At 42.0% G+C, this 63,358-nt stretch overlaps 3 protein-coding genes across 4 annotated transcripts; 2 read left to right on the top strand and 1 right to left on the bottom strand.

The window, feature by feature from the left end:
• The first annotated feature begins 6,964 nt into the window (after positions 1-6,964).
• On the top strand, positions 6,965-16,004 carry LOC308383844 (elongation factor 2b). The gene is made up of 14 exons (XM_080862002.1): positions 6,965-7,101; positions 8,303-8,517; positions 9,774-9,955; positions 10,039-10,250; positions 10,337-10,515; positions 10,744-10,849; positions 11,073-11,325; positions 11,455-11,650; positions 11,776-11,899; positions 12,075-12,317; positions 13,453-13,806; positions 13,924-14,106; positions 14,248-14,380; positions 15,238-16,004. The coding sequence occupies exons 1-14, from the start codon at positions 7,099-7,101 to the stop codon at positions 15,429-15,431; spliced, it is 2,577 nt and encodes an 858-aa protein (XP_080718128.1). The 5' UTR covers positions 6,965-7,098; the 3' UTR covers positions 15,432-16,004.
• Positions 16,005-16,368: 364 nt separating this feature from the next.
• Positions 16,369-23,108, bottom strand: btbd2b (BTB (POZ) domain containing 2b). 2 transcript variants are annotated; one of them, XM_080907936.1, is made up of 10 exons: positions 22,867-23,108; positions 21,908-22,428; positions 21,702-21,821; positions 20,328-20,484; positions 20,005-20,110; positions 19,712-19,909; positions 19,406-19,598; positions 18,844-18,931; positions 18,085-18,231; positions 16,369-17,442 (listed from the first exon to the last, which is right to left on the bottom strand). In XM_080907936.1, the coding sequence occupies exons 2-10, from the start codon at positions 22,426-22,428 to the stop codon at positions 17,281-17,283; spliced, it is 1,692 nt and encodes a 563-aa protein (XP_080764062.1). In that variant the 5' UTR covers positions 22,867-23,108; the 3' UTR covers positions 16,369-17,280. The 2 variants fall into 2 exon arrangements, with proteins under 2 accessions (XP_080764062.1, XP_080764061.1); XM_080907935.1 differs by lacking the exon at positions 22,867-23,108 and having other exon boundaries at positions 21,908-22,838.
• A 2,790-nt stretch (positions 23,109-25,898) lies between these two features.
• LOC308383745 (protein unc-13 homolog A) lies at positions 25,899-59,125 on the top strand. Its single transcript, XM_080861841.1, has 41 exons — positions 25,899-26,211; positions 30,357-30,386; positions 30,589-30,688; positions 32,933-33,050; positions 33,141-33,264; positions 33,930-34,000; positions 34,171-34,225; positions 34,621-34,650; positions 35,930-36,143; positions 37,478-38,566; positions 38,722-38,824; positions 40,089-40,132; positions 41,117-41,195; positions 41,741-41,815; positions 41,925-42,144; positions 42,810-43,037; positions 43,227-43,368; positions 43,579-43,748; positions 43,918-44,033; positions 44,558-44,721; positions 44,925-45,078; positions 46,243-46,311; positions 46,544-46,633; positions 46,982-47,116; positions 47,201-47,328; positions 47,962-48,047; positions 48,147-48,273; positions 48,370-48,466; positions 49,500-49,643; positions 49,724-49,801; positions 50,225-50,302; positions 50,386-50,474; positions 50,838-50,981; positions 51,453-51,576; positions 52,177-52,233; positions 52,332-52,412; positions 52,781-52,928; positions 53,388-53,444; positions 54,138-54,224; positions 55,547-55,703; positions 55,792-59,125. Exons 1-41 carry the CDS (start codon positions 26,190-26,192, stop codon positions 56,078-56,080), a joined length of 5,613 nt encoding a protein of 1,870 aa, XP_080717967.1. The 5' UTR covers positions 25,899-26,189; the 3' UTR covers positions 56,081-59,125.
• Positions 59,126-63,358: the final 4,233 nt, after the last annotated feature.

Here is a 63,358-nt window from a genome sequence, read left to right on the forward strand (position 1 = left end):
TCGTTTAGCTGGAGACAGTTCTGGCACATCTAAAATGATTTTAAGACAGTCCAAGAGTTACTAATGATAGTCTTGGTAATATTTCACATAATGAAGCCCAGTGAAGGGCTCAATGTGCAAATAGAAGAGAACAATGAGTGAGCAGCAGGGAACCCCCAAATTCTTGTTGGTCCACTTAGATCCAAAATTACAGAAACAAGTTTCCAGAAGATACAGTATCATGAAAAATAAACGTTTCACATGATCCAATGATTCAGTAGCTTGTAGATCTACTTGTAGAAGCAATAACTTTTTTTTATGACTTTATCAGTCTCTCACATCACTGTGGCGGACTTTATGGGCACCTGTTTATGCACAACTATCTTAAGTGTAGTGTTTCAGTCAGGTTAGGGTCTGGACTTTGACTGGGCCATAGTAATACTTCATTGTTTTCATTGTAGATTGTTGTAAATTTGCTGCTGTGCTTGCCAAGATTTATCTGAGACAGATGGCTTCACATTTGAGTCTAGAATATTTTGGTACACAGAGGAGTTTGCAGTTGATTCATTGACCGCAAGGTGCCCAGATGCCGTGGCTTTAAAACAAGCCCAAATCATCACCCCTCCACCACCGTGCTTGGTTTTCTCCATTATGACCGGCCCCCCACCCCAAACCGAACTTTAAGTGGGACGGTTAAAAAACCAAAAACCAAACTGAGATTAAATATAATTGCTATCTACAAAGGTTATTTTAATCTATAACAGCAGATGTGTCCAAGCTACTCTTTTTTAAAAAGTGGCTCAACAATTACAGTTTTTCAGTGGTTTGAGAAAAATAACATTTCAGCAAACAGCTGCAAAGACCTTTCAGTGAAGCTTGTTGTCAAAGCATCAAGAAAGAGAATGCGATTGTTCTGGACAGTTTCTTTCAGTCGCTGGCAGCAAACAAACTGATAATTACCTTAATGTTTTGGGGGGTTTTGTCAGCAAACTGTTTACAACAACAAAGAGTTCAGCTGAAGCTACTGTGAAGGGATGGATCAATCAAGGTGGATCGACATGAGAAAAAAACATGCATCCTTCTAAATGAAGTATTTATTTTCTTTGTGTCTTTCAAATAGACACTTGCTCCTCAAGTTACAGCTCTTTAGAAAGCTGATCAATGACTTTTTTTTTTGCTTTCCTAATGCAAAACAACGTTATCCGTTCCTTATCTTTGCTGTCATAATTAACAGCATCTGTTTCATGCTAGCACGCCCCATGAAGCAAAAGATATTACATAATGTGTTCTTCCAGCAATTACACAAGGGGAACATGCACATTGGCAGAGATTATCTCATTGTTATCACAGGGGAAGGGATTGTTTCAGTGGCAGAGCTACTTAGTATTACACCCGTCTAAAAGCAGAATAAGCACAATCAATAGTCAGCATTCTTTTAAGAATGAACACCATCAGCTCAATCCTCCTATTGCCATATCAACTTCAAAGCATCGCTACACCTTTGAGGGAACACAGCCTGGTAGCTCAAATAATTCAAAGCCATTTTCCTTTCTCTTCACATAATTTTATTTGACATTTTTGCCTTCATCAGATGGCTCGAAGCAGACAGAGATGCCAGATATTTTCTTTGGGTTCTGAATTTATGTTTTTTTTTTGTTACCTTTACTAAGCTGTTCAAAAGTCAGAGTGAAGAGGGACTTTATGGGAAGAACGAAAGTGAAACTGTGGCACGGCAGAAAGGACGCAAATCTTTCTTATCTTTTGTTTGTCAGGCATGCATAATGTGAATAAATCAAATTCCCTGAGGTGTCTGATTCCCAGGCTTGGTGGAGACGCTTGTTTTACAGGCTAGGTTGGATTTCCAGACCTAAAATACAATTCAAATGTCAAAAAGCCCCTGTTGTATAAGGCCAAAAAAGGTTATTTAAATACACTCTGGTGAGACTAATGGAAATGGATGGTGTATTAGCATATCCTGCTGTGTTAGACTCTTTCTTACTTAAGAAAATAACGCTCACAGTGAAGCCACCGTACAAATCCATTATGACCGCTATACTTTAGTTTTTCAAAGACTTGCTTCTTAAGTATATTAGTTGCTTTAAAATCAACATATTCATGAATACGCCTAATTAAATGGCAGCAGAGCGCTGCTATCTTTATTGTTGTTCTAACTGGAGATTAGAGAGTATCAAAGTACTTTGAGTGCAGTGATTATCTAACCGGGGCATTTTGAGCACATCTCTAGATACCAGGAATAAGTTGCTGCTCAGTACACATAACTGTTATTGCATATTAGATCACAATGTGAATGCATATTCAGATATCTCCATGTGAGAGCAGGTTGGTTAGGGTGAAGGAAAAGAACATCTATTGGACACCTTAGGGTGTTTTAAAATGAAATATACCATGAAATCACTTTTATGCGGTCAGTTCTCTTCCAGTGAAATGACCTGCACAGGTACCAATGACTGCAGCTCCACAGAAATGGTCTCACAGCTCACCCTATTCCCTGGCAAGAAAGTGTTCAATAAGATGTGTGGAGAGCAAAAGAATCATATAAAAAATACACAGCTACTGCAGTGATCAAAGAAATGCCTTCTTCAGGTCCATGGGTGTGAAGTCACGGGCTGAAAACATGTTTGAAGCTTACATCAAGGTCATTTAACCAGCCACAAAGTGCATTTTCATTAGCTCTTATCTGAAGCTCAGTAATTGCTCTAATGTGAGCAAAATCGTTCTATATCTACAGCTGGGAAATTGTTAGTGTGTGCAAACAGGAGAAACACGCTTGTCCGCTGTCTCTAGTGGAGCTGACTGTACATTATTGGTAAAATCATAAACTCTGCAATTAGGAGACAAAGATTAAACACAGCCTTCAGCTACAGCTACAACGGAGTACCAGCTCAGCGTCTGCTTTTTGAAATTTCCCATCATGTGTGCCACTAGTATGAGATAATCCACAGCTTTCTCCTCACTCTCACAGCTACAAGTGTCATGTAATTGGCTTCTTCAGCGCTACGCTTGCAGCGAATGCCCACATGCAACTGGGAATTGTTTTCAATCATGTAAGATTTTTTTTCGTTGGCTTTCTGATTTCCCTAAAGATCTTCAGGTAACAACCCCAAATGTTCATTTTAAATCTAAATTCAGTATCCGCAGGCACATCATGTGGATTCTATCAGTTTATAAGTTTATTACAGTTTTTTCTGATTGCTTAAGCACATTTTTTGTAACTATTGGCTAATTTTGCAAAACTCTTCACACAAATAAGAAAACCTGTCACCCAATCATCAAAACATTGTAGTTCTCTTGCAAAAGCAAACACAGCTAGATTAACTCTTCACACCTTCGTAAAAATGGTGTTTCCGTATCAAACAGTACACACAAGCCATCATCTACTAAGCACACAATGCGCCAACTGCACATTGATGGTATGAATACAAAACACATCTGGCTTTTGCTTTCTCTGTGCACAAGGTAGGCTATGTCAGTTTGAGCTCATACTTCTGTCATAGATCCATAAGCATAGAGGGATCCAAACTTCAAGTACTGGTGTTTATTCAAACACATCAAAACAAACACAAGTGTTCATTTCCAAGTATAGGATTATTTGCAATCGCCATAATGACTATATGGGTTACTTGGTCTGCAGTGAACATGCTTCCTCTGCCCCCAGCATCTGGTCATCTAGCAATTCTGTAAAGTAACAATTTCAGTATTTTTACATCAATGGTATTGGTGTGTTTCTCATTGGCATATGGCAGTGCTACAAGTCTTTGTGCGAAGTGACTGTACTCACCGATTCTCATTTCAAGATGTCCCTATGGTACTTGCTACAGTGTAGCGGCTCGAGTTAGGCTGGACCCGTTGGCCAGCTACCCTCAGTGTCATTCCACGGTTGATTACATGGTCCACTATTGTAGCTCTGATGTCATCAGCAATTCTATTTCTTACTCTTCCTACCCTTCCTCTCCCCCCTCCTCATCTTCCTCTCCCCCTTCCTCGTCTTCCTCTTGCTCCTCCTTGTCCTTGTCGTCCTCTTCATCCTACTTCTTCACCTCCACGTCCTCTTCCTCGGCTTCCTCTACTTCTCACTCTTTCTGCTCCCTCCATTGTACTCCGCACACACAGCTTACCTGTATTATAGTGCTTAGGCTGATTGCAAAGTGAACTAATTATCTAAGAAAGTTTTGACATGTGAAAGTGTGCCAGACAGTTGGCAAATTAGTGTTAATGATAGCCATACATGTGTATACTTTTGCTAGGAGTGTGTTGGAAATTTGGTAATTGAGTGTTGTGCAGTGAATTGTGCCTACAGTTTTGCAAAGTGTGTGTTACAAAATTGCAAACTGAGTGCAAAGCAGTTTTTGTGCTTTTAGTTTTGCAAACTCAGTGAGTGGTTTTGCTATAAGTCTGAATAGTTTTAGAGATTGTGCTACAGGAATCACAGTTAGGGTTTAAGCATTCAGAAAAAACTGTATTACATTTAAAAATATGATATCATAACATCGATAGTTTTTGTTATTTCTTAAATTTAATGTTATCTATTCATTTTTCTACTGCCAAGTTTGGAAATCAGTTCCCTTAATGTGTAAAATCCTCCTGTGACTAGTAAAGGGAATATATTTCCCACCGTTTGGAGTTTGACAAAAAAAAGAAAGAAAAAAAAAAGCCAGACATGCTCCACTTTAAGCTGCACTGTGGCAGTCAGCGTCCTACACCGAAAGCTTCAGAGAGACTCCTGCTAAAAGGCCAATCAAGATATCGTCCTCCACTGTTTTGCAATTTTAAGACTACTTCACTGAGTTTATGAAAACTACCTCTGTAGCTTTTGCATAAATCTGATGATTAGATGAAAGACACCGTTTTTCAGATGAAGTAATCTGCACACCACTGCCTGTGCGACTGCAGACAGCACGCTCTTTCTGCTGTGAACGTTGCTGTTTTAGTAGGTCAGCCCTGCTGGAGGAAACGTGACACACTGCGCAGTGATATTGCAGTAATATCAGCTTTATCAGCTGCACTGACCATGGAAACCACTGGTTCTTGTTTAGTCACCACAAACTTTAATATCTGGACTCCCTTGTGTTAAAAAGGGCATTATACAATGAATAATCTTTGGAGCTGTGTAGAGCTTTTATTGTTGCTCACTAAATTTAAATTTGTTTTGCTTCTTATAGTGCTCTGAAGACAAAAAGTAGAACTTTCTAATGATATGTATTTTAGGGAGTTTTAACAAAAGATTTTCTACATTTAGAGACTATGAGCAGAAATTATAAATGCAAGCTCAAAACTAAAAATAAACATTGAAAAAAGAAATCGTCTTGCAGCATCGTTTGCTTTGTGGTTTTATCTTCATCTGAAATTCATGAGTAAAGCTTTCTTTAGAGATAATAATCATCTGCTCTCATGAGAGCCCATTATGTGCTTATTATGGGAAACCCACGAATAATGTATTTTTCAGTTATTTCCTTTCTGGACATGTAGAGCACAGTCCACTGGTTTAATAAGAAAGATACCCCCTCCCCAACAATTGTTATCACAGGGGGAGGGATTGTTTCAGTGGCAGAGCTACTTATTATTGCACCAGACTGATTAAATGTGTTCTTTACATTACTCAGTTTTCATTTCAGTGTCCCATTCCACATATCTTGGCACCTCCCAAACATGTTTTGTCCTGCTCTGCCCTCAGCTGGTGGAGGACTGCTACGGCGCCCTGTCTAGCAGTGGCCTGCTTTATTCCACGGGGATCGATATTTCAGAGGCGGAGGTGTACATCAAAATGTTTGGGGGGGAAGAGGCGGAGCATGGGAAAAAAAGGAAGGAAACATTCAGTTTTTGCTGCGGATAAGGCTTTCCTGTGAAATTGGCTCTAGCATGCATCGCACTCTCCAAGTGCTGCTAAACGTCATTCACTGACACGCCCAGAAGCAGCTGCACGCTAAGATACAGAGAAATACAAGCAAACAACCAACAGTAATACATGAGAAGTGAACCAGACGGTGTGGTTAAACAGATGCACTGACAGTGAAATCCTGCGGAATTTTCATATGTTTACGATTACAATTAGGCCAGTACACACTGTAACAAATTGAATTGAATTGAATTTTGTTTTTTGTGTGTGTACAAAGAAATAAATGTATTTTTTGTTAATAAATACATACATAAATTAACAAATAAATAAAAGTTTTTAAGTCCAAAAACAATATATAGGTGTGGTAGTGTGGTAAGTCTCAAATGCAATCAATGTGTCAACGATATTCCAAAACCATACACAAAATATTTAGTATTTACTCAAAACACAGCAAATAGCAATACAAATTCTATAAAATCTGGACTTATGTTATCAAATGCTATACCACAGAAATGCGTGATTCGAATGAAGCTCTTTTTTAATGTTGAGTTAAAGCTTTAACGCAAAGAAATCTAATGTGCAGTATATATTTATACTGATATCCATATTTATGTTTAATTAATTCTGTATCCTTTATATGGACCTTACCGCACCGTTTGCACAGGAAACGTGTCTTCGCGTCTATACACTGTTTGTGTATAGACTGGATTACAATAAAGGTTTGTCTGTCTGTATAGCTGAAGCCATAGAAACTAATCACTGAATAAAGCTTCAGTTGGTATTACCTCCTTTAGAAAGTGGTCATCTCTGTTGCCAAACCACTTTATCTTTTCACTTTAGTGCATTTTGGTTCGATTATGTTACTTTCTAACAATGTAAATATCAACTGTACAAAAGTACCTGTTCTTAAGTTTTGGATCTTTCGTGGCAGCTGGAGGCACAAACATACATGGTTAAGTCAACAGAAGTGCGCCCTTCTTACTCTCACGCACTCACAAACACAACCGGGCACTCACACGCGCACACGCACTCAGCATGGACGTATTAGGATAACATGGCAAAGCGCCACGGACATGTGATATGTGACGGGCTGCTGAGCTGCAGCGCCCCCTGCAGCTGCAGTCACTGACCGGACACCGCTACACGGCAGCCGCAGCAGCAGCAGCAGCAGCGCCTCTCCTGTCACCACCGGGACTGCCTGTCCTCAGAGGCAGCGACTACGGCAATAACCCGTCGCACATAAAGACCCACGACCTGCAGACAACATGGTGAGTGAAACTAGAGCCTTAAATGTATAGATGATGCCTTTAATGTATTTGTAGCAGCGAGGGAAAACACGCTGTCAAATGCTGCACCCAACAACCGTTATGAGTTGTAGGCTCCGACTGCAGCCGCACCGGATCCCGTCAGGTCCGTGAAATGGATGCCGATGCCCGGTGGTGTTATGTGATCGGATAAGGGCTCTGTTTGTGCGCCGTTATAACATGCGCAACAGCCGGCCGATAACGCAGGGCTGTGGCCTCCAGTGCACGGGCCGCTCAGCTCTCACTGTGACGTCCACTGCAAAGCCTTTAATATCACGCTGCTCTGGCATGACCGCAGAAATATCACGTTAATACAGCTGCCCACAGAGGGAACGCACATGGCCATGGCATGTCTAATGTAAATGTCATCAGCTCTGTTTGTGTGTGTGGGGGAAATGTAGATTTTCATTTGATTAGAAGAGATTGCGTCATTGCTTTTTATTTAAGAAGCGATGGAAACGTGTTATTACATATAGGCAGGCTGCACTACGTCACACTCAGAGAGCTGCACCGCATTTCATCTGAGTGTTTTGCAGCAGTGGGTGATGTAAAAATGAATTATTTCACCAAAAGAGTCTTTGGTTGTGTTCATTTATATATCCAGTGTGATATTTCTGAATTGATGAATACATTTGTTCTGCTAGGAAAGCTTTGAGGGACACTGGACCTTGTTTTCTTCATATTTTTTATTTACAGAGGATTATGGGGATGGTTTTATATAGTCTTAACAACCCACTGCTAGACAAACTGTCATCTTGTCATCTTAGAGGACTGCCCTCTTCATATATTACACATTAAATAGCAAACTTAGTGGTTAACACTCTTTCTGTAGATTTAGTTTAAGGTCTAAAATCAAGAGACCGTGTTTTCTTGCAATTGTGGTACATTGCGTTCACCCCCACTCAGTTGCCACATGGTGAATGGTGACTCAGTAATTCTGGAAATCAGGAGGTAAAGTCTTTAAGCGGTGTCCACTCTCCTTCTTCCTGGGTTCAGTTTCAAACATGTCTTTCTTTTTATAACTCTTCTCGGAGCGGCTGGGGAGAGCTGGTAGTGGACAGAAATAGATGCATATGATGAATAAAATGAGCCTGTGCTAGTTGGAAATGGATGACTGTAGCCACCCTGCTCCCCTCCCCTTCTAAATCTCCAACCCTCCCTCCAGGTGAACTTCACGGTGGATCAGATCCGTGCCATCATGGACAAAAAGTCCAACATCAGAAACATGTCCGTGATCGCACACGTGGATCATGGGAAGTCCACGCTGACCGACTCGCTGGTATCCAAAGCGGGGATCATTGCATCGTCCCGTGCCGGAGAAACCCGCTTCACAGACACACGCAAAGACGAGCAGGAGCGCTGCATCACCATCAAATCTACGTATGTGCTTTGTGTTTGTAGCAGGAACTATTCATAATTTATCCTAACAGTACTGGTTAATTTAAATATTTTTATTACGCGTTCAACCTCCCAAATTCTCGTCATCTGCCTGATCAGATCTGTGTGGGTTTGATTTTGATATTTCTATACGCTGACATCACACTCAAACTTTAATCAATGAGTAAAAATGCAGAGGAGAGACATGGGTGTTGCTTAGGGTTCTCAAATGTGAAGCTAAAATTCAGCATTCTTTCTAATGGCCAGCAGGGGGCGACTTCTTTGGTTCCAAAAGATGTTTGATTGTGAAGAAGTGTAAAAGAAAATGACAATGCTGCTTCAGGAAACATTTACCTGATGACTTTGTGGCCTCGTTCTCTAAACACAAGTCTTATTTTATACAGTTTGATCTTCCTTTTTTAAAATTATTATCTGACTTTGAGGATAATAAATAATAAAGCACGTAAAGAGTATTTCAGGTTGCGACTGGCAAGTGTGGCCATCCCTTATATATAGTCTGTGTCATAGACAAATATACTGATTGGAAGCGATCAATACTGTTCTATCTTTGGCAGGAAATATTGGGTACACATAATAACTCATCAATCATACTAAGACCTTGACTCAAAAAGAAGATGTACTTGGCCTTCAGCTGTCAGATCTCCCTGTTTGGTTGTGTTTGTAGGGCATATATGTCCGATAAAAAGAAGGGCTATAGTAAGTACATTACCAAAATAAGAAATATTTGTGCCATACTGAGTTCATTATTGTTATGAAATTGTGTTATGTATTTTAACCTCAAGGTACACATCGTTTCTAAAGGCGGCGGGCTGTGCTGTGTATTTAATTGGAACATGCATCTCATACTTGATTGGTTCATAATCACAGCACTTGTTTTATTTGTAAGTTGCTCGTGGTGTTATACTTTATCGACACACGTTAAGTACCATATTTGACTTGCAGAATTGTTTCTCTGTTCCAAATTTAGAGAGGTGTTAAAAAACACTGTTTTAGAGATTTACACATGGATGTTTGTATATAATAAATGCACCAGCAGAGATCACCAAATATTAATTCAAATCTATGCAGTCAGGACACTTAGTAGCAGCAGAAAGTCTTTGCTGTCTCTTTTATTAGAGGATGGTCTGACTCATCCGTGTGAGTGCAGTTTTTGAGATTTATTTACATAAATCGTTAAATTTATCAGTGCAGAGTTAACACATCTCAAGGTTTTTCTATGTTCTCTCACTCTCTTTCAGGGCCATCTCCATGTATTATGAGCTTGGAGAGAACGACTTGGCGTTTATCAAGCAGAGCAAAGACGGAAACGGCTTCCTCATCAACCTGATCGATTCCCCGGGTCACGTTGATTTCTCTTCTGAGGTCACCGCTGCCCTTAGAGTAACTGATGGAGCCCTGGTTGTGGTGGACTGTGTCTCAGGTAATTAGACATAAAACACTCGTCCTGTCACTCACATACACACTCGTACGCACTGAGGCTTACCTGTTTGTTTCCACTGACAGGTGTGTGCGTGCAAACCGAGACCGTACTGCGTCAGGCCATCGCTGAGCGCATAAAGCCGGTTCTCATGATGAACAAGATGGACCGGGCCCTGCTTGAGCTGCAGCTGGAGCCAGATGAGCTCTATCAGACCTTCCAGCGTATTGTGGAGAACGTTAACGTCATTATCTCCACCTATGGAGAGGATGAGGGTGGACCCATGGGGAACATTATGGTGAATACATACTTACGCTGGTAAAATACCTTCTAAAACTTTCAATATATGGGTAGTTACAATGAATGCTATCATTTATTCCTCAGATTGACCCTGTTATTGGAACAGTTGGCTTTGGCTCGGGCCTCCACGGATGGGCTTTCACCTTGAAGCAGTTCGCTGAGATGTATGTGGCTAAGTTTGCTGCTAAAGGAGTTGCACAGCTGGGACCAGCAGAGAGGTGCAAGAAAGTGGAGGACATGATGAAGAAACTGTGGGGAGAAAGGTGAACACGAGTGCACGTACAGTGCCCTCTCTGGTTACAGTGTGGTACATCAGAGGTGCTGCATGTGTTAAGAAGGATGCTTGTACATGGACCACACCCCTTTTTCTGTGTCAATGTTCAGGTGGTGTTTAGTGGTTCTTTAAAATTTAAGCATTAATACAAGACAGTGGGCAGCAAGTGATATTCAGGCAACATATTTTTATATAATAATTTCATTGCATTTTCCAGATATTTCGATCCAAGTGCTGGAAAATTCAGTAAGACCGCCACCGGCCCCGATGGTCAGAAATTACCTCGAACTTTCTGCCAGCTTGTTTTGGATCCCATCTTTAAGGTGAATGTACTAAAGATGCTTTATTTCAGCAAATTGTGTATTTTTTATGTTTCTAACATTGTTAAAAGGGGATTTAAAGCTCTTAAATTTCAGACATTTCAGATCCAGACTGTGACTGGATCCAAACTAAGATGATTAGACTTTAAGTAGAGTCTGAAAAGTCACTGCCTTTGATTAATGCCCTAATTTTTTTTTTTTGTCCTTTTTCTCATTGACCTCTTAGGTGTTTGATGCCATCATGAATTTCAAAAAAGAAGAGACAGCCAAGCTAATTGAAAAGCTGGATGTCAAACTTGACTCAGAGGACAAAGAGAAGGAGGGGAAGCCCCTGCTGAAGGCTGTAATGCGACGCTGGCTCCCTGCCGGAGAGGCCCTGCTCCAGATGATTACCATCCACCTGCCCTCCCCCGTCACTGCGCAGAAATACCGCTGTGAGCTGCTCTACGAAGGGCCCGGAGATGACGAGGCTGCCATGGGTCAGTAGAACACCTTCACGTGACTCAATTCAATTAAAAGTATTTGTATTATTATTAAGTAGCTTTAGAAGAATTATCACTGTTTATTTTGACTGTGGTAAATTCACAACTTCGAAACTCTCTTCTCAGGTATTAAGAACTGTGATCCTAAGGCCCCACTGATGATGTATATTTCCAAGATGGTCCCAACCAGTGACAAGGGTCGTTTCTATGCCTTCGGCCGTGTGTTTTCTGGCTGCGTGTCCACAGGGCTGAAGGTGCGCATCATGGGGCCAAACTTCACCCCTGGCAAGAAGGAAGACCTCTACATCAAACCCATCCAGAGGTGGGCATGTTTATCTACAAACTGTACACAGTACAGGTCCAAGATAGTAGGAAAAGCTCAGAATGTGTGACTCCCCTTTCTTCTTTTTTTTATATCCTTCTTATTTTATCACCACGTCAATCTAGGACTATTTTGATGATGGGTCGCTATGTGGAGCCTATTGAAGATGTTCCCTGTGGCAACATCGTGGGTCTTGTTGGAGTAGACCAGTTCCTGGTTAAGACTGGAACTATTACCACCTTTGAACAGGTAGCGTGTCACTTTCCCTTTGTTCTGTATCTACACAGAGTGTGCTCTAGTTTAAAAACCGAGGCATGACAAATGAATCAATAGCTATTAACACGGAGTCATTATTTGGTGTGGCTTCCTGATAAAACAAACCTTAAAAGAATCTAGTCTTATCACTCATCGATTCCATCTTCAGGCCCACAACATGAGAGTGATGAAGTTCAGCGTGAGCCCTGTTGTCCGAGTGGCCGTGGAGGCCAAGAATCCTGCTGACTTGCCCAAGCTAGTGGAGGGCTTGAAGCGTCTGGCTAAGTCAGACCCCATGGTGCAGTGCATCATCGAAGAGTCCGGGGAGCACATCATCGCTGGAGCAGGAGAGCTTCACCTGGAGATCTGCCTGAAGGACTTGGAGGAGGACCACGCCTGCATTCCACTGAAGGTGAGCAAAGGAGTAGAGGTTTACTGGCAAGGTGCAAGACAGGTCACTGATGCAAGGTTAATATTAATAGCTATTACAAGTACTGATTTGTTTACGTCACATATATGAAAAGCAGCCTCACGACAGACAATCCGAACTATAAACCTGAATACAATTTAAACTGTTGTGTTTAAATAGATGGGTGGTCTGTACCACACAGCAAGCAATAATATTAATCAGGTAACCCATTAAAAAGAAGAGGTCCACTTTAATGACTTGAAGTAGTGGATGAGGCCTAGTGGACTCTGACTGGCTCCAGCTGCCTATCAAATCAATTATTAGGGTAGATGAGTTATTAAAGAAAAATAATCACCCCACTCAGAGTTGTTATAAGTGGGGTAACTCTTCATAAAGGCCAGAACCGTTTTTTGAACCAGGCTATAAATGTGCTTTTTAATGCAGTAAAGTTGACCATTTTAACATGTTAGTCTAAGGCAGGGGTAGGCAACTCCAGGCCTTGAGTGCCGGTGTCCTGCAGGTTTTAGATCGCACCCTCAGTTAACACACCTGAATCAAATGATTAGTTCATTACCAGGCCTCTGGAGAACTTCAAGAAATGCTGAGGAGTCATTTAGCCCTTTAAATCAGCTGTGATGGATCATGGACACATCTAAAACCTCCTCGGCACCGGCACTCAAGGCCTGGAGTTGCCTACCCCTGGTCTAAGGGGATTGGCTAGATGTTGGAGCCAGCCTCAAGTGGTGACTAGAGGAACTGCAGTTTTTGCTACTTCTGCACGAGCTTTGTTTTCCAACCCCTTAGGACTGATTTAATTTTGCCTTTTCTTTCTCTCTCATTCTTGAGACTACATATAATCCAGGTTCACTTTTAATCACAATAAAACTTGTGATTGCAGACATCAATCATATTTATTTGCTAATTTCATTTAATATTTTTCCTCTGCTTGTGCACAGTTTGACAACCACTCAATTAGGACAAGTAGCTTTCAAATGCTAAACATAAGAGCTTTACATAGCCTTACTGATTATGTGGGGCTAGAATTAGATAAAATAAAAAATATATATACATTTTATTCCCATATTTTTGAAGTATTGCTCATACCATCAATCCTGACCAATTCTTTACCTCTTTGTAGAAATCCGACCCAGTGGTGTCTTACAGAGAGACGGTGACGGAAGAATCCGACCAGCTGTGTCTGTCCAAGTCCCCCAACAAGCACAATCGTCTCTTCATGAAGTCCCGTCCGTTCCCCGACGGCCTGGCTGAAGATATCGAGAAAGGGGATGTCACTGCTCGGCAGGAGCTCAAAGCCCGTGCACGTTACCTTGCTGACAAGTATGAGTGGGAGGTGACAGAAGCCAGGAAGATCTGGTGCTTCGGTCCAGATGGAACTGGGCCCAACCTGCTGATAGACATGACAAAAGGGGTTCAATACCTCAATGAGATCAAGGACAGCGTAGTGGCTGGTTTCCAGTGGGCAACTAAGGAGGTGGGCAGCTAATTAATTCATACTCGTGTTGCATTTTAAATTCTTATTAGACTGTAAAACAGCTAGCTATTTATAACCTTGCGTTCACACACTCCTGTCTCTGTCCTCGCCCTGCAGGGTGCACTGTGTGAGGAGAACATGCGCGCAATTCGCTTTGACATTCATGATGTGACACTGCACGCAGACGCCATTCATCGCGGGGGAGGACAAATTATTCCCACAGCTCGCAGGGTCCTGTACGCCTGCCAGCTCACTGCTCAGCCTCGGCTCATGGAGCCGGTTTATCTTGTGGAGATTCAGGTTGGTGTTTGGACTAGAGTGGGCGCCTGGACATTGCTTGAACACAGGCTTGTAATTTTTTGGAGCTCTTCTATATTCTGAAAGGAAAAACATTTTAGTAACTTTAGTAACTATCTGTGGCCGTGCCTCTTGTCCATGCAGTGCCCAGAGCAGGTTGTCGGTGGGATCTATGGCGTGTTGAACAGGAAACGAGGTCATGTCTTTGAGGAATCCCAAGTGATGGGCACGCCCATGTTTGTGGTGAAAGCCTACCTGCCAGTCAACGAATCCTTTGGTGAGTTTCAGTCGATACTGCTTGCAGTCTTTTGTGGTGGGTTTTAACTCTCAGCTGGAAAGGAGGGCTTAGGTAAAAGAGGGACTGGAGAGGTCTAAAAGCTAAAGTGGATCTCTGAAATGTTTGTGAAGATATACACTCACGTGCCTTTTTATCGGGCTCACCGTTTAACAGCTTATCAACACAACTGTCGAATCAACTGATCAGTTGCATGGCAGCGTCTTATCCTCAGGCTTGTAGACATGGTCAAGAAACCTGCTGAAGTTCGAACTGAGCATCAGAATAAGGAAGAAAGGTGATTTAGGTGATTTTGACTGTGGCATGGTTGTTCGGTCCAGATGGAACCACAAGCTGCTGATCTACTGGGATTTTCCTGCATAAGCGTTTGTAGAGTTTACAGAGAATGGTGTGAAAAAGATAAAACATCCAGTTAGGCAACTTAAATAACCACTCATTACAGCCAAGATATGCAGAAAAGCATCTCTGAATGCACAACACATCAGCTGGGCTACAGTAGCAGAAGAGGTGGTGATGATAGTGTAATGGTGTGAGGAATATTTTCTTGGCACACCTTGGATGCCTTAGTACCAACTTAGTATTATTTAAACACCGCAGCCTTCCTGAGTATTGTTGCTGACCATGTCCATCCCTTTACGGCCACCTCACCCATCTTCAAATCATCTCAGTCTGGTATCTTAAACATGCTTGGTAAACTTGGTAAATGTCTCAACAAACATGTTTAAGACAAATGTAAAGGGCATATCCAGCAACTTAGTTTCAGCTGACAGAGTTGCTGTCTTTGTATATGAAGCTATTCTATTTGAAATAATGCTTTTATCTGTTTTTCTGACCTCCAGGGTTCACAGCTGACCTGCGCAGTAACACTGGAGGCCAGGCCTTCCCCCAGTGCGTATTTGATCACTGGCAGATTCTCCAGGGAGACCCCAGCGACCCTGCCAGCAGGCCCTGCCAAGTTGTCGCTGAAATTAGGAAACGCAAAGGTCTGAAAGAGGGCATACCTGCCCTCGACAACTACTTGGACAAATTGTAACCACTCACCCCGGATTAGAAAATACCAAATCATTCTCTAAACCCTACCCCGTGGGCACTTTCAAATCTTTGCACAGGCTTAAAGGTACATCGCACCAATTGTTTCATCTTTGAGCGCGGAGCAGAAACAAAGCTTAAGCTTCCATTGTAGGCTAGTGGAAGCAGCGATGCTTTTTTTCATTTCACAGCTACAGTACACCAAGTGCCTAGGGCAAGGGTTTGGGGGAGCAATTGGATCAAAGCAGCTGTATTATCAATTCCTTGTTTCTTCTATTCCTTCACATCGTCCCCCTTCTCCTTCTACGTATCTGCCGGGTTGGGCCTGTACAGTGCACTGTGATACTGCTGCAATAATGCATATTTATATGGATCATGGCCAGATTAAAGCGTGGCAATCACAATAAAAGTGTTATAGAAGTGAAACGCACTGGAATGGACGTTTGTTCAGTGGATGTAATGAATAAAAACAACTCATGATGAAAATGTGACTCCTAAAATGTTGTTTTTGCTCTAGAGGGTTTTTTCTGCTGCTTCTCAGATTTTCTCTCTATTTCCTGCTTTTATTTATATATATATATATATATATATATATATATATATATATAAACATTTCTTTAGGATTAAACCAGAAAACAAAATGTATTTGGTCTTAAATGTAAATTTGACAAAAACAATGATCTAATAAAACTCAGATGATTATCAGATAGTGAGCAAAACTTTTTTCTTTTTACCCCTAACTTTTTTTTTCTCCTTTCTCTGCTTACTTTGAATTTGACTTCAGTAAGTGAGGTCTGGTAGTTAAGAGGATGATATATGTTCTGTCTGTGGTTGCAGGTGAACATTATTTCCTTCAGACTAGGGGAGTCAAATATTTTACACTGTGGGTGAAGATTTTCTCCAGTTCTCTCCATTTTGCAGACAAAATACAAGGACGATAATTGTTTTTTCTTCACTCTTTAATCAATGCGCAATTCAAGTTACATATATAATGTTAATAAATGCCACTTTAATATACAACCCTCTCACTTCCATACAGAGACGGGAAAGCTGTTCCACCCACACTTTTTAAAACAAAGCATAAAAGAAACATATCTGAAGAGTTAGTGTGCATCCATACAACAACCAAATTAACATATGCAAGGCCAAGAAGTGCAAGGTTATCTTGGATATAGGCAACTACCAAGCAAGGACACAAGAAATCACAGATTGTACTGTATGTAGAAACCCAAAAAGTAATCATTCTTACCCCTAACCATATTGTTAAGATTAACATGAAGTTTGGTTCAAATTTACCAAGATTTCATAAAGCCTATGAGGTCTGTCAGTATGTGGAAGTTACAGCTAATGTGGGATTCTAGTCTGTACTAAACAGTGATGAGGATCTTTTCTTGGCAAATCTGATAAACTGTACATTCATACAGTTGAGACTCTCCTCTGTGTTAATGCTGTGGAGCACAGAAAGAGGAATCATACAGTTTAAGCCTTTATCAATCCACAGCAGTGACACTGATACTGTGAATAATCTGAGAGGCTTCTCCTTCCCTCTTGTTTCTAAGTGGAGTCGGTTCCAGTCAATTTCAGAGGCTGGTGTCAATATAACACAATGGGATAAAGGAAAGCCACTGAGAAGGAGAAAGACATCTCAAATGACAAGCTTTGACCCATGTAGTGACCTACAACGCTTCCAGGTTGTTTGCCTTCCCATGTTGCCAACAGTTGTGCGCGATATGGAGGGAGCAGTATGAAGTCTGACAGATTAGTCCCCAGTACAGCTGCTGAGGTGCGGCCCTGCGCTCGCTGGTGTCACGGTTGTCACATTTGATGGAAGATTGTTGCAATGTCTGAGGTGACTATGTGTAGAAGATGACCTCGGGAATCTGTCCGTCCTCTACGGAGGTTCCATTGTTGTTGCCTGCTGCGTAGCAGAAGGTGAAACATGTCTTTGTGCCAGTGGATGACGACTCGTGAGTTACCTTTCGCATTCCCTTAGTGCCATAATGAGAGTCTGGACCCTGTAAGACAGAAAATTAAACTCAGTTTTATTCACATATAGTGCCAAATCACAACAACAGGGAATAAAGAAAAGCCCAACAATCAAACAACTCCCTATGAGCAAGCACCTGGCAACAACGGGAAGGAAAAAACTCCCCTTTAACAGGAAGAAACCAGGCTCAGGGAGGGGCAGCCATCTGCCATGACTGGTTGGGGGTGATGGGAGGGAAAGAGAGGAAAAAACACCAAAGGAGAGAGAGAGCCAGACATTGATAATAACTAATGATTAAATGATTCAGGGTCAGCCCTAATTATATGGTGTGAAGAGCCAATGAATAGAAGATTGTATGGGAAAAATACGCTTTCTCTTTCTAGTCCGTGTCAGCAGTCTGGTTGCAGCATTTTGGATCAAACACTGAAGACTTTTCAAGGAGTTTCTAGGACAGCCTGATAGTAATGAATTGCAGTTGTCCAGCCTAAAAGTATTAAATGACATACTGAGCAAATGCAGGAAAGCAGTCCTACATATTTGTTATATACGTACAGTGAAGGACATGTCCTGGTCAAAATGTAAAAAATTAAACAAATTAGAAAAATATGCTGAACAGTGCAGTACTTATGCTTTCCTGCTTCAAGTATTAAATGTTTTTGACATTACATACCTTGAGTGTGGCACAGGCAGTGTAGTTGACATTGGGTAGGATCTCCACTGGCTCTTTGAACATGACTCTGAAGGTGTTTGCTGAGCCATCACAGCTGAAGCCTGTGTCGTTCTGCCCCAGCACTGTGTTACTGTCTGTGTGAATGATCTGGAAAATGCATATACCACCTCCATTACAACCAGACAGAAAAGCTTTTCACAATAACTGCTTGTTTACTGTGCTATGAATCAGTTGATGAGGACTTTGCAGTTTTTACCAAATGGTGTGATTTCTTTTCCCGAAGAGAAAACTCCAAGCGGACCAAAATGCATCATTACAAACCACGTGAGACTGTTCGGTCTACTTATTGCCTGAGATGCAATTAACAAAAATAAACACGGGAAGAAGATGATGTGCTCTGAACCAATGGATAAAAGTCTCCAACTCCAAGTGAGGCCTCAGTTCATTCTCTGGCTAGCTGCTACAGTTTGTGCACTGTGCTGCATCCCAGAATATAAAGCATCCCAGGCTACAAGAAGGCATCTAGCTGAACTTGCAGGGTACACCAGGTAGTTGGGTTGGATTGAGGTTTGATCACATTATCACCACCAAAAACTACCCTGGGGTTCCTTTTGAACCAGTTCAAGGGTTCCTCTTTTTCCAAAGGGTCTCTAAAGGGTGCAGATTTTTTGGGCCATACGCAACTGCGATTATCATATTCACACCAAGGAGGAAAACCAACAAGAATATGTTTAGAGAGAAAGGTTTTAAAGACCATACCTGTATGTTGACTTGATAATCTGTGGGTCCGTGTATTGAGCCATATAGCCCAAAACCAACCACGAATATCCTTCTGTTTACAGAGAACCTGTGAATAACAAAAAAACAAAACAAAACAAATATATAGAATATAAACATGTTCCTTCTTTAGTTTTCTAGCCAGTACTGCATGTGATTATAGAAAAAGCTCATCAAACTGAGGCCGTACGACCACTGTTAGTATTATTAGTTACATCCAGGCCTCATTTCAATAAACTTCTTATCATTTTTTTCAAAGAACATGGTGAATTTGATTATACTGTCAATGAGGATGTTGAGTTAATGGCATTGGATGGAAAAAGTAATTTTTTAAAAAGTCTTTTTTTTTTAATTATGTAGTCTTGACTGATTTTGTATTTTGAAAAATACTTTAATAGTATTTTTAATACTTTCACTCATTCACCTTATTAACCTTTTATTGAATTACTTGTCATATTTATACACGACGCCATATTTTCATATTTTACTTTTTTCGTAAAAAGACAGAATCTATAGTTATGGTTTTAAAACGCTCCTGACTCACCGTATGCGGTCACTTGTGCCGCTGTAGCCCCAGCGGCTCTCCACCTGACCAAAACGTGTGATGCTGCACTCCTTTCCGCGGAGGCAGCAGCGAGGGCGGTCAATGAAATCTACGTGTGGCTTCGGGTTGACTGTGAAGTGCAGGAAGAGACTCACCACCTCCCGGTCAGTCAGGATACTGGACTGTGCTGGACCTGGAGGGAAAGGGATGCAACCCGAGGACACACATCAAAGATTAAATCACAGTGTGTGTTTATAGGAGAGGGAAATGCTTCTTAAAAAACTGATTAAAAATGTTCCCATCCACCTGCAGCAAACTCTTCGATGGTCATGAGAGGGAACCGGATGAGTGTGAGAGCTTTTCCCAGGACTTTACGCTTGTTTTCGGGCGTTGGCTGCAACTGCTGCCTGTGCGCCTCGGCCTCGGCCCAACGAACTGCAGCACTAAACAAACGCACCTCCCTCACTCCCAGAGTATCTCTCTCCAAAACTGCCACCAGTGTGTCTAGAGAAGAAAAGGATGACAAAAAAATATTACACTGTTACTCTGAAATACAAAACTTGGACACAATGGCGCTCACAATAACAAAGACAAATTACCCAGATCTATGTCTGTGAAGCCTTCAGCGGCAAGCGCGTCTCCAGTGTTCTTGTCAATATTTTCCAAGCAGAGGCTTGCAAGCTGTGGCTCATCAAACAACCGTGCCTGAAATTACAAATTATTTTGAATACACAGATAAGTTAAAGGTTTAAGATGACAGCTGCAATCTGCAAAGGGTTGTAGCGTAGTTTATGCTTAGACATGTGTAACTTGAAGTTCAATAAGATGGACTAAATCGTTAACACATGCTCTGCACAGGAATGCTGAAAATACAGTATCGCACTCAAAAGCCAAAAGGTGGAGCCATTTTTCAAAGGCATACCTGTGTCAGCAGCATGAAAGCATTGTCTGCTCTGAGGTTCTTCTTCAGGAACTCCACACAGTGAGCCTCCAGGGCTGGAACTGCATACTTCTTTGCCGTATAGAGTGTGGTCATCACCGTCTCAGGCCCGATCTGGACTTCATCAGAGTAGAGAAACCTGCAGGAAGATGGCAGATTACACATGTTATTGCATTACAGTTACTGTGCATGTGTATATGCCCTAATATTCAATTACGATTATGAATAGCAGCAGATCAGACACAACATTAACAGCACCTGGCCAATATCTTGCCACCAAACAGCTCTGGCTCACTGCACCTGCCAGCTTACCTTCTTCTAACCTCAACACGTTTATTGACTGAGGTCACATTCCTCCACTGATGCAGTTCTGATGCCTGCTTTAAGCTATTGTCAGTGGGCAGGAGTCTGCACGGCCACTATGACCAGTATTCAATGAGCTGCAATGAACCAATCTATCATAACCAGCAACTACAGCAATTTTTAGATTTATGTGTTTTTGCTCCCCCTTGAGCCTTTGGTTATTCATGACCCTGTCACTAACTCACTGCTTAATCTTATGGGTTCCCAGTTCTGCCAAGGCCTGCTGGAGATGCTCCGACCCACTTTTCTAAACTTAGCAAAAAAAGTAAGGAAATTTGTGTTTAGTTGATAACTTAATTGTTGTAACAATGCTTCTTGGCAAAATCCTTATACCATTGTTACAACAATTAAGTTATCAACTAAACACAAAGTTATCAACTAAACACAAAAAAGCCTGTTTATTTCCACATTTGTAAGGAAGATGCTTTTGTGGGTTGAGCAGCAGAGGTGAGAGTGTGAATATCAGCCAGTGCAGTTGTGCTGGTCACTCTGGCATGAACAGCATGTCCAGGCTGATCCCACAAGGGTTCAGTGGGGTTGAGATCAGGGCTGCAGGCCGGCCATTCAATCCTCTTTACTTCCAAATTCTGGAGGCAGTCTCTGATAAACCCCACTCTGTGGGAGCAAGTGCGGTCATCTTGGAGGATAGAGTTCAGCCCCAGACCAGATTTGGCAAGTTTTCCATCACTGCAATCCACAAATGCATTTTCACAACTTACAATCGTGGCACCACTTAAAGGGAAATAAGAAGGCTCCCCAACGGTATAAGACAAAGAAAGAAATCAAACAAACACAAATGTCCTTACTTTCTGTTCTTTCCGAGAAGCCACAATCAGGTGCTGACCGTCCCCCATAGCCTAACATATCCCAATACCTCACAGGTACCATTGTCAGGTGCACATCCCTGTCATGGGTTTTAATGTTGTGACTGATCGGTATAAAACCACGCCCACTTTAAGGTGAGCGTCGTGTTAAAGACGCTCGGCTCCTTACTTTAGCAAGGCCAGAAAGGCAGCTGGTTCCACATCTGGGAGCTCGATCTCCGTTGACGTGGTCGCCATTCCCCCGTTGAACATGGCATCAAACACTGCGCTGCCCACAGCCAGAACGAACCTGACAGCAGCAGAGACAGAGGCAGGGATAAAGTCGCTTGCAGAGCTGCTTGCAGAGCCTCTTCCCCCCCCACTTAATCCTCTTACCTGTGTGCCGGTATCCTTTGAACTCCCATCCCCTTGCCCACTAAAAAATGAACGTCACTGAGCACCTCGTTGTTGAAGAGGAAAGCGAACCTCTCTTTCACGGTGCTCTTCGTTGCCTGCCAGTTGTACACTGGCTCTCGGTACACCAGCACGGAGGCGGCCGCCGGAGTGGCCGTCGGTGCCGCCGCCGGAGAGGCGTTTGACGCCGCGGTGCTTGCCATGTTGGACGCCGGAGAGGCCATTGCTCCGGCTGCCGCAGCACCTGCCGCAACGGGCTGCTGCAGGGAGTTCTGCGCAGTCGGTTGAGTTCCGGTCGAAACACCGTTGCCGTCTCCCCCTCCAGGCCCAAGCTGCGGGTTGGGCCGCCTCGCGGCTCCCTGCGGCCCCCCAGCTGCACCGACCCCTCCGCCGTTGGATGCGGGCATGGAGAAAACACTGTTGCTGGGTTGGCTGTTTCCCAAAGGACCCGGACCAGAGAAACTGAGGCAAGGAGGCCTGCCGCTGTTGTCTCCAGTAGCCATCTTGAACCCAGAGTAGGCGTAAACAACACACTTCCTCTGTTTATTTATTTCTAGCAGGCTCAACAGTCACATCTGCTTTTTGCTTCCCCCTAGCGTTTATCACAAGTATTGCACCAGTGGGTATTTTTATTGTTTGCGTAATACCTCTTTAAACCCCCACCCCACACTTGATTAAAAGCTATTTATTCAGTAATCAGCAGTGGAGAACAATGGGAAAAGGCGTTAAAGGCTTTTTACACTCAAGCGTGATACAAGAAACAAAACAGTGCACAACCATGCAACTAAAAGTAGTACAGAAAATGATCTGAGAGAAAACAATATTATACTATACTTGTGAGAAGAATGTGGAATATTTTGTAAGTTAATATCGTAGCTGCCCAAGCAATTTATTTCTAAACAAGCCAACAGACAGTAGTGTGCAAAATCCTTGAGCCACACCTTATTTCTTTATATTTTGCTTCCAAGCGGCCAGACTTTCTTATACCTGGCCATTTTCAAAAGAATGCTGAATGTTGAATGAATCTGCAAACAAGGCAAAAGATAACACAGTTTGACAGGCATAAAATAGAATTTTTGCAGTGATTAGGTAATTCCAAAAGAGCTATTAGCTGAAACCTTGGCATATCTGAGCACGGTGTACAGTGTGTCCTTAAAAAAACTGAAGATATAGGGCAAGTGGAGGAGAAAAGACAAAAGAAGACGTGGCAGGCTTAAAAACAATTTATATATATATATATATATATATATATATATATATATATATATATATATATATATATATATATATATATATATATATATATATATATATATATATAGATATATATATATATAAAACTTAACACCCAGCACGCCCCTGCGGGCGGTTTATCCTTCAAGCTCGTATGAAAGTGATCTCAAACACACCGACAACACAGTGAACGCATACCTGGATAAAGAAAAACACACAATAGAACACTATCAGTCATTGACTGGCCTCCCCAGAGTCAGACGTCAACACTATTGAAGCAGTGTGGGATCATGATGAAAGAGAAAGGAACAAAAGGCAGCCAGAGTTTATATTTTGTAATATGGATCCACTTATATGTCTTTTTAACCTGACAGATTTTATATCACGTGCATGTGCACCAATAATAATTAATTTTCACAAGACTCAAAATAATGATGATAATCGCTTTTTTGGATATTTGCTTCATGAGCAGCTGTTCAGACCACAACATTTTTTATCACCTTTAACTATTTCATGTATATACTCTTGCACACATTAGCTGTCACTTGGCACTGTCTATATTTCATCTTACTGTTTCTTAGTGTGACTCAACTGAGTCTATGTTTTGCAGTCTTTGCATTTCACCACTTTTACCATCTGCCTTGCTTGTCATCCTTTGACAAACCCCTGAGATGCATGTTTGATAGCGCCTATTCCACAGCAAAGCCCTTTTTTCTGTCTCCATCTCCATTGTGACACTTTCTTTGTCGGTCTGGCAAAAAACAAAACAAAAAAAGAGATTATAGCCAATGTTGTAGTGCTTTATCCACCTATAACACACATTTACAAATTTGAATGTGCTTGAATGTGTGCTGGGCTTGTTCTCATGGATGCACAGGGGTGGACTAATGAAACTCTAGTCAAAGAGTACGACACTGTACCTGAATAGTCCTGAAACTGTAGAAAGACTTCGTGGGAATGTTAGACCAGATGCTTTGGATGTTGACCTATGCTTGCAGTAATAACAAAACGCTTTTGAAAGAGTTGCATCTGAACAAACCACAGGACCACAGGAACCATGTACTGGTTTGGTGTTGGGCTCTTTGACAGTGGCGGAGGGTTGATGATTTAGTCTTGTCTTGCATCAACAGGACCTGGGCACCTTGTAGTCATTGAGTTGACCGTGAACTCCTCTGTACACCAAAGTATTCTAGAGTCAAATGTTAGGCCATCTGTCTGACAGCGAAAGCTTGGCTTAAACTGGACCAGGAATGTGATCCCAGGGAGGCACAGCAGCAAATCTACAATAGAATGGCTGAAAATAAAAAACATTTTGTAATGGCTCAGTCAAAATCCAGACCTCAACCTGACTGAAAACCTGCAGTGGGATGTTAAGAGCACTATCAAATTCCTGCAAACGTCAACGAACCGCAACAATGCCGTAAAGAAGAGTGGGCCAAGTTTCCTCCACAAGGATGGGAGAGACTGATAGAGTCATACAGACAATGATTACTCCAAGTTATTGCTTCTAAAAGGCTTCTATGAGGCTTCTATGTTGTTGGAATTAAATAATTTGCTGTGCCTCAATAATGGTATGCTTTTTATTAATAATAAGTGTTATAAAGTTATATAGTGTAGTATTAAGTGGACGCAGCCCTGAAAAATAAAGGCATGAGACCATGTGTCCTTGGGGAGTAGAAAGCTGCAGACTCTCACTCACGCTTGCCTTGGAAAATGTAGATAAGAGGGGACCATCTCTAGTGGAAAGTTACTGAGACACTGTTGTTTAGACTAGAATGGTAGTATAATAGTAGTAGCTTCTGTAATAAAACTGTTAGGGGCACACCAGCATTTTGAGATCCACGGCAGCGTGTCATGCAGGACGCATCTCCCTTCTAGAAGTAATGTGAAAGAGTAATAAAGTGTTAAATGGTCTACTGAGCAGTGTTTTGTCTTCCATCGGATGCCTCTGAGGAATCAAAAGAACTCGGTGTAGTGTTGATATTTACAGTGTGCATAGATTCTCACAACCTGCTTCTTCTTTCTTTAAATATTGATGTTATTGTTGATCATCTCAGGTAGTATTTAGCTAACTTACAGACTAGATAATTTTTTAGTACTTCCTGATGTGTAAAAGCTTAGGTTGGATAGGGTGCACTTTCTTTTTTTACCATGAGGGTACGAAGTTCTGTGGACAAGTGGATGACCTCCTGAATATTTTCAGCGGATACTGGAGTGATGCTTTTTGGGGGCTGCACTAACTGACAGTTATACAGTAAAACTCTATTTTCAGACTGATTTCTGAACATGATAGTGGATCTGCTGTGAAACCCCTATCAACACACCGAAAAGAGGGCTAAGTTAAAGGGTTAAGTGCTATTGGATGGGATTAGATTATTTACTTCATCACTGGGTGTATTTTCCATATGCATGACTTAAAAAGAAGAAGAAGAAAAAAAGACCACGGATGCTAACTTGCTAAATGAAAGCGCCACCTGATGTTGATGTTACCACCTGATCCAGCCTTGGATGTGAACTGAGAAAAATACTGGACAACTTTCTCTCTGAAGCAGTGAATGGAAATTCCTGGTCGCCATATTGTTCATTGAGTACATTACATCAGCCAAAACGATATTATTAATTACCCCACCTTCCCGCCTCCCCTTCTGGCTGCTACTCATCACCCGTGACGTCAGGGCGGCACGGCGCGGGGGAGCTGTACTCGCGCGGAGGGTGCTGCTGCTGAAACAAGATGGCTGTGCGCGCAGGAGGAGCAGCGGCGGCGGAGGAGAGCTGAGGCAATGCAGAGGAGGGGGGGGGGCGAGGAATTTACTTCTGTGTGTCTTTCTTGTCCTGCCAAAAGAGCAACAGCCCCGCAGAGGAGGAGACGACACGCTTCCGAGATGGTGCTGATTTGTTTCCGTTACCTTTTACGGTGACGGTTTTTAACGGGGCTTTTTTTTTATTATTTTTTTTAAACGGACGGACTGACCAAACAAATCACGGAGTCTGAGTAGAGGACAGCCGGGGACGCTCAACACCGCTACCAGAGATGTCCCTGCTGTGTGTGGGAGGTAAGAGGGGAAATGAAAGAGGCCGTGAAAGCCTGCCTGTTTCATGTTATTGAAGTATCACTAACTGCACCAGCTGTCTGACAGAGCCTGCGGGCTATCAGCTCCCAGCAAAAGTGTGTATGCGTGTGTGTGTCCCGAGCTATTGTGCTGAATAGTCATTAAATCTCAGAGCAGAAACAGCCCGTTTATTGCGTGGGGAACACCACTGGGATACTTTCAGCAGCACCGTGTGTGTTTGTTCAGCGCTGTCTGTGCTCACGTGTGTCTGACATGAAAAAAGAGCAGTTGTGACTGTTTGTAGTAGAAAGCATGAACGGGCTCTTTGACTTTCTGTAAGCCCGGGGAGAACCGCTGCATCTTCTCCCGGCTCGCACTGTTGCGGTTGCCCGGTGTAAGCCTCCGTGTGTGTCATCCACTTCATTCATTCATGCGTGGGCAGTCCAAAGAGGAGGAGGAGGAGGAGGACGAGGAAAAGCCCCTGCCGCTGCCGCACCCCTCGCCTCCTCCTCCTCCGTTCACCGTGAGGGAATACTGGCTGTAGTCTGGAGGTGCGCGTCACTTCTGCGCGTTTTCCCTCAAGCGATGCGTCACCTCCTCCCACCAGACTCCCCGAAAGCACCTGATGCTGATACTGTTGCCTCTCCGCGCGATGAATAAGCATCTGCTGTGATTGCTCATAAGCTGGAACCTCCAGCTTCACATCCAGGGCGCGGTGAACGCACACGAGGAGAGGATGAGAGAGGCGGGGGGAGATTTTACAGCGAGACACGCGGTTGTTCTCAAGTGCGTTTTTGGCATAATTTGATGATAGATTGGGGCTGAATCAGCAAAAACTTGCCACCTCAAAAAACCCAAAACTGTTTAAAAACTGTAGTCAATAGATGGAATTTAAGCAAAATTGGTGTTGAATAGCAAGTTGTCCTCTAAGAAAGTTCCAGCCAGGGCGCTCAGTGTCTTGTAATTATTCATCTACATTGCTCTGGTCTTTAAGATGCCATGAAACATGAAATGAAACTGAAGCTTTCAGTTTAAAGTCATTCCATAATAATTTAATGGGTACCTGCTTTCTCCTTTTTACATAACTTAAAGGTGACGTTTAAAGAAAACCTAGATGAGCCTACATGCACAAGTGCACTACTGAATATTTGTAATTTTTACTTGACTATTGACTTTTATATCAATTCTCTAAAGCTGTGACTAATACAGCCTCTAAAACAGATCAAGGGTTGGGCTGTAGTGTAGACATACAGTGTAGGTGAGCTCTAGGCAGCTGTCAAATGTGTGTTAGTGGCAGCATAAAGACAAAAGAGAAGTTAAGTGGTTCGTGAAGTCACCTTTGATATGGCAGGCCCATTATGGATGCCAGCCCACCACATCTTGTCCCACCGGGTCCACCCACTGAGTGTTCCTGCTCTGAGTCAGTCCCAAGTGTCATTAAGACGCTGAGCGTTATTCATTCATAAACACTGGCTGCGGCTGTCAGTGTTGTAGTCTACGAGACTTGGCAGCGGGCCCTTTTTCTGTTCTGCTTACATCATTCATGCTTACCTGACTGGAGCTATTTCTGGCCTCCACAGTACTTCATGCCTCTCAAATAGGCAGCATTTCTTTGGCGCATCTGCCGACCAAGCAGAATTCAGACACTGATACAGATTAACTCTGAAAAACTTGGCTTCTTTTCCAGCAGATAGCCCACATACTGTACTCTGAAGTCCACTTATTCTCCCTGTCCTCTCGATTTGGACACTAAATCAGGGACTGACACTATCAGCAACTGCAGGGGCTGCTGCAGATCTCATGTGATGCTTCAGTATAAAGCACTGTCTGTCTGAGTCATGTCATCCCTCGTTTCTGTCACTGGATGGCTGAACTCAGCTCACATGATGAAAACTGCTGGCATATCAGAGATACATACCAATAAATAAATAAATAAATAAATAAAAAATGTATTTATTGTGGTGACAGCTGAGTTGGCGTGCAGCTGTGATGAAATGTTGTTTGCAGAGTATTTCTCATCATAACGCTCACTGTCAGAGAGATTTATGATTGCATGCTATCATTAAGCTTTAGCTTTCTGCCACTGAAAATCCAATTCACTTTTTATTGATCCTTCTTTTACATACTGCTGCTTTTCCAGGGCCGTGTTAGTGTTGACATTAAAACACAGCAGGAGGCAGGCTCTGATGGGGTCTTCCCAAACAATGTGAAGATGTAACATTGAATCAAAAATTTCATTTTCGGTTGTCTTTTACAGACATCAAAAGGAAGCAGAGTGTCAGGGCAAAACAAAACAAAAAAATCAATGTTATTGCAAATATGATAACCCATTGTTTGGATATTTATTTGTGTTTAGCAATAAGAATGGTGGTGGATCTTAACATTACTCTCATTGCTGCAGGTGTGTGCGAGCAAGCGTACACACCTGCTGATGTAACAGCGTGCCACTTGAGTTTTTGTGTGCGGCACGAAAGAAGCGAGAAATAGAAACATACAAAAAAAAAAAAATAAATGAAAGTGCTCTGCTGACTCAGAGCAGTTTTTATTTTATGGTGGTTGGTTTCTGTGTGGACAAGCCTGTGGAGAGTATTGTGAAGTAATTTGTGAATTGGTGTTAAAATAGTTTTTGTTTTAAAGATCTGGTTGCATAATCTAGCGAGGCGTTTTATTAACATGTGCACACACATGTAGTGTGGGGATCTGCATGGAGGAGAGCGAGTGGGTAGTGGAGCATTAAAAATGTATGGGCGTTACGTCAGGGCTGGTAAAAAGGTGCTGCAGAGAGAGAGAGAGAGAGAGAGAGGAGAGCCTGGGCTTTAACTGTATACTGAAAAATCACACGTGGTGAAGGTGGAAATGTTCCCTTTGAAAGCTCGTACAATAAACCACAATCAAGACATATAACTGAGCTCCTGCATTATGTTAAGGACTTCATAATTAAATCACTTGCTTTATATGTGCACTGTGTCTGCTACTGGGGAATTAATAAAATTGAATAAACACAATTAATAAAATTCTAGTTTGGGTTTCAGTTTAACCCTTTCCACCCTGCAAGTCCCTGTATCAGGACCATATACAAGCCCATTTTACCTAACACTCACACTCCGATTGATGCACCAGGGGTAGCTTGTGGTTCAGTATTTTGCCCAAGGGTATTTGGACGTGCAGACTAGAGAAGCTGGGCATAGAACCACCATCCTTCTGATTAGTAGACGACCCGCTCTGTCTCCTGAGCCACAGCTATCATTGGGCAACACAGTGTTTTTAGTGAATACACCTTACTGATTTAACTTGGTGCGTGATGACTCAGAAGCAACACCGTCGTGCTTGATTTCTGTCGCATCAGATTCTGTAGAGTTGCAGCTCAGCAACAAAAGCACTGCCTTTTAGGCTGAAGTAAAATTCTTAGAGCAGAAAAGTAGTGAAAATAAAAACAACAAAGTAAAACTAAATGGGAAAGGAATTAAAAATGACTTACTAAATGTATTTAAAAAAATTGATAGAATATCATTTGTCTGAGGCTGCTCATTGTTGTGTAATTGGAAAGCTCATTAAGTGTTTTCTGCATGTGTTCTTTCTCAGACTAAAAGGAACTGAAATTAATAGGATGCATTTTATGGGTTAATATGCTGTAGTGTTACTGCTCTAACCCATGAACTAAAATGAGACTGACATCTGAGCTCTATCCCGTCCGTGTATTAGCATGTAGATGCGTTGTATTTGCCGTTTCTGTATCCCACACTGATGAAACTCAGCAGGACACCCGTGTTTTTCATTGCCAACTCGGCTGGAACTTATAAGCACCGAGTTCAAGTCTGGATCATTAAAATTTAGCTTCCCTGAGTCAAGACTTGAGCTATTTGTGTAAAATGTGGATGTTTGCTGTGCAGTCGTCACCAATTCCATCTGATTGGAAAGTATGCGAGGCTATTTTTTTCTTAATCTAATAATGCGATTAATTTATGCAGTAATTTGTTGTGATTTCATGTTATGTGTGTTTTACTAAAACTCACACTGTCATTTCTTGTGCATCGCAAGCATCCCCGTGTTGTCCGATTTCAGTGCAAAAGCTAAAAACAGAAGACACATTAGCATGGCAACAGATGGTGTTCCTGTGTGTCACTGTGTCCCTCTCTGTGTTTTCACAGTGAAGAAAGCCAAGCTGGATGGACCCCAAGGTAAGACCTGGGATCCTGGAAGTAACATGAGGTGCAGGGGCAGAGATATAAGTCTTTAAAAAGACTGAGCACACATTGTAAAGTCAAAGAATAGAGGGACAGGAAATCTGTTATTGTGTAGGAATACAGTTGAAGAGAGGGAGACTACCTTATTGTTTTCCATTTTAAAACACCTATTTCTTCTTCCCTTTCTCCTCAACAGAGAAGTTCAACACTTACGTGACTCTAAAAGTACAAAATGTGAAGAGCACAACCATCGCTGTCAGGGGCAACCTGCCCAGCTGGGAGCAAGACTTCATGTTGTGAGTCCTTTGTCATCTTCTGACAAAGCTTCCTCTCTTTCTCCTTCTGTACTCTCCTCTCTCTAACTGCATTCTCTTTCCATCCTCCCATCACACTCTCAACTCCAGCTACTTGAGTGCTTTCATGATGTTTTTCTTTTTTAATCTCAGCTTTTCTCCGGCCCTCTCCAGTTTTTCAGTCCATCCCAAGTGCCCTTTATCCCTGTATTGTTTCAAATATCTCTTCCTCTCTGCCTACAACTGCCTCATGCTCTTTTTCATCTGCTCTCCCTCGATACTTCTGCCCATCTCATCCTTATTCTCAACCTTGGCTCCTTCCCAGCCCCTCTCTCCTCTCCTCTTCTCTGTCATTTCCTCTAAACACAAATCCTTGTTATTCATTTTTTCAGCCTCTCCTCCTCATCCTCTCTGTATTTTATAGTCACCCCAGCACCCCTCATATTCACAGCTTGCTTTAACAATCTTTATTCACTTTAAAATTAGTTTGTTTTGTCTTATTTTACTTAGGATGTAATTGGTGGTTTCAGCCAATAAAATATTACACAACACTGAGTATTTTTCATATAGAGTGATCCAGTGTGGTACTGACAGAGTGGCAGCATATGGGTGATAAATGGTGAGAATCACTTAGCATGTGGGATGCAGCAGGCAGGATTACTGCGGCGTCCTGTGCATCTGTATGATGGTCGGAGGCGTTGAGTGGTGTGCTGGGGTTGCATCAGTGAAGCTGCGTTATGTAATGTTTGGGCTGCAGAGAGCGCCTCATGCCCCCACTCAAACCGTCTTTAAATGACTGTGCCCCCTCAGTCACCACCATGAATCAAACAGGCACTTTTCTTAAAAGGAGTCACCACCGAGATGGGAAATCCACTCCCTCCATTTCTTAATTAAAGTTCCCGATTTCTCCCTCCAGGCATGCGATACAATCACCTCCTCCACTGCCTTCATCACATTCTTACCCTCCCTCCCCCTTTTTATGCCTCACTCTCACTCTTTTTTTCTGTCCTGCTGTCTTGTAAATGTTTTATGGTTCATGCTCACATCCCAAAGGAACATGTTTTAAATTTGTCATAGCGGAGCCCAAAAGTAATTACTTGTGTTTGTTTAATGTGGGGAAAGTATTCAGATTCATTACTTAAGTAAAACTACATGTAAAACAAAGCAAAAGTCATCCAGTACACTAGAATTTAAAAATTCTTAAGTGTTCATGGCAAAATAGACTTATAGTAAGTATAAATTGTAGACCTACACTCACTGGCTGCTTTATTCAGTACACCTGCTGAACTGCTTATTGACACAAATATTGAATCAGCCCATCACATGGCAGTAACTCAATACACTGAGGCATGTAGACATGATCAATATGACCTGCTGATGTTCAAACTGAGCACGAGAATGGGTGAGAAAGGTGACTTAAGAGACTTTGAAAGTGTGAAAGTGGCATGAAAGTGGTCTGTTGGTGTCAGAAGGGCTGGTGTGACTATTTCACAAACTGCTGATCTACTGGGATTTTCCCACACAAGCATCTATAGGGTTTGCAGAGAATGATCCTAAAAAGAAAAAAGCTGATTCACACAAGCTCGTCAAAACCCGACAACAGAAAATTGGAAAAATGTTGCCTTGTGCTGTAATAGTCTCAATTTCAGTTTAGGCTCATGATAGTAGCGCAATGGTGTGGGGCATATTTTATTAGCACAGTTTTGGGTCCGTTAGTACCAACTGAGCATTGTATACCCATCCTCTGATGGCTGCTTCCAGCAGGATAACACACAATGTTGTAAAACTCAAATCATCTCAAACTGGTTTCTTGAACATGACAGTGAGTTCACTGTCCTTCAGTGACCTGCACAGTCACTAGGTCTCTCTTCACCTTTGGGATATGGTGGAACAGGAGATTTACATCATCTGTGTGCAGCTGGCAAATCAGCAGCATCTGTGTGATGCTCAAGTATATCAGGCATACCTTTAAAAAAGTGGTTACGCAGGAAAAATATTTTATTTGACACTGATATGTGAAACAATGTGAAAGTGTCCTAATTTATAGTTACACAACTGTGCCATTTAATCTACTAACACAGGTTTTTTTTTAATCTGTTACAATGTTTTGCATTTTATAAGCTAATCATATGTTCCTAATGAAATAGTACAGCATTAGTCTCTTTAATACTCTTAAAGTCTATAGACGCATGCAATAGTCAAACTCTTTGTCTGGATTTTGGACTTGAATTTTCTTTGTCTTCACAGTGAAATTAACCGCCTAGACCTGGGTCTGACAGTAGAGGTGTGGAACAAAGGATTAATCTGGGACACCATGGTTGGCACTGTGTGGATTCCACTTCACAGCATCCAGCAGTCCAATGAGGTTTGACACTAACCACGATCACAACTTTAGAAATAGCTGTCAAGTGGTGGTTGAGGACTCTTCACTCAGTTTTATGTTTGTGTAATGCAGGAAGGTCCAGGGGAGTGGCTCACGCTGGACTCTCAGGTCATCATGGCTGATAATGAGATCTGTGGCACCAAAGATCCCACCCTCCACCTGGTTTTACTCGATACGCGCTTCGAACTGCCTCTAGGTGAGAAATCAATATTCACATCAAAACCAGAAACTGTCAGTTGGTGGGAAAAAAATGAGAATTTGAAATTACAGGAAGTCATCAATCCTGTTGGCAACCGGGGGGATATGGAGCAAATAAATTATGTCTGTTGGTACATTTTCACAGCAAACAGTGATAAATGAGGACCAATAATTTCTGACTGATTAATTAAGCTGACCTACTTTTCAATTCTATGTTTGAGAGGACGTCGTGTGCAGATGTGTGTCATGGAGGGCAGTGTTTGTGCTCTTCTTTTCTCGGTGATCAAGCTGTGTTCCACTTAGCATTGATTAGGTGTCATTTTCATGCTGTTTCCCCTTCCTGTAGTCAATATTGCACACCTGACTCCACAGTTTGTGGACCTGACCTATTTATAGGTACTTGGCTTTAGACCTGTAAGTGGAGGAGGGCAATTTTCAATGTCACTGTATCCTAGTTAGACCAAAGTTTCCAATCTCAATAATATTTACGGATGGCTTGTTATACAATACTTTGTCTTCATTTGGGTCGCCTTTCATTTGTGACATAGAACAAAACAGTTCTTATGCAGACAGTCCTGTGAAAAACTATTTTAAGTGCTTATTTAGGAGAAGCTCTGTTTTTGCTGTGTTTGTAAGTGAGCCTTTCTCACTGGTTGTTTGCAGATATCCCAGAGGATGAAGCACGGTACTGGGCCAAAAAACTGGAGCAGCTCAATGCCATGAGGGACCAAGATGTAAGCTGTTACCCAGTTTGATTTAATATCCCTACGGCACATCCGTACTTTTTAGGAACAAGCCAACATGATTAATTGGGGGAATATTTTTCAGTTTACGAGATGAAATCCAACATTTTCTCCACTTCTGTTTCATTATTTTTCAATTATCCTCACGGTCTCGGCTCCAGTATTCATACCAGGAGGAACAGGAACGCCCTCTGCGTGTGCCAGGAACCCAGTGCTGTAAGTAACCCGTCGCTGTTTTTACAAATCAGTTTGTGCTTAACAGGAGAATTATGTGTCTAGCTTCAGAGATGTAATTAGTTTAAGATCAGCATGTGCATGGTGCATATAACCACACGAGGGTTGTTGAGCATAAGATGGGGAAAAGGGCCCGGATATCTGCACTGTAAAGAGATCGATAGCGTTAGATATCCAGAGGCGAGCTCCTCCAGAATCCTCTGTGTTTCGACCATTAACTCCGTCTGCAAGGCTTGCTGAGCCAGCTGTCTGGAAAGGCTTTCCATTCACCACCTCCATCTTGGAAATTTGAAGTGTTTAATGGCACGGAATCATGTTTACGTTTTAACACCGGTATAATTCATAATCAATACTGACATCCTCCTGTTTCCCTGCAGGTAACTGGAGTCTGTGGGGAGACCAACAAAGTAAGTGTACATACACTCACACTTTCTAAATTGCTTTGACTCTGCAATCCATCATTAGATTTGAAATCAAGCAATATGATCAATGGAGCGCTGACTTTGAGCTTCAATTTGAGGTCGTTTTCGTGTAGTTGTATATCGGGTGAACTGTGTTGGAGTGATTGTGATTTCAGCCACCTCTGAAAGCTGTGAGGCTATATTAAATTCCATATGTGGTAGTCACAGCAGTACAAACAAATATCTACTTCCAGTAGCAGTGTTACTTGTTACTGCAGGTAATAAACAGACCTTTGTTTACGGCCATGCTGGTAAACAAAAATGACTTCAATGACAAAGTTTACATATTATTTCAAGTAATTTCGATGAACTAAACTTTTAACATTAGTTACTATTTTATTTATTTATTTTATACAGTGATTGAAAGAAAAAAAAAATCTGCATCTCATTGTCCGGACATTCAAATCTACACAAAAAGTCTCCTTTGTCTCGCTTCCTTCCTGACTATCGCTTTCTCTCTCACTGTGATTAGCAGATGGTGTTATATAAGTGCCTTTCAGACTCACCCACACAACTGCAGCGATTCATCTCTCTTCACTCAGATTTTAAAAAAAGGAAAAAGCAGGGAGTGGGGTGTGATGATGGATGCTGAGCTGATGGAGAGGGGAGAAACAGGCAAAGAGAGAGAGAGACGGGGGGCACACGTGGGGGACATGAAGTTTGATGCCTTTAATTAGTGTTTTTACATGCCCAGGCGGATGAAGATGAAGGTGCGAGCGGTGCAGCGGCTGCCTCCATCAGTGGCTTTCAGAGTGCAAAAGATGATGGATAATGATGAATGATTAATAGATAGCTGGTTTCTCTTTCGACTGCTTCAGCACTGTTCAAGTCGGTCATCACTTCCCTCTGGGATTTTTAATCTAATCCAATCTATGGACACCACAGAAAAGTAAAGCGTCCCCTCAGCAAGCGGCATAGATTTACATTCGGCTATGACGGGAGGGTGAGAGGGAACATGCTGATATTCGTCGTGTGCTTCATGTTTCACTTCACTTTGAATGGCCTGCAGTTTATGGGTGTAGCTGGGGTTCAGCGGCTCATCTTTATTATCTGTAATTACCATAGTGTAAAAAAATTGGTTTAGTGCTGATTAGAGCCTCTTATCTCTATACCACATGACGGTTTCATTATTTTCATGGTAAATTATTCTGAATTTCTTCTTCCGGCTATAGCAAATTGTGAAGTTTTTTTTTTTCTTGCTATGAATGTGTGTGCTCCTCTGTAGATGAAGACCCAGATAGTGCTGTGGACGACAGAGACAGCGACTACCGCAGTGAAACCAGTAACAGCATCCCCCCTCCCTACTACAGCACATCCCAACCCAACGCCTCTGTCCACCAGTATCCTATCAGCCACCAGCACCGCAACTCCAGAAGCTTCTCTTACCCTCGCTCTGGCAACAGCCATGACCTCGACTACCACCATCAGAGGACTGTCAGGTGTGTTTCTGCTTTGGTGTAGGCGTGTCTGTCCCAACAGTACCATGGCTGGCAGATTAGATGTGATGTTTAGTTCAGCTATAACCAATTTTGTCGCAGACGTTTTGATCTTCTATAGTAAGAAAAGACACAGGGGATATTAAAAAAAAAAGTATTTTTCCAGGTGCCTCAATAAGCCACGACAATATGATAATGGCCTGCATGAACAATACCTGGCACCTAAGTGGAAATCAGCCATGAATCATTCATGAATCATTCATTAATTCATGTCCGCCTGTGTTTTTCCTGCTGTGACAAGTCAGAAAGTCCTGTTAATGACTCAGTACAGTTAATGAAAATGTTCAGTGTCTTTGGTGCACATGCAAGCCTTTCATTGGTTTTTTCAGACAAAAAGCTGCATCTGTTTCAGAGTTGTTTACAACACTGTTAGACCTCTCAACATTTACATATCTTCCACAGAGTTAGAATGAAAATATACATTCATCCACACTCTGCTTTATGAATTATTCAGGTGGCAATCTCATGGTCAATACTGCACATAAGATTAGCTGTCTCTGTGAGTGTATTGGACAGGGCAACCTCCTCACATCCCCGCACATCCTTCTTCATCTCTTCCTCTCAGCTCTCTGCACTCACTCCCTCTCTGCACTTTTGTTTTGTCACCGTGCTCACCATCCCTCCTCTCTTCACCATCTGCCTCTCCCTCATTCATCCTTTTTCTTCTCTGTGCCTCTATTTTGTTTTTAATAACCCCATTCATCAAATAGCATGAATAAGTTTTCCCCATTTGTTGCATTTCTTGATGCTTTTTTCATTTTTCCTTGGTCAGCTTTCTCGGGGCCTCATACCTTTCTGTTCTGCTCTATTTCTTGCTACTTGTCTGGTACTCTTGTATCCCTGGTGCTTTTCATTGATTAGCCATCAGCATTATTTCAGGTGGCCTCAAGACATGTAGAAAAGGTATTTTGTTGAGCTGTCTAGCAGTGTATCAGCCATAAAGGGCTCTAATATAGTGCTCTATAAGCATTTTTAAGATAATAGTTCATAGAGGGATGGTAAACCATTTATTCTACATATGCCTAGATACTCACTAATATACATGTAATAATAGCATAAATTATAGTGTATGTATGTTTATTATAAAACTGTCAACCTTTTCTTAGTACCTTGGGTACTCTCCAGGCAATGCTGTCTTGCATTTTTATATTTTTCTCTTCTCTTCTCTTCTCTTCTCTTCTCTTCTCTTCTCTTCTCTTCTCTTCTCTTCTCTTCTCTTCTCTTCTCTTCTCTTCTCTTCTCTTCTCTTCTCTTCTCTTCTCTTCTCCTCCCTCCAGTCCCACTGGGAGCTATGCATCATCTGCAGAGCTCAGCCGGTGCAGCAGTCAGCTGAGCGAGGAAGACTACGGTGGTGAGTACGGGGAGAGGGACCTTTACGATGAGAATGACTCCTACCATTCCTGTCACTCCTCCGTTAGCTATAGTAAAGGCTCTCCAGACTGGGACCCTGATGAGACTCAGGGGGCGTACAGCGATGAAGGTGGCTACAGCAAAGATGGAGGAGAAGAGGCTGCTCTGTATGAGGAGGATGACGGAGGACTGTTATATGAAGGAGAAGAGGAAGGCCTCTATGAGGATGAGGAGATGATGTATGATGATGAGGATTTGTACAATTTGGATGGGACCCTCAGTGAGGACATGGAACCTCCCTTCACTCCCACTCCAACCTCAACTGCCCCTCCAGCACTTGATGTACCCAACTCCAGGCCCCCTCTAGAGAAGCAAAACTCCCTGCACCAACAGCAGCCTCCTGCTCAACCCTCTAACCAGTCCAACCAGGCTCATTCTGCTGGTATGGCACCAACAACACAGTCCCCTTCTGGTCAACAAACAGCCCAACCGCCCAAACAACCCCAGACCCAAACACAACCCCAGCCGCAGCCAGCTCCTTCTGCCACGTCCTTCTTCTCCATGGCCAAACCTCTAACAGCTGCTGTCACAGGATTGGCTTCCAGTTTCCTGTCTTCTGTCCCCACAGCCCAGCCAGCTCAGTCTCACCCTTCACCTTCAGCTGTATCTCAGCAAAACCATTCTGCTGCAGCTAACTCTGTCCCTCCATCTCACCCAGCCACTTTGGCTAACTCAGCCCCTGCTGCATCCCAGCCCCCTTCCAAAGCAATGGGCCCTTCATCTGAGCAAACCCCATCTAATCTCAATGATCTGGCGACCCAGTCAATGTCATTTGAAGACCAGGCTCCCATGGTTGAGGAGGAACCATGGCTAGAGCAGGAAACAATGCTGGAGAAGGAGGCCAGAACCCCTCCCGCACAGAATGAAGAGATGATTCCCATTGAGCAGAAAGAGGAGAATTTTGAAGAAAGCAGACCCGTGACCCCAGATGAGGAAAAAGAGATGCCACCTGAGAGGTAGGATTGAAGGTTGAATGGAAATAAGATCAATTCACTGAATCAACAAAAAAAAAATCAGAGCTGAAAAGTTGTTTTCACAAAGATCTTTTCAGCTGAAAACAACTTTTCTTCAGCTGAAAAAAGTAAAAAAATGTTGTTGTTTTTTCTTTTAGTCCTCCAGTAACAGAGGAGCCCAAAGAGCCAGTTGATCCAGCAGTTAGAGCCAAAGAGAACTGGCACAGACTCTACAACAAGGTCTTAGAACAACTCCGGGAGGTAAGTGCACCATTTACTCCCAGTCTCAGCTCTGACCGAGCCACACCCTTCCAGCCTCACTGCAACAGTCCACTCAACTGAGCTGTGTGCCTGATTCAGCTCCACCCAGTGATATCAAAAATACACCTCAGTTCCAGGGACTCTAAAGTGTCTACCAGGTCTCTGAAATATGTATGCGCTATCCATTATTTATGTGCAGAGGCAGGGTACATACACTAACTTCTTGAGTTCTGTTTTGATAGTGTTTTATGCAGACTTAATGTGTTTCATATTCTATAATTGATACCTTTTTGGCTTCCTTAAAAATAAAAATACTTGGCAGGGAGCAAACTTCATATTTTAGCCTGGGTGCAGCTCCACACCACTGCTTGACAAGAACTGCATGGCCTAGCCAGATACATTAAGTTTTGCTTGGTCGGTTTTCACTTGCATATTTTATTTATATATTATGTTGCTGTTCATTGCGTTTGAATTCAGTTGTGCAGAGAAATAATCACTTGCTTCAATGTTTATTTTGATGTGTGTTGCATTATGTTTTTGTACATTTGGCTTCCTTCCCCTCTCTTTATTTTGATTTTTTTTGTTTGTTTGTGCCAACCCGCTTTGTTTTCTTTCCAGTTTCATGTCATTGCCATAGTGACACTCACATGCACTTTGCTCGGCCATCATTGGAGCATGCTGACAGGTAGGTACAGCCTGAACGTGTTGCTTGAAAGACAGAAGGAAATGCGTCCTGCTGCATATCTATATAAACAGACACCTTCGCTTCGTTCATTCATTTTTCACAACAATTTGACCTTTTTTAGTTGTATCTTTCAAGAGCTGAGCAGTTTGCATATGTGACATAAATTAATTGGCTTTCCAGAAACACCTTTGAATTGAACGTTTACATAAATAAGAGTACTTTGCATAGCTCCATAATCCATAGTAATTTACTGACTAAGTGGTTCTTTTGGTTCTAAATTCTGCTGCCTATAGAGTAAATGCCTTTGTAAACGCCATTATCTTTGTTTCACAGCTGTACAAAGAGCACACTAACTCTGTAATTTCTCTGACCCGCCCTCCTTCAAACAGTGATACAATAATTCAAAATGGGATGGGGTTTAAATGTGAAGAGTTTAATTGAGCACTTTCATAATCAGATAACTTTCATTATGGTGATGCAGCTGTATTCATGCAGCATATTAAAGGAAAAGAAAACCCTGTAGGGACAAACTTCAGATGTCTTTTTTCTTCTTTGACATTCCTCCTCTTTCTCTCTCAGGCTCGAGGAGAGACGTCCAACTCGCTGTGGTTTGGTAAAGGAGGGTGAGTCGTTTATGTTCTCTTACATGACATTACATCAGACAGTGTTTCAGTTAGGTCAAATAATATATCAGCAATTTTACAAAGTACATGAGAAATTTGAAATATTATATAACTTTTTACAGGTAATAACTGTTTCCTTTCCTTTGAAATACCTAGACATTAAAGTGAAGCCACTCCATAACATTAACACTGTCTGAACCCTGAAATGTACAGTACATTGGCAAATATTGTTTATTTTTCCACAAAATTACCAAAAATTTATGCAGTAATAAAAATTACTAACAGAATAATTTATCTCTTTTCCTGTAAATTTTCTTACACACTACTTAAATGTACTCACAATATAATTGTTTCTTTGTTTCCTGATGTGTTAGCCCTGTTATTCTAGTAAATTTACCCTTTAAGTATTTGTAGGTAATTATTTTGTCATTTCAAGTAAAGTACATTAAAATTCCATTTAATTACTTGGGAAGTATGCACCTCAAGTACAATTAAAGTTATCCTCAGTTCATTGGTGAAAGAATCCTTTAGTGTTTTAGCTTGACAATCCTTTTTTTTTAGCCCAGAAATGTTTCGTTCTGTTTTATCGAGGCTCGTTCAGCTTGTGGCATTAAGCCAGTCAGCACTGAACAGCTCTGGGGTGCCCCGACTTGGCTGGCAGGTCGTTTGTAGATGAGGGAGACGTCAGAGCTCAACTGAAGCTTCATGCTGAAGAAATGCTACGTTAGCCAAATAGAAACCCAGCAGTTAATGCTAGGTGTGTGGAGTGTCATGCCCACTATTTTATACAAAGCAGCCGCTGTAATTAAACTCCCCAATCAAGTCCCTGAGAAGTCCTTGACTGAGCATTAAAAAGGACTGAGATAAATCCATCACCCTCTTTGTTCCAAATCTCAAGTTTATAGTAAAGCATTTTGATTATAAAAATATAAATACTGATGAGTATATGCATAAATATTTTACTGTTTATTGTTCAACTTACAGAATGGGAGGTGCACTATACAGTATTGACAGCATGCCCGACCTTCGCAAGAGAAAAGCCATTCCTCTAGTCAGAGATCTGGTGAGAACATTAACACACACACGTGCACAAACACGCGGACACACACATGTAATAAACCCCACACTAAGAATCCTTTTTGTGTAGACACAATTGATTTCTGTCTACGATCTTTCCTCTGTCATTGATTTACTGTCTTTTATTTTGCGTTGTAGTTAGTTTTTCTTCCTCTTACCTTATGCATGATTGAACTTCTACTTTTCTAGTTCACCTGTTTTTATAATCAAAAGTAAATTTACTCCACCTGTAGCCAGTTTGATTGCTGTGCTTTGTTTGCTGATAAATGCTGCATAGCAGTAAATAAGAGTTCAGGAAACATACTTGTACACACACAGATCATTTAGATTCTGATAGCTCACTGTTTTAATATCCCTAACTTTGCTCACATCTGTTTTTGTCTCCTTCCACTCTGCTCCTGTGTTTAATCATTGCCTGATATCTTTAGGCGATGGTAAGTGTATTTTATTCATCAAAGAAATCAAATATTAGGATCTATGCAGTTGCTCCACACTTGAAAACATTTTTTTTGTTTGCCGTCTCCTCCTCAGTCTCTGGTGCAGAATTCACGTAAAGCTGGAATCACCTCAGCCATGGCCTCCACTACTCTCGGCAATGAGGAGCTGGTGGGTTTTCCTCCACATGTTTCTTTGTCAGTTTTTTTTTTCAGGACCTTCAGAATTTAATAAATAGCTGGACTTAAACATATGTTTCTTTTCTGTGTGGCACTTGCAGAAGATTCATGTTTATAAAAAGACCCTGCAGGCTCTGATCTACCCCATCTCCTCCACTACACCACACAACTTTGAGGTGTGGACAGCCACCACTCCCACCTATTGCTATGAATGTGAGGGACTACTCTGGGGCATCGCACGTCAAGGCATGCGCTGCTCAGAGTGCGGTGTCAAATGCCACGAAAAGTGCCAGGATCTGCTGAATGCCGACTGTCTGCAGAGTAAGGCCACACAGATTTTGGCACTCGTGCGGACAGGCATAAAACATACACATCTTTCTATTGCGCATCTGCACACACCCAAACTGTTTTAGCTCCTCCTGTGTATCCTTCTGCCCGATTGACATCCCATTATTCTTGTCCTCTGTCCACTCTCACATTCTCCTCCCTCTTCCTTTCCAATTTATCTCCTGAGTAATGTGCTGTCATACCCCTGCCCTTTTTCGCTCTCCCTTCTCCCCATAGGCTTTGCATCCATACTGCTTTGTCTAATTTAGTTTCACAAAGAGTGACTTATCCAGTTCCCATCCTCATCTTAGAGTCAGTCTAGGCGATGCATAATTCATTTCTTCTGAGTCCAAAGATTCTTATAAGATCTTGATCCTGGAAACATTTGTTGATCTTTTTACAGTTACTTGACTATCTTGTTTTTCCCGAGTAGATCAATGGTTAAGTGGAGTCAGTCTCTGTCATTGTTTGAGGGAATTTAGGGGTTTGACTCCTGGCCAAGAAATGTCTTTCTAAATTGATCTGATGCTATCTTAACTTGGTGCCCAGTTTTAAGGAAATATATTGCAGTGACTCAGATATATTCCCTTCCCAACATATTCCCACTATCAGCTATTCGTTGTGCATCCCTTCATTCATTTTTTTTCCTGTCTATTCAGGAGCTGCAGAGAAGAGCTCCAAGCATGGCGCAGAGGACCGGACCCAGAACATCATCATGGTCCTAAAGGATCGCATGAAGATCAGAGAGAGGAATAAGCCAGAGATCTTTGAGCTAATCCAGGAAGTGTTTGCCCTCGACAAAGCAACGCATGGCATGCAAATGAAACAGATCAAGCAAAGTGTGCTTGATGGGACCTCCAAATGGTCAGCTAAAATCAGCATCACAGGTACAATTGAATATACATTTATATATTTACCTGAAATAATTGTTGAAGGATACATGTTTGGAGATGTAAAGCCCATAGATGCAAGTTTGATTTTTATTTTCAGAAGCTGTTTTCTCTTTTTCTTTCTTTTGTAAGAGAGTTGAAAAGATGTTTTTATACATTTACCTTTGTCTCTCGCCTCTTGCTCAGTGGTGTGTGCCCAGGGCCTTCAGGCTAAAGACAAAACAGGCTCCAGCGACCCTTATGTAACTGTTCAAGTTGGAAAAACCAAGAAGAGGACAAAGACCATCTATGGTAACCTCAACCCTGTGTGGGAAGAGAGCTTCCACTTGTGAGTTCACTAGAAAGCCTATCATAAAAGTTTCAAATGCAAATGATATCTTATTAAAAGTTGTTGAAAATTAAATTTTTATGGTTTGTTTTTATGTCTAAGGCCCACGCAGTAGTTGTAGTTTATTTGGACTAATTTCCCCCACCCTTTCTGTATTACAGTTGTCAACTTTTTATGTTTTCCACCCGTTTGTCCCCCTTCTTCATCCAGTGAATGCCACAACTCATCTGACCGCATCAAGGTCCGTGTGTGGGATGAAGACGATGACATCAAGTCTCGTGTGAAACAGAGGTTCAAACGTGAGAGCGATGACTTCCTGGGTCAAACCATCATCGAAGTCCGCACTCTGAGCGGGGAGATGGACGTCTGGTACAACCTAGGTGAGTTTTTGTGGGACAGGAGAAGAGGCTGAAAAGGGGATAGTGTGTTAGAGATGAATGAGAAGATCAACAAGTCAGTAAGAAATAACAGATAATTGAAGTGCTTGTCTGTTGTAGATAGGAGAAATTTTAGCCAACTAAGGGGACATTTCTTGCTTTCTCGTGACAGACAAGAGAACAGATAAGTCTGCTGTGTCTGGAGCAATTCGGATGCACATAAGTGTGGAGATCAAAGGAGAGGAGACGGTGGCTCCTTACCATGTCCAGTACACCTGTCTGCATGAGGTCAGTCTGCACAAACATGTGGTGGAAATCCTTTAACCTCCTAGGACCTGGCGTCCACATATGCAGACATCACATTTTGGGTTATTTAGACCAAAATACTCAATTTTGCTCTACAAGGGCCTGATATCCACTTACGAGGACATTATACTGCTACTGTTCTATCAAAATTTTAAACGAATATCCTCATATGTGGCTCTTATTTTTCTTAAAAACAAAAATAAGGTTAAAAAAAAAATCTGGTAATTCTTTGTTTTTACATTCATCGGGCCCCAATATGACCAAATATCAAAGAGAAATTAAAAATGCATGCCGTGGAAGAGTTCAGGTCTTAGGAGGTCTTTTTGGAATATTTTAATTATTTATTATATCAGATCCAGTCAGTTTACACAGACATAAATGGGCACATTTAGGTCTAATACTATCATTTTATCCTGCTAATTGCTATTTAACTGCCAGTGATAATGTAAACATTTTTATAGCTTAGTACATAAAATCGCCCTTACTTCCTCTTTGTATGTGTTCAGCATTTGTTCCAGTACACAACTGAGGAGCAAAACGGCGGTGTGGTAAAGATTCCTGACGCCAAAGGAGATGATGCCTGGAAGGTGTACTTTGATGAAACGGCTCAGGAGATCGTTGATGAGTTTGCCATGAGATACGGAGTGGAGTCCATCTACCAGGCCATGACGTTAGTATCCCAAACAGATCCACGAGAGCCAAATGTAAATGTTTGAAACGTGAAGTGCTGACGTGCTAATAAATGGTTTCATGAAGCACACAGTGCATCTAAATCTTGACCACACAGTGTATTTTCTTACCGTGCAATGCAGGAATATGAGATGAGAAGTAAATGTACTAAATCTTTGCCTTTTTGCCACATCCACCCCACAGCCACTTTGCCTGCTTGTCATCGAAGTACATGTGCCCAGGAGTGCCAGCCGTGATGAGCACACTACTTGCCAACATCAATGCTTACTACGCCCACACTACCCAGTCCTCCAACAATGTTTCAGCCTCAGACAGATTTGCTGCATCAAACTTTGGAGTGAGTCCCTGAAAGAGTTTGTCCTTTCTTATATGTGACTATACGCACATGGGACAATTTATTAGGTACACCTTGCTAGCACCAGTTTTGATATCGTTCTGCCTTCGGAACTGCTTTAATTTGTCATGGCACAAATTCAGCAGTGTACTGGCAACATTCCTCAGAGATTTTGGTCCATACATAATAATGATGCTATCTGTTGACTGTGGAAGCCATCTGAGTGCAGAGAACTCATTATCATGTTAAGAAACCAGTTTGAGATGATCTGAGCTTTGCGACACGGTGCGCAGTTAGAAAAGGATAGTTATGCTGAGCAACAGTACTTGGATAGGCTGTGGTGTTTAAATGAAATTCAGTTGGCAGGAGGACGCCAGAGTGTACCAAGAGAATGTCACCCACACCATTACACCTCCACCAACAGCCCGAACCGTTGATAAAGGCAGGTTGGATCCATGCTTTCATGTTGTTTACACCAAATTCTGACACTACCATCTGAATGTTGCAGCAGAAATAAGGTCTCATCAGACCAGACAGTGTTTTTTCAGCCTCTGATTGTCCAATTTTGGTGAGTTTGTGTGAACTGTAGTTTCAGTTTCCTGTTCGTAGCTGACAGGAGAGCCACCCGATGTGATCTTCTGCTGCCGCAGCCCATCTGCTTCGAGGCTCAACATGTTGTGTTTTCAGACATGCTTTTCTGTGGAACATTTGTTTATTTGAGTCACTGTGGCCTTCCTATCAACTCAAAGCAGGCTGCTCATTCCCCTCCAACTTCTGGGATCAGTAAGGTGTTTTCATCCGGAAAACTGCTTTTATACCATTCTCTGTACACCCTGGAGATGGTTGTGTGGGAAAATCCCAGTAGTATTGGCTGATTAGATATTTGGGTTAACAGGCAATTGAACAGGTGTACCTAACAAAGTGGCCAGTGAGTGTATAGTGTAAGAGGAATTATATGATAATTTTAAAATCCTATGAGAAATAAGATAGCATCTCGCTTAAACACCCTAAAAAAGGACGTTAAATGTGTCGCTGCCTACTTTGTTAAACTTGTAATGAGCTGAATGTCATCAGATCCATCTTAACTTTGTTTAGTCAAATGGTTGCAAATAATCCTCCAGTCGTGTTACGTTCTTTCATTTTTTTTCTGCATCTTTTCCTTTGTAGAAGGAGAGGTTTGTCAAACTGCTGGATCAGCTGCACAACTCCCTGAGAATTGACTTGTCCATGTATCGGGTAATTACTTCTCTTATTTCTTTTAGAAAATGTGCTAAACAATTTCATTCTTAATTACACGCAGCTTACATAGTATCACAAGTGTCCCTGTTTGTCAGTCTCTTGCTCCTGATTTTCTGAGTGCATGCATCGTTTAAATAAGAAATAGCATGCTTTTAAGCTACTTCGACATAATATTATATATAACATTATATAAGTTATATTTTTTAATTAGTTCTGTTTGCGTTTTCAGAATAACTTCCCTGCCAGCAGTCCCGAAAGACTGCAAGACCTCAAGTCTACTGTTGACCTTTTGACTAGTATCACTTTTTTTAGGATGAAGGTAAGAATTTTCTTTTCTTTTCTTTCTTCTTTTCTCTTTTTTTCCTTCTAAACACATTAGAAAAATGTCAGTACTTTCTAGAAGCAGCCTGTGGCACAAACTGAGAATCAGCCTCATCAGCATAACCCTACATAACCCAACTTAAGCTATTAGCATGAAGCACTGTAATATGTGTGCGTGTGATCATTTTTGTGTGGCTGCTACTGTACACGGGTGCCATTTATGCAGCTCAGTGAGTTTACGGTTAAATTCCCAGTGAGAAAACCCTCCTGATGACGCTGTGTGTGCCTGGTAAATGCTTTGAGGTCTTTTCAGTTCAGCAATATGCTCTTTAATATTTGTTTTCAGGTCCAGGAGCTGCAGAGTCCCCCAAGGGCAAGTCAGGTGGTTAAGGATTGTGTAAAAGCCTGTCTCAACTCCACCTACGAATACATTTTCAACAACTGCCATGACCTCTACAACAGGGAATATCAGACAGACCCTGTGAGTGTGCCTCTGTTTTTGTGTACAGATGCTGCTGTTGCAGTTTTAGGGCCTTTACAGTGAAAGAAACCTTTCTCATTTCAGTCAAAAGCTGTCCCTCCAGATGAGCAGGGTCCCAGCGTCAAGAACCTGGACTTCTGGTCGAAACTCATCACCCTTATTGTGTCCATCATAGAGGAGGACAAAAACTCGTACACTCCTTGCCTTAATCAGTGAGTGTGTGCTTATAAGATTTGTCTGACTCTACGTAGTTATTATACACAGGCAATGCTGAAATATCAAGGCTAGTCTATGAAAGGCAGTCTACACGATGCATAATTCTTTTCGTCTGAGTCCAAAGATTCTTGTAAGGACTGACTAGTCTATGAAAGGCTTTATTATTTAATGGGTGGTGGGTGTGATGGAACAAAAAAGGAACAAAAAGGGAAACAGAAGTTGTTATGAGACACAAATAGCATCCTTTCAGCACAAAATCCAAAGAGGGCACAATGTCTAGGAAATCAAACAGTATCAACTGTATTATGTAACTGTGCTTGCAGCAGTCCCTTAGTTTATGTTCATAAAATAACTCCTGCAGCTTTGCTGGTTGTGTATTTTTAATATTTTAGTACAAATTTAAATAAACTCATAGCTTTTTTTGGAGGAAGAAAACTGAGAATAATAGTATCTTGATAATTTCATATTCTCTCTGTGGTGGATTTCTCTCTGCTGGCAGCTGAAAACATGCTGTGAAAGCACTGATGGAGTTACACAAGAAAGAGCCTGGGCTGTCTTGTTAAATAATACAGCACCATTACTGAATATGGAGCTGGATTTAGTCCTGAGCACTGTGATGTCTCCTTCAGGTTTCCCCAGGAACTCAATGTGGGCAAGATCAGCGCTGAAGTCATGTGGAACATGTTTGCACAAGATATGAAGTACGCTATGGAGGGTAAGTGTTCAGGGTGATGAGATGGGAGTGATGGGCTTTTTTTATTTTGGAATTTTTGCGTGTAATTTTCCTCACCTGTTCTTCCACTTTGATATTCAGAGCATGAGAAGCAACGCCTGTGCAAAAGTGCAGATTATATGAATTTGCACTTCAAGGTGAAGTGGCTCTATAATGAGTACTGCAAAGAACTTCCCACTTTCCAGAAGCACGTACCTGAATATCCAGCGTGAGTATTTTTCTATAGCACCGCATGCTTTTCCTGAAACATTTACCACCGTGGCATAAAGATTTATGTTGCCCTTTGTCATTCTGTGTTGTGCAGCTGGTTTGAGCCATTTGTCATCATGTGGTTGGACGAGAATGAGGAAGTGTCCAGAGATTTTCTCCACGGGGCCCTCGAGAGGGACAAAAAAGATGGGGTAACTGTTTTCAGACATGATCTTAGGTTATGTATTATCAGATTTTCAGGTGTTGCTGTTGTTAAATCCTCATATGTATCTGTTTTGAATACTGACATATGCATAAAACTTCATAAGATTACACCCACAATGTCAAACATTATGAGATGCAGTTTTATGCTTGCCTTATTTCGCATTTTAAGGAATAGTTAAACTTTTTTGGAACTACAAAATTATGGAGGAAAATGTTGAACAATCACATTCTGTTGAGACAGCAGCTGAATACATAGTGAAAACTTAAATGAGGCCCATCACCTGAAGGCAAATTCCCCCGAAAAATGTATTCATGCAATTTTCATGCAAATTCTGGAATTTCTCATCATCTCTCCGACTCAGTGCATCCCAAACTAAGACGAAAGGGTTGAATGCCTCAAGGGAGTCAATAATGGCTCGATACTGACTCAATACCAAAGTGAAAAAATGCCTCACTGCACCAGTTAGTACACACACACACACACACACACACACACACACACACACACACACACACACACACACACACACACACACACACACACATAAGTACCATGAAGCATCTCACACTCTCAGTCTGGCTCACACCAAAAAGTCGATACAAAGCAGCTGAAGAGTCTCCCAGCTCATATGTCGGGGATCCTTTGGGTCCAATTACTGTCACCAGAGGCGGCTTCTGCTTTCCTGTGTCAGCAAAAAAAACGATCCCCAGGCTCCGGCGCTTACCATAACATTATTCACTTCTTGGCTAATGGCCGGGCTGTTAATGAGGGACTTGTTTCCCATCATGGCCCTCTGATCGCCTTGATCACCCTGATCCAAAAGATTTTAGAAGAACTTTTTTTAAATGCCGTCACAGGAAGCTGACCTCAGGGTCAGCTCCATTGTTCCAGATGTGAATCTCTCCCGTTGGTGGCCATCAGGGGATTCGAGCCCTGTCTGTGTTAATGTCAGTGCTCAGGTCAATGTGATGTACCGCTTGCTTCTAATACTTCTCCTGCTCTTTCTTGTTGATCAACAGTTCCAGGTAACGTCAGAGCACGCTCTGTTCTCCTGCTCAGTGGTGGACGTGTTCTCTCAGCTCAATCAGAGCTTTGAAATCATCCGTAAACTGGAGTGTCCTGACCCTCAGATCGTTGGAAACTACATGAAGAGATTTGCCAAGGTGACTTTCACCGACTAAATCTCTCACAGAGTGTTTCCCCGCTGTCATATATGTCTAACTATTACTATTTTATTTTTTAGACGATTGGCAATGTCCTGCTGTCTTATGCTGACATCATAGCAAAGGACTTTCCAAATCATGTCAAGAAAGAGAAAGTGGTAAGCGTGGAAAAACTGTGGAGCTCGAACTGCATTTTATGTTCTACACTGATTGGTGTAAATGGTCAAGTTGATTAATTTGAACATAATAAACTGTTCCTCAGTGTAATAGCTGTGCCCAGGTTGCAGCTCTCAAAGTGAATTAGAACTGTGTAATTAGCTGAATGTGATATAAGGTTGGGGAAACGTGGGCTGCACTCCCAGAGAGACTAGGAGGCCCCGGAGGTGCACTAATTACTGAAAACTCTTGCTTCTGCTACCCTGCATCAAAAGAGTGCTTTCACAGATAAGGCAATAAAAAGGTTGAGGCCTAACCTTGATTGATCACAATAAAAAGCCAGGAGCAGACAGAGGATGGGGATGGAGAGAGGGGGGTGAAAGAGACAAAAGTGTGTGTAATGATTTTTCTCCTTCTCCCGTCAGCCATGTATCATAATCAATAACATCCAGCAGCTCAGAGTTCAGCTGGAGAAGATGTTTGAGGCCATGGGAGGCAAAGATGTGAGTTTCCAAACGGGCTGTTTTCATTTTGGTTGTTCTCATGTGACCCGGCTGTTGCACTCAACACATCTGTCTTCTTCCAGCTCAATGTGGAGGCCAGCGACTTCCTGAAGGAGCTGCAGAACAAACTGAATAGCGTCATGGATGACCTCAGCCGCATCTTTGCTGTCAGGTGTGTGCGTCTGTTTGTCACCCTGAAACCACAGTAGCTTTAACACACACTTAGAAAAATATTTGTGGCCCAAAAAAGCTGATTTTAAGTAATTCAATTACATTTAAATCTTTCATGTAATCTTGTTACATAAGTACAAAATGTTAAATTTTATGGAAAATAGTCAAATCAACTGTACTTGGCTGGTATACACTCGGTTTATACCAAGTATATTTTCCTTAATGATTAATAATCTGAATAAATAATCTTTTGATTTTCTTTTTTTCAGTTAGATTTTATTCAAAATTATTCTATCATGTTCGTGGGGGCAAAGAATAATTTTTTGAGTCCATTTCATTTGAATATTTCCACACGATGATATAGTTTCCAGCCGCAGATCGAGGATAACGTGAGGCAAATGGGGGACATCCTAGCCCAGGTCAAAGGTCAGACTGTCCCAGCAAACGGCAGTGTAGTGCAGGAAGCTGACAATGTCCTGCAACCCATCATGGACTTCCTGGACAGCAAGTAAGTGTCTCTCCATGGACCATCAATAAAGTTTAAAAAAACAACTTAAATTTGTCTCAAGAGTTGGGATCAAATGTTGAGATTTCTTGACCTTACCTAGAAAAACGGGAAAAAATGCTTTTTATTGATTTTTTTTTTTTTTTTAAATGGCCACATTTTCAGTTGCTGCTTTTGCTATGAAAAATTCCAATATTTTGCACAATAAGCATTTTATAGAAAAAAAAGGATTGCCATGAAACCAAATAAAGTTTTGCTCCCAGTCCAACAATGCCACCGCTAACAAAAAAACCAAATAGATACTTTTATTTTGAAAAGCCCTAGCCAAAAGCCTCAAACAAGGGTCATGTCTATTTTTTCCCTGTGGCTGTATCTGATGATCAAAATGAATAAAAAAAATTACACCCATGACTGAAATCATGTTTTAAGCTGTTATAGTGTGTGTTAAGAGATTCTGTGTTCTTTGTGTTTTAGCTTATCACTGTTTGCTAAGATCTGTGAGAAAACGGTCCTGAAGAGAGTGCTAAAGGAGCTGTGGAAGCTGGTGATGAACACGATGGAAAAAACAATCGTGCTTCCGACCCTTACTGACCAGACGGTACGTGTTTAAAAAACAAGACAGCCGCCCCCCGGATATTTTCACCCTTTTCCTCTTTAGTGTTTTGGTTTGCTGCGTTACCCTGGATTTGTACATTAACACATCTATCCTGCCATTTTTCTTGTTCATCCTTTCATAGGTGATTGTAAGTATATGTGCAGCCTTTTTAAGCATGAAGAAACACTCTTCTTTTTTAAACAGGGATCTTAACTTCACTCTTCATAGCCTTTGTCACTTTTTTCTATGTGGATACAGTGCATCAGTTCAAAAACTCAGTTCAGATGGCAGCACAGTGCACCAGAGGCAGCGTTACGTGACAATGAGTCCCTGCAGTACTGCTGACTGCACACTTAAGCACTTAAACTATAATCCTCCTTGCTGTTGAGAACTTTCCAAAGACGTAACCTTTTTGCTTTGTTTGTTTAGAAGGTAATTTTCACTCAAATCAACGTTACTAAAGTGCATAAACCAGCATAAAACTTGGAGTTTGCTCACCTGTCACCTTGCAAATCTTCCTCACTGGCACATCTCAGAAAACTCCACTTGTTTCTTTTATCCACTCACTCTGCGCCACCTGGTCTTTGTGTCTCTCCTCGACAGGGAACTCAGATGATCTTCAATGCTGCAAAGGAGTTGGGACAGCTTTCAAAGCTGAAGGTGATTAAAAATAGATGAGTGGAACAAGAACATGTCTAAAAAATTGCGTTTATTGAATGTCAGCAGTACAGAATGACTCCTCTCTCCCTGTCCTGCAGGAACACATGGGCCGAGAGGAGGCCAAGGCTCTGACTCCTAAGCAGTGTGCAGTAATAGAGCTAGCGCTGGACACCATTAAGGTATGAGGAGGTGATCACATGTTTTTTAGGCAGCACATATTATAGAATCTCCCTACTTACTATGGACACTGTGATCATACATGAGACTTCTCTTTAAATCAATAGAAAAAAGAAGTATTCTCCATTCTTAATCAACCCACCTTAAATGTGACTCTTAATCACTGTTGCATCTGCCAGGTTTGGCGCACATTTAGAGATCTTTAAATTACTTCTTCATTGCTTGCATACTGACAGCCCTGATGCACGCTACAAGGCAGTTTAGTCGCACTCGCTCACATTACACGCTCTGCTTAGAGCTCGCTGTGTCTGCCGTCTATCTGCCATTCGGTTATCCTCAATAAGCGTGTCATGTCACATCTGTTACACAGCAATACTTCCATGCCGGTGGTGTGGGCCTGAAGAAAACGTTTCTGGAAAAGAGTCCGGATCTGCAGTCTCTGCGCTACGCCCTGTCTCTATACACGCAGGCCACAGACAAACTCATCAGGAAGTTTGTCCTCTCGCAGAACGCTCAGGGTACGACTTCAATCTGAGTCACACACACACACGGTCACAAGGTAGCTTCAAACAATTTCACACAAATAAGCTTTCAGATGTTCTCAAAGCGCTCAGCTGCTTATTCTTTGTTACTGTGGTTTATGGAATTAAACAGGATTATGGGATTAAAAAGAATGACTTGCTTACAGTACAGAAAATGCTTAATTCACTGGTTGAGTGAGTTATGGTAGGAAAACTGCAAAATACTCTTTGCCTTTGCTTGTTTTAGATACAAAGTATATAAGTTTAAAAGCCTGAAGATGGTTTGTAGGTCAGAGACATGTTTCTGGACACCTTGCTGAGGGATACCTAATCCTTTAGGTGTCAGACACATCAGCCTTCTTCTATAAACTGTTGGGTTGGAAAATGATATTCATGTGCAGATGTACTAGTGTGAGCTTGTTCTTTTAATACTAACTTCCTTTCATTTCCCCTCAGTCCATGGAGGAAAAGGGATCAGGTACACAGCGAACGAAGACACACCACCAGAAAAAGGTACAAGTCTGCAGTGTTATGTAACGTCTGCATGTCCCCCAGGGCAAACCTGCAGCACTCAAGCTTCTGCTCAGATACATTTGTGATCAAACTGTCAGGAACCCAAGATAACCTGACTGCGAGCAGTGTTCGCTTTGGGCACAGCTCAGATCTCACTCTGCTCCCTCTTCTTTTTTTTTGCTCTTTAATTGATTAAAGTACATGCCCAGTTATGAAAGATGTAGCCTGCTACATAACAGTATGCATACCCTGCCTGCTGCATGAGACACAGAAACATGATATTTAAGACAGCAGTGGTAGTTAACTAAAAGCAGTGTTTGTCCAGTCTGTTTTAGTTTCCTTTCATATTAATCTACTTTTTTCTTTTCAGTTCAGAGTTTGTAGTCTCTTTAACAAATTAAGATTTCTCACTGCATTAGAGTTTGCCATTTTCTTTGCATTACAGCTCGCACAAAAGCCGCTTTACCCGGCCACCAGATTATCTCAGAGAACTCCTGCCTGCATGCGCACGTTTGTGTGTAACATCTGCATGTTTAAATATAGTTCACAGTCTGCTGATACATTACAATTCTTGAAGTCATACATCTCAACTGTGCTACATCAGGGTCTGCAGAAAACACAAGTTCACAGCCATGGAAAGATAAAGTAGGGGCACAGTTGCCTGTCATCCACTAACAGAGCGTGTCTTTGCAGCGTCTGGAGTGGATGCAGTCGGTGAGGGGGTCATGAATGTGGACATTTTACCCCAGCCTAATGGAGAACACAAGATCAGTGTGAAAGGTAAAAATAGCAGAGCAGCTTTTGTGGTTGTGTCTTCTGTCACCTTCTTTTATTTTTTCACTTAAAGCTGTTCAGTCGGCAGAAATGTGAAGAAGGCCGAAAAACAAACAGCCCCTCCCACCAGACTAGTACAGCCATCTGCATCATGGCAGAATTCAAACCCTGCTCTTTCAGGTGGAAGCTGCTCAAAGAAGGGTGTCAAACATAAGGTCTAGGGGCCAGAATCGGCCAGGCAAAGACTCCAGTGTGACTCACTGGATAGCTTTGGAAAATATGGAGGCCATACATTTGGAACTTTTAACTGTATTTTCACAATTTGTACAGATTTGGGTACTGATCAAGTAAAGTAAATAAGTAATAGATAAACAATTAAATGGCTTAAAAGTACCTGCTTTTTTTTACTACCTGCTACAGACAGTAAGTGTTTGAAAATAAAGGGCAAATCTTTCTGCTTAATTGGGCAGTTTTACACATCTGTTTTTTACAAATTTAGCCTGAAGAGTCATGCTGATAGATGCATGCTTTCATTCATTACAGCAACATTTCTGTGTCATGTAGAAAAAAGAAACACATAGAACTCTTGAAACTGTACTTCTTTTTCTTAAATCAAGATGTCTCAGGGCTGTGTGGTTAAACTTGTTTACACTAACACAAAGGGGAACCGGCCCATTTACCATCAAAGTGGCCTGTATGTGGCCCACAGCGTAAAATGCACTGCTGTATACAAAACAAAGCAAAAGCCAAATGTGATTTTATTCTACTCAGTCTCGCCTCTCATGCTCTCACCACTTCCACAGAATGCACATTACAGTCAACAGTCTGACCCTATGGGACGAATTCTCAGTGCAAAAGCCGATGAGTTAAAAAACAAACAAACAAAGAAAAAAAAAAAACAAGCATGCTCCTGACGTGTCGCCTTCAGATTTAGACAGAGTGGACTTTGAAGTCTGCTGTTTGGTCCCAGGGTCCTAGCCAGAGAATCGGCTCTCATCACTGTGATGATCATTGACACAGAAGCTGATGTTTCCTCTCACTGAGGTCCACAGCAAACAGAGTGTAAACAGAATTTGTATAATAGCAATATGAGAATAATGGCTGCTCTATAAGCAGTCCAGAGGTGCACGAGGAGAGGTCCTTAGAAAGGACTAAAGTCACTGGACTCTTTGGTTGTATTTTCCACTGCTGATCTGGTCTTCTGTATTTTATAAAGTCTGAAAGCAGACCCACAGGAGCCTTAAATTCCTCTCAGACCAATTTAATCATGCTGAAAGTTTGTTATGGATTTATTACTCATGTTACCTACCCTGGCTTTCTGTGTCCAGTGATCGCTGCTAATGACCTGAAATGGAAAGCACAGGGCTTCAGGCCTTTCGTCGAAGTCTACATCATCGGCCCTCACCTGAGTGACAAGAAGAGGAAATTTGCCACCAAGTCCAAGAACAACAGCTGGTCGCCAAAGTTCAATGAGAGCTTCCAGTAGTGAGTGTCCACTCAGTCTGATTTGCAGCACCAGCTGATCCAGAAGAGACAAGCTGACCTTTATCGTGTGTTTTCTGTCTCATTCCAGCTCACTGGGCACTGAGGTCGGGCCGGAGAGCTACGAGCTGCAAGTGTGCGTGAAGGACTACTGCTTCGCCAGGGAGGACCGCACCGTGGGCATGGCTGTGCTGCAGGTGAAGGACATAGCCAACAAGGGCAGCGTCACCTGCTGGATGCCGCTGGGCAGACGCGTCCACATGGACGAGACGGGCCTGACGGTGTTGCGCATCCTCTCTCAGCGCAACAACGACGACGTGGCGAAAGAATTCGTCAAACTCAAGTCAGACCAGCGTTCGGCCGAAGAGGGCCGCAGCTGAGGGGAGGGAGAGGAGAGCGAGAGAGCACGTGTGCACAGAGACGTACCTGACCGGCAAAGTGTTACGCACACATACTACTCACACCTGCATAGTTAGACAACCACGTGCAATACACAAGCACACACATAAAAATGCTCAGTTGTACATATCTCGCTTACATTATGCAACATTTACATCGCAATGTTATCAATGCAAACAAGCAGGAATATGTTTATATGAATCTCATTAGTCATTTCCCCCAAAAACTCTCCACTGAAGCCTCACATCCCCATCCCTCACTCACTCGTTCCTGCCACACTACGCCTTTTATACGCCGCGCATTTAGATGTGAGATAACGCTCACTGCATCCACAACAAGTCCATGTGAATAGGTTGAGAATGACCACTTTGCACTTTGCTCCTCGCCATAGCTATGCTCCGTCAGCCTGTCCGTCCGTCTGCTTGCCTGCCTGACTGTGTGTCGTTCTTCCAGTCCGTCTCCCCGACCCTCGTTGTTTTGCTCTTTGTAGGCTTCCCACGATGTAACATATTGTGTAATTTGGAGTTCAGACACAGATCTAAGATCAGCCCTCCTTCCCCTCAAAAACAGACAAACAAACAAACAAAAAACACAACACTGACCCTGGATCATCTGACATCCAAGGTCAACATCACTGCTAGTCCTGTAATGTAATCTCCTGCATGTTGACCCCCAGGAACACTGTGATTATACCGTTCCCACTCCCGTGTTAAAGATGGGTGCCTCCGATATGTTGTCTGTGTGAGCATGGTGCATTTAACCCTGGTACAGTAAGGTTTTTATAAAATGTGACATGAAGACACACCACCAGTGGATCCATGACGTGCCGTGACGTGTGACGTGCCGTTAGGGGCAAAAGCCGCGGCCACACACAATGTGCAGTTTTTAAAATGTTTCTTGTTGCTTCACGTCACGACAAAACGGAGCAATGCCCCGACGTCTTACCTTCCCCTCCCCCCTGAAGAGTGCACATTAATTTAAAAAAAAAGGGCTACAGGATGGGTGGACTGGGATGTCACTTCATGCACTAACTCATGCTGTCCGTGCTTCTGTTGCCCGCCTGCTTGTTCTGCCATTTAAACCTTGAAGTGTCACCGTGGAGGAACTCGAAACAAATAAAAAGGACACGTGGTGCCGAACAACCGCTCGGTGGAACACTTTCCTCCCGATCGCCTGCACACGCATCTGAACACATCTGTTCAAGGCAATAGTGGTTTGTTTCACCAACAAAGCTGGTGAATACGCTTTTTGTTAATGTATGCGTGAAGGGGTGTGTGTTTGTGAGAGTATGTGTGTGTGTGTGTGTGTGTGTGTGTGTGTGTGCCTGTGTGGGCTGATAGTCACACCTGCAAAATGGGCTGTGAGATTGTGAGCAATACATTGTACCTACACACCCAAAACGTATGCGCTGTCAATAACTAACAGAAGCACCAACTGCACACTCTGCATGAAAGGAATGGGAAAGTTATGATCACGTGGTTTTTGTAACTCACTGAAATATTTTATTTGTGGACTCATAAAGTTCCCATTCCTGTTGGAAGTGTGTAATCTCTTTCTCACACGTTTTGGATAAGAAAGAAGGAACGTGTTTTGCTTTTGAATTACTGCTTTGCCTTCAGTAGGACCAAATTTGCACGAAGCAGAGCTCATGTTTTTCTTTTTTCTTTTTTTTTTATTCAAAGAATGAAGCCATCAGAGTCACCGCCAAGCATTTATGGTGTACAAGTGTCACTTTTAGTCATGTGAAAAGGTGAGCAAGCGTTCGCGGTCGCCATCCGGCTCGTCTTGTAGTCTCTGTGTAAAACTGAGTGATGTCAGTGACGCCGGGTAGGTTTCTGTTTTAACCCGGGCGTCACTGCTGGCCCTGTCACATGTTGTCTTCGCTTAACTGTTCAAAAGCTACCAAAAACTAATCGTCTGAATGTTATTCACTCTCAGCAGAGCCTTCTTTCTCCGATCGTCGGGATAGTTCAACCCTAAAAGCACGTCTTTCTTGGGGAGACCAAATCATGCCTCTGATTTAGGCCATTAAATTGCACTTGATCGTGCTTGATTTTGCTGTTGTTGCCCAACATTAAAAGGGGAACTCCACTGATTTTTACTGTTGCACAGGATTTGAGCGTTTGCTTATTTAAAAAGAGGGAGGGGTGGGAGAGTCAGTCCTGCTTAGTCCTGTCTGCTTGTGGCTTAAAGCTCTGCAGAGGGGGGAGATAACTGAAAAACAAATAACTAACCCAGACTGGATCGTGGGTAATGCAGTCCCCGAGGAAGAAGAATATATGGACAACATCTCCAAGCACTACCTTTTTCCCCTCTCTTTTGTTTGTTTTTACCTGCACACAAATCAGCGGAGTGCTCCTTTAAACACAGTTAAACTTTTTTGGGGGGTTGCCGTTGGTAACCCCAGAGCTCAAGACAAAAACTTGACATGTCAGGTTGTAGCTGAAAAAAAAAGCAACAATAAATAAGTGATGACCCGGCCCGAGGCTCATTGGCTGCCTGGTTCACGTCTGTATGTGTGTACACGTATACAGACACCACCACACATATGCACTGATGACACACACACACACACACACACAGACCTCTGCTCAAGCACAAAAGGGCACATGTAAGATGACACACATGCATGCATGCACGCTGACACACCTCCGCGGAGACCAACAATGGCGCCCTGTGAATAGAATCAACTCCAGTTGCATGATGGGAAACTTTATTGTGCCAGCACGTGTCTCTTTGATGTTACTTGCTGTTTTGTTTTGGGGGTTTTTTCTCCTCCTTCCCTGTTTTTACTTTCAAAGCTATGTAACGACAGCTCATCTGTGTTATCTGTTGTTTCCAAAAGGCTTGTGAATACGTCATCTGTAACCAATACGAATGTAGTGAACACAGAACTCGCATGAGAGAATTATTTTCTACCGAGGATGTTTCTAATTTGTTTCTTATCATTATCGATTGTTCTTTAATGAGGATGAAGTGGAACTGGAATGCAGCCTGATTGTGATCTGCTTCCTATTAAAAGGACATTTGTGTCACAACCCAACCGTCTCTCTGAGAATCGCATCACTGCCTCTGAGTCGAAGCAGAAACAGTCATTTTTATTCTTACTTTGGGATGCAAGTGAGACCTAATCCAAGTTTCTAGTGTGAGTCTTTGAACACATCAACTGGCTTCTCTGTTCTGTGTGTGACCTCTGACCTCTATATGGAGCAAAAGAGGGGATCAAGTTTCAGCTGCCTCTCCGCTGTGAAGAGTGAGGAAAGACAGGTGATCATTTCAGTCTTAGGCTTTATACATGTTGTACTCTAAGCCCAGAGATTAGTATATTGTGGGCAGCACAGTTGTTAGCACTGTCACCTCATAGCGACAAGGTCCAAGAGTTTGCATGTTCTTCTTGTGTCTGCACGGCTACTCCTCTTCCTCCCACAGTCCAAGGACATGCATGTTTAGAGTGACTGGTGATTTAAGTTGGCCAACCAGAAAATTCAATTCAATTTTATTTTATTTATACAGCGCCAAATCACAACAACAGTTGACTCAAGGCGCTTTATATTGTAAGGTAGACCCTACAATAATGCATATAGAGGAAAAAACCCAACAATCATATGACCCCCTATGAGCAAACACTTCAGCAACAGTGGGAAGGAAAAACTCCCTTTTCTCCCAGGAAGAAACCTCCGGCAGAACAAGGCTCAGGGAGGGGAGGGGCCATCTGCTGCGACCGGTTGGGGTGAGAGAAGGAAGACAGGATAAAGACATGCTGTGGAAGAGAGAGAGATTAATAACAAGTGTGATTCAGCAGAGAGGTATTCACAGCACTTCATTTGTTCCACATTTCGTTGCATTGCAGCTTTATTCCAGTATGGATTAGGTTTATTTTCACCTCAAAATTCTGCACATAATACTCCACAATGACAAATTTAAAAACAAAACAAAAACAAAACGCTAGCTTGAAATAATTGCAAATTTATTAAAAATCAAAACAAAAACATAAGGTGCTTCCTGTTTCCACTGATCATCTGTCAGCCCTAAACCAGATAAGTGGTCAGGAAGAAATAACTGTGGTGTTTTATCCCAAAGTTAACAAGGGTTGTAACAGATGAGTATTTTCATTTATGTTATATTTAACAAGGATGATATCAAATAATAAGATATTTGCTCTATAAAATGTGTGCTTTAACAGTCCATTGACCCCAGTGTGAGACAAGTTTCCATATCTGAGAATCTGGAAGGTTTAGTTGTCATACATTAAGATATTTGCAATTTAACCTTCTGTTAAATATAAAAGTGTTCATGTGACTTGATGCCATACTGCTGTTATTGGTTTTCTGAGTCTATAATTCAGATATTTAATGTCCAAGGCTGCCTTTTTGTTAAACAGCCTCAACACTTCCTGTTACAATTTTGCCAAATGTTTAAACAGATTTCCAGAAACAGCGTCTCAGAAATCTAAACACAAACTGAAGGGAATTAAAACCGCACCTTTAAAAACAAACATCTTCTGAAAAATGAAAGCCGGCACTCAAAACCGTGCCCTCTCTTCTGTTTACCTCCACCACAACAACCCCGCACAGCTGTTATCAGCCTGTGTCTTGCAAAGCATCAAATAAACACTTATGTGATCAGTTCAAAACAAAACCATTTGAAGAGTCTGCGCATGTTCAGGCTTCAGATTTAAATGCATGGGTTTCCCTTTCGGTGAAGTGCACGCTTTTTGGTCCTGAAACAGCATTTATATCACATGTCAGCCTACATACATTCAGAGGCCACTCTATTATGTACGCCTGTTCAACTGCTCTTTAATGCAACTATCCACTCAAACAGTCACAGGTCAGTAATTCAAAGCATTGAGGCATGCAGATGTGCACGCTGAAGTTCAAACTGAGCATCAGGAAGAAAGGTGAGTGAAAGCTGCATGGTTGTTGGTCTGAGTATTTCACAAACTGCTGATCTCCTGGGATTTTCCCACACAGCCATCTCCAGGGTTTACAGGTAATGGTCTGAAATGACAAAATTCTCTGGTTCTCTGGGTGAAAATACCTTGATGATGTCAGAGGAGAATGGTCAGACTACTCTGAGCTGATATGACGGCAGCAGTGACTCAAATAACCAAGGTATGCAGAAGAGCATTTCTGAAAGCAGATTATGGCAGCAAAAGACCACAGTGGTGGCCACTCCTGTAAGCTAAAAACAAGTAACTGCAGCTACATTTTGCACAGACTGCACACAGATGTCCTCCACATTCACCAAATCTCAGAGCAGCAGGGCATCCTTGGATGAGCAGTTGTGACACAAGACGGAAAGTATGTACTTCTGTTTTTTGCAAGTAAATCTCTGACAGTGTATTTTTCTATTTGCTCCATACATATTTGAAAAAGGTAATTTGATTGAAAACACTGATGCAGTGCTGGACAGTATTCAGGAAAGTGAGTGATCATCACTCTTCAGTTGTGACTGACAGAAGTAAAAATGGTTTTGATGGAATTCGGGTGAGAGGAGCATTAAAAAACAAGTCCCGAGTCTTCTTTGTCTTATTTTTCATTTCATGTGCCAAATGTTGGTGAACAGTCTGGGCTGGTGCGGGTCAGTTCATCATGTGAACGCTTCTGCTGTGAAGCACGCATGTTAGCATCGTCTCAGTGAAAGATTCAAGAGCCGGAAAGACATCATCTGGACGAAGCATATGCTCTTCTATTACTTATACACCGTTCAGCCTTTCCAAATGTGCAACTCCACAGGCACCGATGCACCTTATTACCATCATAGATGCAGACTTGTAAACCAAGTGGATGGTCTCTCTCCTCTTTATCCTGCAGGAACTTTGAATGATCTGACCACAGAGCAGTTTCTCACTTTTTCTCTGGTTATTTTTGGCTCAGAGAAAACAGCAGCGTTTCTGGTGGATGGAAGTGTTCCTGTACCCACCCCCTCGCCCCCCAAGGTGCATTGACGTCCATGACGGAATCACGCCTGTTTTTAATGCAGTGACGCGTCAGGACCGGAAGATCACGGACATCCAGTATCAATTTTCAGGCGAGCGCACAGAGATTCTCTGAATCTTTTGTACTGCAGATGATGACAGAAGTATTCACAATTCTACTTTCAAGAACATTACTTTAAAATTATTCCACATTTTTAAAACTCTGCCGCCGTTTTTATACTCAGCTATTTTACCGCCCTGCTGTAATTAAATGTTCATTAAATGTTTCTTCAGCTGTCGCTTTTTAGTTCCCAACTTCTTCTTGAGACGTCTAGCTTCCATCGAATCACGTTTTTCTCAGAGTTGTACATTTTGACATAAAACTGAAGCAGCAAAAAAAAGCAAACTGCCTCCTCTTATCCTACTCACTCCTCCCAACAGCTGTATAAGTCCTTGATATCTCTTAACGCTCAGACTGAGCCTAAAGTACATTAAATGCTGCAACTTAAGAGTGACGTTTGAGTGAAAACAGTGGGACTGTATTTAAAGTTGAGCAGTTTGGATTCATACTGTTGACACACAATCTTCAAGTTCACAGTACATGCTGGAAAAACCTGTTCCTAAATGAATAACTTCGTCTTGTTGTCACATTTACAAGCAAACACTCCCGAGCTACACTTTTCACGTCATTATGGTTTACTCCTCTGCAGGTGCATCTCTACTGCCACCATGTGGTCGGAAGATGCGGCTGCTGCAATCTTGTGCACATTTCCACTGACAATAAAGACACAGCACACAGACAAGTTCTTATTTTCCAGTAAAAAAATGAAACAAAAATAAAACAAAAACAAAACAAGACTTTATTAAAGAAGCATAAAAAATAAAACTCTTGATACATTTCTCATAACCGTCAAGTCAGCTCAAATTATACGATTATACAATTTTTCCCGGCTCACGGTTAAAAGGTCCATAAACTTTCAAATAAAATATATTTCAATTTTAAAATTTCTTCAATAATTTTCTCATTTTGTTATAAATCGCCTATATGTAGTACACAGGAAATAAGGAAAATGAAAAAAAAAAAAGAAAACAAAATGGAAAACAAAAATAAATTTGAAGTAATAAAAGGGTCACATTATTGTCTGGGATATTTAGGTAAGCAAATAAATTGTAAAAAATAAAATGTGTAAAAAGTTTTTTGTTTTTTTGTATTTTTGTTTTTTTTGTATCTTAAAAATTATTAGCTAATGCCAGAAGGCTCGAAGACATGCAGATGGTTAACTTACAAATAATAACACATGTTTTTTTAGAAACTACGTTCATCTTCAATTAAGTTGTT

This window comes from Rhamphochromis sp. 'chilingali' (genome assembly GCF_963969265.1).
Source record: "Rhamphochromis sp. 'chilingali' genome assembly, chromosome: 16".
Lineage (NCBI taxonomy): Eukaryota > Metazoa > Chordata > Actinopteri > Cichliformes > Cichlidae > Rhamphochromis > Rhamphochromis sp. 'chilingali'.

Excerpts from the sequence above, each read along its gene's own strand:
- LOC308383844 (XM_080862002.1), top strand. Across the intron at positions 10,251-10,336 it reads GACCCATGGGGAACATTATG|ATTGACCCTGTTATTGGAAC; the intron begins GTGAATACATAC and ends TTTATTCCTCAG. Across the intron at positions 10,516-10,743 it reads AAGAAACTGTGGGGAGAAAG|ATATTTCGATCCAAGTGCTG; the intron begins GTGAACACGAGT and ends TGCATTTTCCAG.
- btbd2b (XM_080907936.1), bottom strand. The coding sequence starts at position 22,428 with ATGGCTACTGGAGACAACAGCGGCAGGCCTCCTTGCCTCAGTTTCTCT. Across the intron at positions 20,111-20,327 it reads CTTTCATGCTGCTGACACAG|GCACGGTTGTTTGATGAGCC; the intron begins GTATGCCTTTGA and ends TTGTAATTTCAG. Across the intron at positions 18,932-19,405 it reads GGCACAAGTGACCGCATACG|GTTCTCTGTAAACAGAAGGA; the intron begins GTGAGTCAGGAG and ends TGTTATTCACAG.
- LOC308383745 (XM_080861841.1), top strand. The coding sequence starts at position 26,190 with ATGTCCCTGCTGTGTGTGGGAG. Across the intron at positions 34,001-34,170 it reads ATGCCATGAGGGACCAAGAT|TATTCATACCAGGAGGAACA; the intron begins GTAAGCTGTTAC and ends TCTCGGCTCCAG. Across the intron at positions 38,825-40,088 it reads TCTTAGAACAACTCCGGGAG|GCTCGAGGAGAGACGTCCAA; the intron begins GTAAGTGCACCA and ends TTTCTCTCTCAG.